This window comes from Pinus tabuliformis, chromosome 8 (assembly GCF_031772625.1).
Source record: "Pinus tabuliformis cultivar Carrire ecotype Pingquan chromosome 8, CPIR1, whole genome shotgun sequence".
NCBI lineage: Eukaryota > Viridiplantae > Streptophyta > Pinopsida > Pinales > Pinaceae > Pinus > Pinus tabuliformis.
The window spans coordinates 1,290,796,356-1,290,868,444 of NC_142294.1; the positions used below are offsets into that span (position 1 = coordinate 1,290,796,356).

Genomic DNA, 72,089 nt, shown 5'->3' on the forward strand with positions numbered 1-72,089 from the left:
AGAACATGACACACACTGCTGCGTGCTCTGCGTCTTCTCCTCAATCTCTGTTTTCTACACTGTGTCTTTTTCTCTGCACTATTGTGCCATTTCTTTACATTGGAAAAACTTTTCTTCGCGCTGCTGCGTGGGTTACAATTGCTCATTCAACCAACACAAAAACATTACATATATAACTACAAAAATACTTGCATACGTTTTCTTGTCCCATACTCCCGTGGATAAAAAACAATAAAATTAAAGACCTTTTACCAACATTCTACAAATGAAGTAAATTCCATTAAATTACTTCACTGGCAAATTGGTGGTCTTCTTGATTCAATCTAAATGATTTAATGAACAAAAATGGAGTCCCATGCTGTGAACTACTCGAGGTTGTCCTTCTCGTCCTTGGCTGAGCTGCTCTTTAACTGCGGTAGCTGAGAATTCAATGTGCAAGAGCTGGATCACAACCTGCTTCTTCGCGTGCCCAAAAATCGAGCAAACTCGAACATGAGCCGTTGGATTAAACAAATGGACAGCTGAGATTTGATTGACAGAAGGTGCGATCTGCGGTGGCTCAGGTCGCATCGCATCGCGAACTTAGGGCGGAGGCTTAACGCACAATGGCTAATATTTGCGATCTGCGATCGCGTTGCATGGTCGCATCACATCGCAACAGCAGGGAACAAGCAAAAAACAAGGGACACAGCTGGGGATAAATTCAATTTGCGATGAGACTTGATTTGCGATCTACGATGGATCGCATAGCAGGGAACTCCAAAGGGGTTAAGGTTTGCGATTTATGTTCAACTGTTGCTGCAGTTGAAATTACATTCCAACACTCCCCTTTAATTACAATTGTTGGGTTATCATTCATACCCAGACACTTCATCAAAAACTCGAAACTTTTCTGCCTATTCGTATCATCTTCCTTTCATCGCTTTCATTGCTATGCTCAGGCACTCCAATCATGTAATATCCTCTTTTTCTCTGCCTCAGGCAAGATTTCCAATCTTTGCATCTCCAAGCTATCCTGCAACCTTTTCTTCTCTGCTTTTATGGCAAATTTAATTTCATATCTTTCCCCTATAAGAAGATCTTCATCAAAGAATAACTGTTAATATAATTCAGTAATAATGATCAAAAAATTACAAGGCCCCCCAAACTGTATGCATCGTCTCCTTTTGGTAGAGTCTTCTCAAAAGAAGCTTAGATTGGTTGGGGAGCTTGAAGGACTTTCAGACTGTATTTCCTTCCTTATCCATACTTGTGTAACTTTCTTCTTTTGTGTGGGTCTAGCTTGCGTAGGAGCCCACGTTAAGTTACAATCACGTGCCATATGCCCAATGTTATGACACTTGAAACATTCTACATTGTTCATGAATAAGATTTCATGATTTCTTCCTGTAAAATTGTTTCTTGGAGGTTGTCGGAGACCATAACATCTATCTCTATGAGATGCTTTACAGTCTTTTGCCATATGACCAAAGTTTGAACAAGAATAACAATAACCAAAAAATGAACTTTGGTACCTGGTAGATGGTGGTTTCCTTGATGTACTTCTAAAGCTTTTCTGCCTTGAGATCCTTTGATGATAACCATTGCCCCTTGCCTCTTTGACATCATCAACATTTCTTCTTGGAGGTGGTTTTCTTCTTGGAGTAGGATTTCTTCTATTGTAACCTTGATTTTTCTCCTTGCCTTTGCTGGAACTAGGAGCATCACAATTTCTTTCTACCTTCTTCACATCTCCTTTGCTTAAAGTATTTTCATTCTTGTTTGAGGGTTCACCTACATACCCGAGTCTTGATTTATCAGATGGAGATCTGTGATAGCTGATCATGTCATCCAAAGCTTGAGATCTCTTCATGATTTCTTTCAACCCTTCAACCTTTTTTCTGAGGAGGACAATCTCTTCTTCCAATCTTTCACACTCATTATTCTTGTTTGTAAGTTGTTCCTCAGTTTCTTCCTTGCTACGAGTAGCTTCAGCTTCTACTATTTTAAGGGAGATGATATCTGACTTCATTTTGGAGATTTCTTCATTCTTTGCTTGACTGCTCTCCATTTTCTTTTGAGCTTCTTGTGCCTGCTTCCTGGCTTCTTGTAATTCAGACTTAAGGGAAGCGATCTCTACCTTGTACTGTCCAATCTCTTCTACAAGTTTGTTCACTCTCTTGTGCCTTTGTTCAAGTTGACTTGACAAGGTATATTCCTGCTTCTTTGCTTTATTCAATTGATTTTTCATGGATATGACTTCTTCATGATGCTTCCTTTTGCTTTGATCAAGTTCCTTCTTAAGCTTGGCGAGCTCTTCATCCCTTTCTTGTACTTGAAGCTTGATGAGGTCAACCTTCTCATTTTCAGCTTCTATGATGGGTTCATAATTTCCTTCTTGATTGATGGTCATGGTCAGTGCTCCCTTTGCGTGAAGGTCATGAAGTCTGTCCCATATATCCTTTGCTGATGAATATTTTCCTAGATTCTTCTTTACAGAATCAGGCAGCCCATCCAAGATTATCTTTGCTGCTTTTGCATTGTACTCCTTGGATTCTCTATCCTTCCTGCTATCATCAATCACTGATTCCCAGATTTCAATCCCTTGAGACTGTAAGAAAGTCCTCATTTTTACTTCCCATATATAATAATTCCCATTGAACCTTGGGGCCTCAAATAGAAAGCTTTCAAGTTGATTATCTTCTCTTTTATTAGTAGAGGGAGACACATTTTTAGCAGGATTGGTGACTTTCTTCTTTGACCTCGCCATTTGACTGAGTATCTAAAATAACTGACTGTCTTCAATAGTAACACAGAAAAACTTGAGAAATACCTGGATCTTTTTGCTGAGTCTTCACGCTGTTGAAGAAGTTGCTGCAGCAAGAATCCTTCCTTCAACTTCTTTGACACCTTCAAAGAGCCTGGACTAGCTCTGATACCACTGTTGGAAATTTCACAGGTGATTTCAAACACAAAAGACTAGAGAACAATGCTCTGATATAATGTTGGGAATTTTTCTGCTAAAATTCCAAAAACAAAACAAACACAACACAGAGAATGATACTCTGCTAGGAATTTCTGATAATTCCAAAACAACAAAAAAAATCACTTGAACAGAGGATAATACTATGTTTTACAACATGAGATCTTTAACACAGGATATTGTTGCAGACATAATTTGAGCTTGCTGAAGATAGAGTTTCAGCAACAAACATAAAAAGCTTTTATTCATTTACAATAAACCAACTGTTACTAAACGTCTTCCTCACATAGAGGGATTTTCACAACTACTATTACAAAATCATCTTCCTCACACAGAGGGATTCACCAGAGATTATGCTGAAGAGGATCTTCCTCTTAACCAGAGGGATTCACTAGTCTATGTTGAAAAGCATCTTCCTCTTAACAGAGGGATTCACCAAAGACAACAGATCTTCCTCTTAACAAATGGATTCACCAAGAGACTGCTTCAAGTGCAGTTCCAAAACCAAAACATTCACTGCACTGCTGTGCATACCCATTACATTGTTCTTCTACGTTGCTGCGTATTAAATTTCAATCTCTCACCAGAAGGCATTACCCTTGCGCTCCTGCGGATACAAGCAACTACAGAACATGACACACACTACTGCGTGCTCTGCGTCTTCTGCTCTACGTCTTCTCCTCAATCTCTGTTTTCTACACTGCTGTGTCTTTTGCTCTGCACTGCTGTGCCATTTCTTTAGATTGGAAAAACTTTTCTTCACGCTGATGCGTGGGTTACAATTGCTCATTCAACCAACACAAAAACATTACATATATAACTACAAAGATACTTGCATACGTTATCTTGTCCCATACTCCCATGGATAAAAAACAATAAAATTAAATACCTTTTACCAACATTCTACAAATGAAGTAAATTCAATTAAATTACTTCACTGGCAAATTGGCGGTCTTCTTGATTCAATCTGAATGATTTAATGAAAAAAAATGGAGTCTCGTGCTGTGAACTACTCAAGGTTGTCCTTCTCGTCCTTGGCTGAGCTGCTCTTTAACTGCGGTAACTGAGAATTCAATGTGCAAGAGCTGGATCGCAACCTGCTTCTTCGCGTGCCCAAAAATCGGGCAAACTTGAACATGAGTCGTTGGATTAAACAAATGGACGGCTGAGATTTGTTTGACAAAAGGTGCGATCTGCGATGGCTCAGGTCGCATCGCATCGCGAACTCAGGGCGGAGGCTTAACGCGCAATGGCTAAGATTCGCGATCTGCGATTGCGTCGCATGATCGCATCGCATCGCAACAGCAGGGAACAAGCAGAAAACAAGGGACGCAGCTGGGGATTAATTTGATTTGCGATGAGACGTGATTTGCGATCTGCAATGGATCGCATAGCATGGAACTCTAATGGGGTTAAGGTTTGCGATTTCTGTTCAACTGTTGCTGCAGTTGAAATTACATTCCAACATCGCAAGGGACGCATATACCGTATAGACTCGTTCAAATTTTTTAGTAGATTTAATTATGAGCCACTGACAATTGCAGGGAACTCATATAACCTATTGACTCGTTTAAATTTTGTAGGCGAATCTTATAGCGTATTGACTTGTTTAAATTTTGCAGGCGACTCTTATAACATATTGACTCGTTTAACTTTATTTGTCCATTTAATTACTAGTCAATTCACAATTCTAGGCGAGTCATAGACTGTATTAGTGTATTTAATTACCAGTCACTTGACAATTGAAGGCTGACTCCAATATACCGTATTGACTCGTTCGAATTGAATAGCCTCTAACATTCACCCTATCCATTTGTTCAAATTGGGCAGATTACAAGATTCTAGTTCGGGATTAAGTTAACACACAATACGAGTGGCTTGTTTTTTTCAATTGGTCACTTGACCATTGAAGGCCTACTCCAATATACGGTATTGACTGACTCATTCAAATTGAAAAGCCTCTAACATTCACCCTATCCATTTGTTCAAATTGGACAGATTATTAGATTCACAATACTAGTGGCTTGTTATGTTTCAGAGTATGCTATTGCAGCAGAGCAGCTAATTGATTTCATAATGGCTACTACAATTTGCTTGATATAGCAACACCCAGACTCGCGGGTTCTATCCTATTTTTTTGTCTTCTTCGTTTTGCTACTTCACATAAAACAAGGTGATGCAGCTGACGCAGCTTCAAACAGAATTGTGTTAGGGGCCTCTTTGAAGGGCAATGAGACCCATTGTTGCAACAACTTCTATGTAAGCTACATAGACAATGGTTCATTCTGTATCTACAAAATGTTATAAGCAAAAGGACTGATCACCATTGTAAGCTACATAGACAAAATGGTTCATTCTATTTTCCAAAGAAATTTTGTTAATGATATTCATTCCTGCAATGCATGCCTGAGCTGCAAGAATAGCGATATGGGGTTGAATGAGGCCAACTAACTACCCATTTTTTCGCAATCCAGCCCAAAAGAAATTAACCAATCAAAATTAACGTTTTCCAAAGAACTTAACCAATCAAAATTAACCTTTTCAACTCTTTGGAAAACTATTATGTAAGGGGATTTAATTAAAGTTAATTTCATTCTCTTTAAATGTCATTTGTTGAGGATAGAAATAAGTAGGTGAAGAATCAAGACTATTAGGCTATTCTGTGCATAATGTTTGCAATCACAACACTATAAATAGAGGTGCTCATCTTACAAGGATGTCTTCGGTTCAATAATTTTGCTTAGTACATGCTTGATCACTCTGCAACTCTTTCCTGTACTAATTATGTGATTGATTCCTTTTTATAATGTGAAAGACCTTGTTGATCTCTCGACAAGATGCATCAAAATTGTTCAAGTGAGAATATGCCCATATTTAAACAACATAATCATAATCCAAGACCAATCACCAAAGGTACTATTATGACTGGTCTAAACATAGAGATTTATTGTTTTGTTACAATGACAAGTGAAACTTCTCCATGCAAGCTTACTAGACTTTAGCTAAGGAAATAAGGGCAAGACAAAACAACCTTGTTTAGAGGCCATGGGGAACTAAAGCTTAACAACTGAACGAATAAGATCAGATAGTGTCAAAAGGCTTATTGACATAGATGGAGCTCTTCATGCATGGGCTAAGAAGGGCTATAGGCCGAACTAAGGCAATGGGACTAACAGAGTAGTCTTTCCTAGAACGGTAGAATGAACTTGCACTAACAACAACTCCTATTATGGGGGTCATGGTAGTGGTGTTGGGAAAAGGCAATCTTCGTTGCGTATAGGTCCCATATAGGCTCCCATTTCAATCAGTGGGGACTAACCACACCTTCTGCCTTTGTCTCATGGGTGTGCTACTATTGGGAAGGCAAGTTGTATCTGCTAAACTATGGAAATTATGAACAAGAGGTTGTTATGAATGGACAAAAATACCTGAAGATCGACTCTTATGCCCAAAATATAGAAGGAATTATACTATTAAATTTCTTTTGGCTTTGACTGGTTCATGTCAGTTCGTATTTTGAATATATTGTATAATGAACCTTTTGTATATGTAAATTTGCAATGTAAAAATAGAAGGATCATGTTCATGTTGAATAGTATTACTATTTATGAAATGTGTAATGAAACATATCAAATTCTATTGCAAAGTGATATTCATTTATCATCGACTCCAGTCATTGTTATTACAATAATATGTTGTAGATTTGATCTACTGGGTAGTTACAACAACATTCAGTATGTTTGAGATTGCATAAGAAAATATGGCGGAAGTGTCTATGAGGCTTGCAAAGTAAAAATTCTTAAATACTGTGATCCTGCAATAATATGGTTGGAAATATTCAATACCTCATTAGTCTAATAATATTACAATTATTAGTTTAATAATAATGAAACTCTAAGTTTAATTGATGATAACTGTGTTTTTTTTTTTTAGGTTGTGGTTCACGGACACCCTGGTCAACGGGTGGCGCTACGTCCATGGAAAAATCTAGGTTGATTGACCCCGAAGGGAATCTAGCCCTACAGCCCACTAGCAAGGCCTGACCCCAAGGGCTTTGGGGAGATTGAACCCTGTGACCTCCCAATGGCGAGGCACTGATTTTGACCAACTGAGCTAACCCTTCGGGCTTGATGATAACTGTGTTACTAAGTACTATGTAAACAATAATTCAAGCCAAGCCAATTCTTATAGATCAATCCAACCAAAAAAAGAAAAGAAAATGATAATGAAAATGCCATTTGATTATGCACTTACCCACAAAGTGCAACCAAAAATATCTGGAAAAATTTGGGGTAGGTCATTGCAGGATGTTTGTTTATGCGACAACATGAAAAAAGAATAATTTCAAACTTTTAATAGATTAGAAATCATCAGTGTGTTTTGTTCCAGTTTAGACCATATTTTCCAATTGTTAAAAACTATGTATCATATACTATACCTTTCTAGAAAATAAGAAAAAGGAATGATCACCATTGTTGCAACAACGTTTTTGTAAGCTACATAGAAAAAATGGTTCATTCCATTTTCCAAAGAAATTCTAGTAATGATATTCATTCCCGCAATGCATGCGTGAGCTGCAAGAATAACGAAATGGGGTTTGAATGAGGCCAACCAACTACCCATTTTTTCACAGTCCATTCCAGAAGAACTTAACCAATAAAAATTAATGTTTTCCAAAGAACATAACCAAACAAAATTAATCTTTTCAACTCTTTGGAAAACTATTATGTAAGGGGGTTTAATTCAAGTCAATTTCATTCTCTTCAAATTTCATTTGGTGAGGATATAAATAAGTAGGTGAAAAATCAAGACTATTAGGTGATAAAATGTGAATTTTATTGTTCTATGCATAATGTTTGCAATCCCTAAATAGAGGTTCTCATCTTACAAGGATGTCTTTGGTTCAATCATTTTTCTTAGTACATGCTTGGTCACTCTGCAACTCTTTCCTGTACGAATTAAGTGACTGATTCCTTTTTATAATGCGAAATACCTTATTGATCTCTTGACACGATGCATCAAAATTGTTCAAGTGAGAATATGCCCATATTTAAACAACATAATCAAAATCCAAGACCAATCACCAAAGGTACTACTATGACTGGTCTAAACATAGAGATTTATTGTTTTGTTACAATGACAAGTGAAACTTCTCCATGCAAGCTCGTATATAAATGGGAGGAATCTAGTTCTGCCACTATGACAAGAGATAGGGAAAGGGATATTGAAACTCAAAAGGTTAGAGAATTGAACTGAAAGTAAAAACTATAGATAGGTTCTATTCTTATAGAAAATATATATAGTGGAACTACAACACTGATAGAGCTAGAATTATTAGATTAAGAACATGGAATAGATTTTGAATTTGGAACTACTAACTACTGACTGGATGCACTAAAGAGGAGCTCTAGTCTGCCAATATGAGAAGAGTTATAGAGATAGAACCAAAACTAGAGAGATTGTGAACTTACAGGCTCAGACATATGACAAGATCAAGGCACGGCCAATTGAGGCAGAAAGCTAGAGTCTCTCCATTTCGAGGAGGAGTAAGCACTATAGAAGAGCTCGTTAAAACTAGTTGTTAGATTCTAGTAGTTACTTTACAACTTATGGAGAGATAGGTGTTATAGTATACTCTTCATGACTTCTTATTTGATGGAGACTTCCATAGCATGGCAAAATGTTTTTGTCCCACTGTTAAATCTAAATCAGAGCAGTGGTTGGGTTCTCATGTTGATTGGGAGCTTCAAGAAAATGAAACAATGAGTAAGGTATTTGTTCTAAAAGATATCAAGGGGGTTATGGGGTTATTGAACAACTAATTGTAGCCACTATGACAAAGAAACCTAAATTGCAACAAACAAGAAGAACTTTGTTGCAACTTGCAAGTCTGCATAAATTGTAGTGCATGCAACCTTAGATATAGGAGAAGGAAGTAGAGATTTCAAAGCCCTTAAACAACATTCTATATGGAAATGAAGAGACCAGATTCCCCAAGACAAAACCTCATTTTTATCTTAAACCGAAAATTGGTGGTCAAAATGAAGAGTGATATTGAAACATTTTGTCATATAACATAAATTTATTATCAAATCCAGTTGTTTTAATATCATTTATTTATAATACATTCTATGCTCAACAAAATAGAGATGTCTATGGTCTGCAATTTTTTTTTTCCAATGATGTTGAATTATAATTACAACTAATGCCACTTCGGACTTCAAAAATGTGTGTTATTATTCTTAAATTGTACACTTACATCAATATTGAAATATTAGTTTAGTAATAAAAAAATAAACTACAGGACTAGCCTAGTGGAAGCATGATGAGTGTTTTGAGTTGGGATTTTCTTTATATCATGAATTCAATGTGTTACATATTTCAGAAATAAGGTTTTCTTAACTTCATCCACCATGCTATGGTTAGAAGGCTAAGATAAAAATGTAGTTTTGTCTTATGCTAATTATTGCATAATTGAAATTATACTGCATTTCATGTTTTATTTGGAATGCTTTTTTTATTTATAATGCTTTATAGAGGCAGAGGCATAGTTTTCTTCAAATGACAGAACTTATGTGTAGAGAGCTCATAGATCATGGAGTTCCAAGTACCATAAGTTCATACAATGATTTAGTTCTGTTGTGCTTTGTGTGGAGAGCATTGAAAGAACAAAGATAATAGTCAATGCTTATGCATATGACAGAGCGAAGTACAAAGAATTCTTGAGCGAATCCAATGTGTATATATATGACTCATATTGTTTATACAATGTTTTTTGGTATGTTACCGCGTAGTGTGTGTATTTTAGGGTTGATTCATCTATTACAGAAGTCTATGATGCCTTTTCATTTCAATTGAAATTGCTGAGTGAGAGAGGCTTTTACTACTTATGTTTCACATAACAGACTTATCAAAATCTTAACATTTGATGTTGGGCCATCTCTTGCAGCTAGGTGACCCTTCACAATATGAAGGATTTTTATGTCTATAGTGGTTAGGAGAGTGAAATGGATAAGCAACCGTGAGATCATAAAATTGCAAAAATTTTTCTTTTTTCTTCTATGCTACTCTTTGTTGTTTCCTGATGACGTTTCCTTTGCAACATGTGGTGCAATTGCTGGTTTAATAAGTTAAGAATAAAAGCATAAAAGTAATCATAAACCGTTAAATCAACATCTCTAACAAATTCATAATAAAGTTCATTAACCCTTAACAAATTGTAACCAATAAGCCCCATAGGTTAGTTGAACTGGTGAATCCCATGGTATAAGCACCTCACTAATAGGAGGTCATGGGGTCAATTCTCCTCAACACTCTTGGGATTAGGCTAGTCAAATAAGCCTACAATATTTAAAGTGTTCCCTTCAGAAATTAACCCATGATTATTGGCGTGGACATAGCGACTACGAACTACATTAAAAAAATTTGTAACCAATATTATATCTATATATATATATATATATATAAATAATAAAATATAACCAAATATTGATAACTCATTATGTATATTAACTTGTCATTCTCACCATTCATAACACATTATTATGTATATTAGATTGTGATTCACACTTTTTAAAATTCATTTACCAATTAAATAAAAATGTTTCTTTCATTACCAAATTGATCAAACTATCGAGCATCACCCTCTCGTAGGCAGCGTATGTAGCCAATGACCAAAAACAACGTTTGGGAAATCACGTCTTGACTACAAAGGGACCTTACTGAATTAAGAATGTTTTTCCGCCAAGAGGGTCGTCATTGCTTTCACTTGAAGAAACAGGAGCCCCAAATGCCACACTAATGACATCAACTAGAAGTATTATTGATGTTAGGACAATAAGGACAGATGAATTTTTGAGCAGTATGTCTGTCGACATAGTGAACATCAAATATATTCTTCACGAAATTCTGCATCTCTAAGGTAGGGACGTTTTAACCTTGGGCAATATACTAAAATTTAAACGAAAAGATGCAGAATATTGTTAACTCTAACTATTCATGTTATAAAAAAATGTTGAAACAAATAAGTGGCTTTGTTTAGTGCAACGTGCTCTGCTGGAAGAATCCACCCACTCTTATAGCATGGTTGTTTTGTTGCGACTAATCACTTGGTCAAAGGAGTTAGCCGGTGCCTTTGCCTAGAAGCCAGAGAAAAGCACGTGGAATCCTTCTCTTAGGATAGAATACCCTCAGATTTAAACACAGATGGTTGATGAACCTTCTACATACTACGTAATCCATCTGGCCCAAAATACAACGACGATTGAGTCAGATAAGACTGGTTTGAACATATCATGTGTCGTTGATGATTGCATATAATTGTCACAAAATGTAAGTCATGGGTTGGTTTCCTTTTATATAGTAATATTTGATTATCATCACCATCGACCTGCTTTGCTTCGTTTTATCCAACACATAATCAGTTTTGTTGTTTCTAGTTAGCTTTATGCTGTGATATCTCGATATCAAAAACTTTGTGGTCATAACCTTTGGCGATGGGAAACTAATTAAAGTGGGTTGAATCTTGTAATCCAAGAAACTTCCTGAAGGAATATAAATTGGGGTCATCAAAAAAAGTTGATTGACATAGATTACTTGAAGGATATTGGAGCTATACGTGTATACTTATGCTAAATAAAACGACTCATTTAATTAATATGATTTACTGTTAATTAACATTTTGGGTTTTTTTTGTTTTTTTGTTTTTTAATCTTTGTTTTGTTTCCCTATCCCTACATACCCGAAAAATCATCCATATGTCTCATGATATAGCAATGTGTCCATCTGTTACAAAAAAATATCAACGCGTCCACCTTTTACATAAAAGAGAAATGTATCTAGGATGGTAAAAGACACATAGATTACTTTAAGGATATTGGAGCTATACGTGTATACTTATTCTAAATAAAATGATTGGTTTAATTAATATGACTTATTGTTAATTAACGTTTTGGGGTTTTCTGTGTTTTTTTTCAATCTTTTTTTGTTTCCCTATCACTACATAACCCGAAAAATCATCCATATGTCGCATGATATGGTAATGTCTCCATCTATTACACAAAATATCAACATGTCCACTTTTTACATAAAAGAGAAATGTATCTATGATGGAAAAAGACATCTGCCTCAACCCTCTATCTAACTCTATGCTGACAGAAACATTGAAGACTCTATGAAAAGAGCTTATTATTTCATTACTAAACATTGTTATTTATAGATACATATACAGGAGTGTTGGCTTGACGGGGCTTAACCCAAGTTCAGAGTTAATTAGCCAAACAAATCCCTGTACTATTGGCCCTTTCGGCAACAGCTCGCAGAGCGTGGATTGAGGTCTCGCCCGAAGCAGTATGGGGGGATGCTGGAACCAAGTTTCTGCATCCTTGAGATCTCTGAGGGGTTGGTTTAGTCAAACTGTGAATACCTTCGTGCAGGTTACTTCACGCGTTGTCCTGACCTGCAAGACCTTCGCGATCTATTATAATCATCTTCGCGGAGCCCTAACCGGGGGCCGAGGTGATTTTGTGTTACCCTAGCAACGATCAACGCTACTTCCCCAAGTTACACGCGTATCTTACTTATCTTCTTATAACAGTTAGTTACCTTTGCATAAATAGATACTTTATCTTATATTCACTTTATCAACACATTCATATAAGTTCACACATCATATAAACAATAGAAATGCAATTTATATCTGATACATTCAATGCACAAAATAGGAAAAAGATACAAAGAAATGATGTAAAACTTCTCTTTATTACTTCAACGGTTACAGATTCGACTCGCCCTACACACTCAGCTGCAGGGATCCACGCACTCAGTTGCGGACTACTAGGCCTCTGCGCACTCAGCTGTAGAGCCTTCTGCTACTGTACGACCCAAAGACTGGACTCTACACTTAGATAAGACTTAATTCTCTATCTATTGCTTTCTTTTCTCTAACTTATTTACAACTTAGAGCCTCACTCTATTTATACAATCCCATGGTCCGCAGACCATGGGTAGATTTCTAAAGCCAACATTACATTACAAAAATGAGGGCGGACAACCCTATGACTCATTTGCAATCTTCACGCTCCGCACCCACAAAACACGGAGTCTTTACATTGAATTTGGTCAAAATATGGGCTTTAAGCCCCCAAACTTCCCTTACAAGATCTCGCACCTAATAGAGCCTTGTTGACTTGAAGGGGCCTGACCCAGGTTCGGAGTTAATTAGCCAAAAAAATCCCTGTACTAGTGGCCCTTTCGGTAATAGCCTGCGGAGCGCGGACTGAGGTCTCACCTGGAGCAGTATGGGGGGATGCTGGAACCAAGTTTCCACACGCTTTAGATGTCTAAGGGGTCGGTTTAGTTCAACTATGAATACCTTTGCGCAGGTTACTTCGCGCACTATCCTAACCTGTGAGGCCTTCGCGATCATTTATAATCGTCTTCACGCGAAGCTTTGTAGGCTATTGTAGATAGTGAGAGATAACCGCGGCTTGCGGTTAATCCCCATTCTGATGTTTATCTCCATGAACACCCAAAATATCTTATTGTTTTGTTTTGTTTTTTAATTAACATTTTGGGTTTTTTTGGTTTTTTTTTTTCAATCTTTGTTTTGTTTCCCTATCCCTACATACCCGAAAAATCATCCACATGTCTCATGATATAGAAATGTGTCCATCTGTTACAAAAAATATCAATGCGTCCACCTTTTACATAAAAGAGAAATGTATCTAGGATGGTAAAAGACACACATATTACTTTAAGGATATTGGAGCTATACGTGTATACTTATGCTAAATAAAATGATTGGTTTAATTAATATGAGTTATTGTTAATTAACGTTTTGGGGTTTTCTGTGTTTTTTTTTCAATCTTGTTTTTGTTTCCCTATCACTACATAACCCGAAAAATCATCCATATGTCACATGATATGGTAATGTGTCCATTTGTTACACAAAATATCAACATGTCCACCTTTTACATAAAAGAGAAATGTATCTATGATGGAAAAAGACATCTGCCTCAACCCTCTATCTAACTCTATGCTGACAAAAACATTGAAGACTCTATGAAAAGAGCTTATTATTTCATTACTAAACATTGTTATTTATAGATACATACGCAGGAGTGTTGGCTTGAAGGGGCTTGACCAAAGTTCAGAGTTAATTAGCCAAACAAATCCCTATACTATTGGCCCTTTCGGAAACAGCCTACGGAGAGTGGACTGAGGTCTCTCCTGAAGCAGTATGGGGGGATGCTGGAACCAAGTTTCTGCACCCTTGAGATGTTTGAGGGGTCGGTTTAGTCAAACTGTGAATACCTTCGTGCAGGTTACTTCACGCGCTGTCCTGACCTGCAAGACCTTCGCAATCTGTTATAATCATCTTCGTGGAACCTTAACCAAGGGCTGAGGTGATTCCGCACTACCCTAGCAACGATCTGCGCTACTTCCCCAAGTTACACTGCGTATCTTACTTATCTTCTTATAACAGTTAGTTACCTTTGCATAAACAGATACTTTATCTTATATTCACTTTATCAACACATTCATATAAGTTCGCACATCATATAAACAATAGAAATGCAATTTATATCTGATACATTCAATGCAAAAAACAAGAAAAAGATACACATAAATGATGTAAAACTTCTCTTTATTACTTCTCCAATGGTTACAGACTCGACTCGTTCTGTGCACTCAGCTGCAGGGATCCGCGCACTCAGTTGCAGACTACTAGGCCTCTGCGCACTCAGTTGCAGAGCCTTCTGCTACTGTATGACCCAAAGACTCTACTCTACACTTAGATAAGACTTAATTCTCTATCTATTGCTTTCTTTTCTATAACTTATTTACAACTTAGAGCCGCGCTCTATTTATACAATCTCATGGTCCGCGGACCATGGGTAGATTTCTAAAGCCGAAATTACATTACAAAAATGAAGGTGGACAACCCTATGACTCATTTGCAATCTCCGCGCTCCGCGCCCACAAAATGCGGAGTCTTTACATCTAATTTGGTCAAAATATGGGCTTTAAGCCCCAAAACTTCCCTTAGGGGATCTCGTGCCTAACAAGCCCTTGTTGGCTTGAAGGGGCCTTACCCAGGTTCAGAGTTAATTAACCAAATAAATCCCTATACTACTAGCCCTTTCAGCAATAGCATGCAAAGTGCGGAATAAGGTCTCACCCGGAGCAGTATGGGGGGATGCTGGAACCAAGTTTCTACACCGTTGAGATGTCTAAGGGGTTGGTTTAGTCCAACTGTGAATACCTTCATGCAGGTTACTTCGTGCATTGTCCTAACCTACAAGACCTTCACGATCTGTTATAATATGATCTTCGCGCAGCCCTAACCAGGGGCTGAGGTGATTTCGAGCTACCCTAGCAGCGATTTGTGCTACTTCCCAAGTTACACCACCTATCTTACTTATCTTCTTATAACAATTAGTTACCTTTGCATAAACAAATACTTTATCTTATATTCACTTTATCAACACATTCATATAAGTTCACACATCATATAAACAATAGAAATGCAATTTATATCTGATACATTCAATGCACAAAATAGGAAAAATATACACATAAATGATGTAAAACTTCTCTTTATTACTTCTCCAATAGTTACAGACTCAACTCGCCCTACACACTCAGCTGCAGGGGTCCATGCACTCAGTTGCGGACTACTAGGCCTCTGCGCACTCAGCTGCAGAGCCTTCTGCTACTGTACGACCCAAAGACTCAACTCTACACTTAGATAAGACTTAATTCTCTATCTATTGTTTTCTTTTCTCTAACTTATTTACAACTTAGAGCCTCGTTCTATTTATACAATCCCATGGTCCACGAACCATGGGTAGATTTCTAAAGCCAACATTACATTACAAAAATGAGGGTGGACAACCCTATGACTCATTTACAATATTCACGCTCTGCACCCACAAAACGTGGAGTATTTACATTGAATTTGGTCAAAATATGGGCTTTAAGCCCCAAAAATTCCCTTACGGGATCTCGCGCCCAATAGGGCCTTGTTGACTTGAAGGGGCCTGACCCAGGTTCGGAGTTAATTAGCCAAACAAATCCCTGTACTAGTGGCCCTTTTGGTAATAGCCTGCGGAGCGTGGACTGAGGTCTCACCTGGAGCAATATGGGGGGATGCTGGAACCAAGTTTCCGCACGCTTTAGATGTCTAAGGGGTCGGTTTAGTTCAACTGTGAATACCTTTGCGCAAGTTACTTCGCGCACTGTCCTGACCTGCGAGACCTTCGCGATCATTTATAATCGTCTTCACGCAGCCCTAACCAGGGGCTGAGGTGATTTTGCGCTGCCCTAGCAGCGATTTGCACTACTTCCCCAAGTTACACCACATATCTTACTTATCTTCTTATAACAGTTAGTTATCTTCACGTAAACAGATACTTTATCTTATATTCACTTTATCAACACATTCATATAAGTTCATGCATCATATAAACAACAGAAATGCAATTTATATCTGATACATTCAATGCACAAAACAGGAAAAGGATACATAGAAATGATGTAAAACTTCTCTTTATTACTTCTCCAACGGTTACAGACTTGACTCACCCTGCACACTCAGCTGCAAGGGTCCATGCATTCAGCTGTGGACTACTAGGCCTCTGCACACTCAGTTGTAGAGCCTTCTCCTACTCTACGATCCAAAGACTCGACTTTACACTCAGATAAGACTTAATTCTCCATCTATTGGTTTCTTCTCTCTTATGTTGTTTTACAACTTAGAGCCTTTCTCTATTTATACAATCCCATGGTCCGCGGACCATGGGTAGATCTCTAAATATGACATTACATTACAAAAATGAGGGCAGAAAACATTATGACTCATTTACAAGCTCGCGCTCCACGCTCACAAAACGCGGAGTCTTTACATCGAATTTGGTCAAAATCTGGGCTTTAATCCCCAAAACTTGTCTTGGGGGATCCCGCACTGACAAAGTGACTCGAGGGCGAGTCCCGATGTTTGTGTTGGGGGTGCAAAGGGGTCGGTTTAGTCCAACTGTGAATACCTTCACACGGGTTACTTTGCACACTGTCCTGACCTGCGAGACCTTCGCGATCTATTATAATCATCTTCACGCAACCCTAGCCGCGATCTGCGCTACTTCCCTAAGTTACACCGCATATCTTACTTATCTTCTTATAACAGTTAGTTATCTTCGCGTAAACAGATACTTTATCTTATATTCACTTTATCAACACATTCATATAAGTTTGTGCATCATATAAACAATAGAAATGCAATTTATATCTGATACATTCAATGCACAAAATAGGAAAAAGATACACAGAAATGATGTAAAAATTCTCTTTATTACTTCTCCAACAGTTATAGACTCGACTCGCCCTACAGACTCAGCTGCAGGGGTTCGTGCATTTAGTTGCGGACTACTAGGCCTCTACGCACTCAGCTGTAGAGCCTTCTCCTACTCTACGACCCAAAGACTCGACTCTACACTTAGATAAGACTTAATTCTCTATCTATTGCTTTCTTTTCTCTAACTTATTTACAACTTAGAGCTTTGCTCTATTTATACAATCCCATGGTCTGCGGACCATGGGTAGATTTATAAAGCCGACATTACATTACAAAAATGAGGGCGGACAACCCTATGACTCATTTACAATCTTCGCGCTCTGCGCCCACAAAACGCGGAGTCCTTACATCAGATTTGGTCAAAATATGGGCTTTAAGCCCAAAAAATTCCCTTGGGGGATCCCACGCCCAACAGGCCCCCAACACAAACATCGTGACTTGCCCTTGAGTCACTCTGTCGATGAAGAGATCTTCGCGTGGAGACCTCCCAACTCTGCTCAGACTGTTGCAAGGTCCACAACGCACTGAGCAGCTGCCTATTGTACCTCATGCATGCGTTATTTAGAGACTGCGGTATCTGAGCTATTCCTTACATCTACTCCTGCGTTCCCTGCATCTGTGCGAGCTTGGCTTCGATCGAAGTATTAATGACGAATGCCTCATCAATCCAAGGTTGGACGCAAACCTTCAAAACTGCTTCTTTGTGTCACACCACATCTACCTGCTCCTTAAGTGCTTTTGCCTGTTCCATCCGCGTGAGCCTCTATGTAAGGGCCACCATCTACACGGTCCCTTTTATATCATCATACTATTGCTGCAACTCACGCACTTCTGTTTCTAAGCATTGTATGTTCGGGTCCTCCTGTAGAGTGGTGAGGACCTCGGACAACTCTTCCAACATTTTGGTGCAGTCCTTCACTACACTACTGATCTCCTCCATCCTCGATGTAATGGCGCTGGCATGATGTTCCCTCACCTCTGGAGAAGTTGAAGTCTGTGCCTTCAACCACAGCTCTGATATCTGAAGGTTCAGCTCCAGTTGAACCATAGCCATCTCTTCTCACGCTTCGTGCACCCCTACTGCTAACCTCTGTATGCGTGCCCCTGCTGGGATTACCAACTCAAGGACCATCTGACAGGGCTCCTCAATCACCTGCACCATCTGTTGGTTCTGTGCCACTACCTCGTCGCGTTGCAAGCTCACTTGTTCCATATTAATTTTCTGCTCACTCAACACTTGTAGTGCGCGACCCTCCCTAGCTCGCAGCTTTGCAGTCACTCCATCCTGCAGGACATAGAGTGTCTCCGAAGGGACCACAGCCATGTTGATCACTACTCCCTTCAATGCACTGACCGTAGGCCTATTGGCCTCATTCTCTGTAACCAGTGTCCCCTCTGGCAGCACTATGGTGTTGGTCATGCGGGTGCAAAAATTTCCTCAGCCGCGGTTGTTCCTACCGCAAGGCTGGTGGAGAGAGTACCAGCCTAAGGAGTGCACACCTGCAACTCTTATATCTCTGCTCAGAGGGTCCCCAACATAATCTGATTCTCCCTTCGCAAATTGCTGGAGGGCCTCTGTGGTGACGTCATGCACCGTCTCCCCTATATCATGGAGATCTCCTTTTGTGAGGGTGATTGGGTCAAAAGAAGTTTGAGAATCTTTCGACTTCTTTCGCGGCGCCACTTTCTCTCTCGAGCGCTGGCGCTTCAACTGTGTAGATGTTGTTTCTGGGTCCGTGTCACCTTCCTTTGTCTCAGGCTCTTCCTCAGGCGAGGGTGACTTATGACCTTCGCGCTCCTTCTCTACTACCTATTGCTGCTCGGCTGTAACTTTCTGTTGTTCTACTACTGCCTCCACGGTGTCCCATGCCTCCTGTGCCTTTGCTACTGCTGATTCTTTTCTTTTTTTCTCTGCCAACTGTGCCATCCACAGTTTTGTCTCCTCCTTCTTCCGTTGTGCAGCAGAATTTTCCGTTTCCAACATGGAGATGGTTGAAGTGCGCCACTATGGCGACCACAACTCAAGTACGGAGAATATGACATCGTTTGTGGCCAGGTACAAGAGTTCATTCCACTTCTTCACGGGGTCCTTGCGTTACTTGACATACACGTGGTGGAAGTCTGCCTTGAACTCCGCGAAGCTTTGTAGGCTATTGTAGATAGTGAGAGATAACCACGGCTTGTGGTTAAGCCCCATTCTGATGTTTATCTCCATGAACACCCAGAATATCTTATTGTCTTGGATCCTCTGCACATCTTTAGTGGTCCACAACGAAGCGTACTTCGCTGCCTCCGGAAGGTCCCATGCAATTGTGGGGAACTTGTTGGCCTCAGGCAATTCCCAAGCCACCAGCACTATGGACAACAGAAGCCATGCATAGTGGAAGGTCTTCCCCTATTCTTGTGCCTCGTGGCAATTCTCAAGGAACTCCTTGCACAAGTACTCGGACCAGTTAAACTGAAGCCCCTCCATGCATTGCGCAGGAAGTGCTATCACCGGCGCGGGCACCTCATCCGTGCGACACTTCCACATAACCTTGCTAGTCGGTATCTGGGTGGCAACTTTGACTGCCTTGTTGTTGATACTAGAGATCGTGTACCCTCTCTTCTTTTTCTCCAGCTTGAATTTTGCCTTCATGGCCTCCGAGATGGCCAAGTCGTTGCTGTTACCCTTCGAAGTATCTGCGGGGTCCTCCCCCTTACAAGGGATTCGGGTAATTCTATGAATCAGGTGGTCCATGATGGGGATGGGCTCCTCCAACCATAAACACCCATCATGCACCAGATAGAGTAGTTGCCTGATGACAAAGATAGTTACTAGGACATGATGGTAATGTGCACCCAGAGCAGGTTTAACAACCCTACTTTCTCAACTCTGTGCAACCACTTGTGTGGCTCCAACTTTATGACTCCCGCCGCAATGTTTTTCTTTGGCCTCATGAGCTGGGAGGTTTCCAAGTGTGGGAACTTCTTGTGCTCTGCAAGATCCCAGTCTTCAAACTTTAGACTCGGCACGCGTCCCAAGTGTGCTCCTTCAAAAACAATATTGTCAGGTAGCAGCGGAGTCTGCAGAGAGCTCTTTCTCTCATTTAGGTCCTTGGGCACTCTTGCCTTTCCCTTCCACGGAGGAACATACACGGGCAGCCTGGTTAGGGGGTCTGCGCCCTTGGTTTCCACCTCCATGTCTTCATCTTCCTCCTCTTCAACAAGGATTTCCTCAAGGTCTTCCTCCTCCTCATTGGTTTCCACATTAACTTCTTTCCCCTTTTCTTCCATGGTCAGTTTAGTTTGCAGCGGGTTTCTAGGGGACATGCACACCAAAACCATGGGTTGCTTATATTTCTTGGGTCTCGGTGTGCGCAGTGATTTAGGGATTTCTGTGACTATCTCGGTGCTCTTAGGGGCATCTCCTATTGTCATGGCTTGCACGGCTTCTTCAACAGTCATTTCACCGCTCTCCATGGCTTCCTCTAGTGTGGTCTTACTGTTGTTCCACAAATCTCTCAACGGCTTAGGTAAGTGCTCAAACAACGCCTTCAACTTCAAAAACTCAAACAAATATGGGTTCATAGATCTCTGGGTGTGCAATAGCTCAATTCTCAAATGGCCAAGTTTTGTTTGTTGGGCAGCCCTTTGCAATTTATAGCACCTTTTGAATTCGAATTTGACCATTCCCCCCAAATCTGGTTCATTAATTCTCCCTTGGCGGCAGATTTTCCCAAATATAACCCATAAATCCTGCCTTAAATGCCTACTTCCAGCTCCATTTGGTCTCAAACCAAGCATTACATCATGAATAGTGATTATAACAGTCACTTTCTAGCCGACCCGTGTGATAGCACAGCTACTCTTGCGCTATCATGGACCCTGTGACACTTCGCTCCTGTGCACAGCCCTGACATTGCGTAGGTCCCCAGCATAGTGGTTTATAGTCCTGTACCTCCTTTCAATTGCCTGGGGCACTAAGACTATGCTTCCTATGGCTAGTCAGGTGGCTAGGCCACCTATATACGGCTTCAACTGAGCATCACTCACTTTTCCTGAGAAAAGTCCGCCTTTTAACTCTACTATTTGCATCGCGCACTTTACCATCTACATCGCACCACCATCAGTGATCCCTTTAGTAACATATGGCCCGATCCAAGGCATCACACTGATCAACTCTTGGCAGTAGCTCCTAAATTTTTCAATGGAATCGTGCGCCTCCTGTTTTATCACCATGATTTTCTTATCAAGAATGTCCTTCTATATTCCTCCCTCAAGCTTCTTGACTTCTGCTTCCACCACGACACTTTTCTCCCTCAACCAAACCCTTTCATTCATGAGTTCTTGGTTCCTAAGATTACCTTGTTGGATCTCTTCATTAGGTCCCAAGCATTCCTCTTTGAGCTCTTCCAACTGCGTGATCCCTTCTTTCAAGGCTCTATGAACTGTCATATCTGGGGGTGCTACTACACGCGGACTAGGCATGATATACTCCATTGGCATTACAATGTTCGCTCCATAGGCCAGCCTAGAAGGCATATGTTCCATCAGTTTCTTGCACGTTGCCCTATAAGCCCATAAGACTGTTGGTACGCGCAGGTCCCAATCACTTCGCTACGCATTACATACCTTGTTCAGTGCTTCACACACTTCGTTAAATGCTTCCGTGTGGATAACCTTCTGCACGCTCGTTCTCTCCACAGTCTATCGTTCCAACTTGAGGAATCGTTTGCACATTTGCCCCCAACACATGCTTATTGACCATATTTCCTGACGCACAGTTCATGTGTATCCGTGCAGGTTTTTTACCATATGCCTGTACCCACCTGGACAGATGCGCGCATGGACCATCCCGTCCATTGTATTTATCTGCAAATCACACTATAGGTTTCCCAAACCGTGTGCACAAATTTTTTCTACATGCGCACCAGTCTTCAAAGCTTCCTCTGTGCATACCCCACCACCTTGTAGGCGTAGCGCGCAGTACCCAATTCAAGGCCCGTAAACGTTGCTTTTCTGACACTTTCCTTTCGAATTTGTCCAAGAAAGTATCTACCTCACCTAATCTATCATAGGTAGGGAGATCTCTTAGTTCTGTTGTTACGCAATGCATTGACCTTGTCATCATGTTACAATTAAGCGTGGTTACCTCGTGTAACTAATTCTGCCATTGTTCTATCTCTTTGTCAGAATCTGAAGTGTAGGAGCTTTCGCACTCCCCTGATATTCGTCCATCCACAGTGGGATTTACCTAGTCTTGCTCTCACGCAGTTATCTTGTATATGCAGTCCAAATCATCGTCGCTTTCATAGTCGCGCACCGGCTCGGTGTAGTGTGATCCCTCAGCAGGGTCTAAGGGTATAACTATGCGCAGATACTTCTTCTCAAAAATCATCTTGTGCTTCTTCAGATTAATCACCATATTCATGTCAGTGGCCCAATCAATTCCTAAGAGCGCAGGGTAGGGATCGTTGTCATTAACAATATCTATCACCTCAAAGTCTGCTAGCGCGCTCGCTCCCTCAATATCCACGGTGATTCCCTGCAATCGTGTTATCGGGAAAACTAGTGTCTATGCAGAGCTGCTAGTCCCACTAAGGCTGGTAGCTACCTTAGAAACAAACAAACTAAAAACTACTTTCGTTTTCCTTTATGATAAATAGATAAGAGAGGAATAAGGAGACCAACCTCTGTCTTGCGCTTGGTTCCTTGCTCGATTCCTCTCCCTTCCGATAGGTCTTCGCCACTTGCTTCCTCGTCTACCCAGCTTCAGAGAGCACCTGTAGAATCAAAGCAGCATAACACTATCCAAGAACATAGATCTATTATCATAAACAATATAGGACTAGATATATATTGACCACACAGATGCATATAACATAAATCATACAAGAATGTGGAGGAAAACTTGAATAGCTTTATTGATAATCAAGAAAGAGCAAAGAGGATTACAACCAATTGTTCTGACCCAGCATCATCCTCTCAGCAAGAAATCCCTTCTTCACCTCATGAAAAGCTTAGATCACCCAACACTATGATATTGCACCAAGAAACCAATAGCACTTCCTTACAAGATACAAAATTCCAGCCTCCGGATCTCTAGGATGAGGGATCCATATATAGATGTTTGCAAGGGGAATGAGTCAGCTTTTGAGATTTGATTAGTGTCCTCTCTCTGATAGTTCTTGATTCCACTTGGAGATTGATGATGTCTTACTCATCCCTGGTCGAATGCAGAGAGGCAAGTGTCACAGGAGAAGTTTCTGGAAGATTCCATGCTCCTCCACCTTGTGGATTGACCTTTCCATTTGTCCACTCTCGCCCATCGTACCCCATAGAAGGGATTTTCAACATGCATCGCACCTACTGTGTGTATTCAGGTGGGATGCAACGCACTTTGACCATGGAGCAGGTGAAATGGTCCAGTTCTGACCAGTCCTGAGTAGTTTTTCATGGAGAACTTCTGGGAGATGCTGTAATCAGTTGACCTTGTTCTTTTAGGGGTTGGAACAACACCTTTAGGGACTTAGGATCCCTTGGTTTATGGACATTTATGATTGGGGTTGCAGTGCCCAAAAATGTCTATAACAGTTTCCCCCTAAAGCATGAGGTCGTTAATCTTTTGATGTCGGGTGAAATGCTTTATCATGAGGATCCGAAGTTTTTTCAAGTTGGAAGGCGACCTGTAATAAGATACAATACAATACATTATCTTCATAATATTTTCATGCTCTAGCTGAGGCGGGCATTCCCATGCTCAGCTTTATAAATTCATTTTCATGTACATGAGACAGACAATCGTCTGAGTGTAGACTGATGATTCTGGTAGAGCCATCATCCCTTAGATTGGATGATTATCAGTGCAGCAATGATGTACATTTGATGTCTTTATTTTCTTGAATATATATCACAGATCGGATGGATGAAACTAGATCCGGGGTCTTCAATCTCGTTCGATCTTCACTCAAAGTACAAGTCAATCCATGTGAGAGATGTTCTCGAGTCGAACATGGAAAGACATCGCCTGATTACCAGCCAATGATGTAAGCTATTAACAGGCGCGAGAGGAATCACCGATAATGATGATGACCCTCAAGGTACTACAGTACAATTCACGTGGTGTGAATAAGGGACTTAGCGTCGAACACCACGCAAAATCTTTCAGTCGAAGGTCATTGATGTAAACCTGTCGTCGGAAGTGAGAAACTTGCCATTGAGGCATGCAAGCTTCAAAGTACTGAAAGGGTTGTTCCTAGATCAACTTCTTGGATAATGAGCTGATGTCGACAAGAAGCGATCCATCATAGGAGGGCCTTAGGGAATCCCACATCAATGACACGGAACGGAGCAAATGATTTTAATGGAGGTGAAAACGATCTGGTGATATAAGGTTCAGGGTGGTGGTCATGAAAGAATGGAGCGTAAATGTATTGCAGTGGGTGAGACACAGGTGAATTCTCTGAGCGACTTCTCTTGAACATATCGGTGACACTGACATGATGGTTCGGTAGCATTAACCACAAATATGGATGGTGTGACGGAACCATGGTGATGTGACCAGTGAATGGAACAACCCAACCCAACTCGGATGCGGAGTGAAAGTGTCATGTTCAAGAGCGACTTGCTACCAACAAAGTTTCTTCAAGTTTTCTTCCCAATTTTTCCCCAGTCATTGCTAACCAATACCTCTTTATTGTTGTCAAGCTTGAGGAGGATAACATATGCTTGTTCTATAATTTTCCCTTCGGGCAAACCCATCACTATGTTTTAACGAGCCTAGCGATAGTGAAACTCGTTCCTGTCTGTTATGGACAAGTTTGTCGCTATTAGGTTTTAATGAGTTTAACGACAAAGATAACTCGGTCCTTTTCAATTTTAGAGAGTTTGAAAAGGGATGTAAAGGAAACTCCAAAAATCCTTTTTTATCATCTAATCCCTTAAGTCCGAAAAAGTATAAAATAATACAAAAGGGATGAATTTTCGGTAATTTTAACAAGCCGAACAAAACAAGCACTCGATCTTTTTGTGTAATAATCCCTCAGGTCCAAAAAGATTAAAATCTAAAGGAGGGATAGCACTTCCGGTCACTTTAACGAGCTGGAGAGGCCAATGGCTTGGCAATCTTTTCATATTTTACGAGTCAGTTGAAAAGAGCTTAAAGGAGACTCATTTTTTGAGGAACGAGTGATAGATTCGGGTAGAAGTTGATTCCAAGTAAGGTTTGGAATTTTCCAATCACGACAGTGTCACAAGGATGGCTAACAGGATCACTCTTCACAGCTGTTCCTTAAAAGGGGTAAACAATCAAGTGGAGGTGAATGATCGGCCAATACAGAGTGGAGGTGATGATGAGAACACGACCAAGGCTTCAAAAGGCTGATGATAATACATTCATGATGGTTATTTACCGGAAAATGGTTCATTTTTTAATGATCTTAAACGCTGGGGGGAACACTTGCTCATTTCTTATGTTTATTTTTTAACGAGCTTGAATTTCGCGTTAAAACTGTTCGATCCAGTCGTATAATAAGGATGTCTCATCTAAGATGCCATTTTTGTGGAGCTTGCACCTTACAAAGCTTTGCTCCGAATCCTTTCTTTATGCAAGTTAGAAAACGACCAATCCTACAAGTTTAAAGGGTTAGAGGACCTATAAATTTAAAAAATAAATGATCGCTCTTTGCTTGCATACCAAAAGGTTTGCATGCCCCCAGGTATAGCGAAAAATTTCCAGGTTACCAAAGATTGTTCCATCTATGTCACAGACAAAACACTTCCTCGGCGATGTCTACCGAAATAGACAAAGGTGAGTGGAGCAGATGCCTCCACTCACATAACTTTGACGAGGGAATCTTATTCCAGCCTAATCCCATTTTCTTAAATGGACGGGTGTGTCAGACTAGTCATATTTCCTCTGCAGAAACCTACCCTATACCCAAGGTTTTCCTGTCGAAACAGGCCACGGTGCATGCCCCCTGGGTTTCAGTCATGTCCTCCGAATCACTATCAGGAGGACGGACTAGGGATTGATGAGACATTCCTTGCATGAAAAGACCATTCAGGGTTGGTATATGACTATTTTCTATGTGTGAACTAGGAAATGAAAGCTGGTCTACGAGCTTGACCACTCTTCCTTCGCGCAGGAAACACATTACTCTAAAGAGTGAGGAGACGACAACTCCCATGCAATAAATATAGTCCCGTCCAAGGAGTAGATTATAATCCAGGGGTCCTTGGACTACAATTACGTTCATGTGAACGGTTTTCCTTCTCAACGTTATCGGCACATCGGGAAGGATCCCTAACGGTCGACTGGTTCCTTTGTCAAAGCCTGTTAGATTTCTCATCTCAGGCAAAAGCGATGGCAAACCAAGCGCTTTCCAAGCAGTTGAGGAAAGGATACTCACAGAAGCCCCTTCATCTATGATGGTACCGGCCATGACCATTCTATATATTTGAGCAATGATTCGAAATGGTACACTAGCCGGTAAATGGGGTCTGCCTAGTAGATTCCAGTCAAAGGAAACAACTAGGTTGCTTAGAGGTGGGACCGAATAGACGGCCGGATACGACTTTGATGAACTTCCTTCCTGCGGTAAAGGAATGGGTAGACTACCCCCATGTTCATCGAAGTTTGTGCTTACGAAGATAATTTGAACGGTGTCATTCTTTTTCTCTTCGGTGACTGCATCATCTAAAGATTGATCCTCTGAAGGCACGACTAGGTCAACTGCCACCTCGACCTTTTGACTTTCGTCTGGTGTGGATTCAGATGGTTTATCTTCAATGATAGATGCTTCGGCTGACCACAAGGGTGTGTCAGCCGGATTTTCAACTAGTGACGGACGCGGCAAGAGTTTCTTATATCCAGGAGGAAGCCGTAACGATGAAACCGGACGGTCGTCCAAAACTCTTTTAGCTTTGTCTAAGAAGGGACAATGGTGGACGACATGATCGCCTTCACACAATTTACAAGGAAATTTATACTTTCCTTTTTGTCCAGGGGCTTCACTTTCACTAGTTGATGGTGTATGCTCAACGTGATCGTCAGAGGTTGATGACACCAGATTGTGCAAACGAGGAGACCAGTCCCTTAAGATCCGAGGGATGCAAGGACAATCTCGATGATAGTTGTCTCCTTTGCAAATGACACATGGCAATTTAGGCCTGGTCGGTGCAGTGTGTGGATTTTCGCTAGACAATGCTTGGTTTCCCCTTTTCGCCTTTAGCTCCTTCTTCTTCTTCTTTTTCTTCTTCTTCTCCTTCTTCTTCTCAGTTACTTGATTTTGGGCTTTACCAGCTTCATCAAGCGAAGAGGAAGGAGGAGAGGAAGAATTGGACGAAGTGGAGGGTTGGGGGGTAACTCTAGTATTGTTTAGTTGCTGACTTGATTATTCAGGAATCACGGTGTTCTGAACGACATAAGTTGAGAAGAGCCATATGGGCAAGCCGATTGTCAATCCTAGAAGAGACAATGTGGCCATATGGGGTGCATTGACATCTCCCCAAGAGGATAAAGGACTAGGATTTCCTCCAAGGGGAACTCCTTGGTTGGTGGACTCCATTTTTTCTCAACCTAAGACCAACGTAGGAAAGGTGATGTTTATTCCGTTTAAAATAAATTTTAGACGCTTTGACACAACTTGTTTTTTCAATTTTTAAGAGTCGAGAAAAAACAAAAGATGACTCTAGTCGCCTTTGATTTTTAATGAGCCTGAAGTGACAAGTGCTCAGATGGACCTTTTCCGTTAAGGAGCCTGAAAAGGAATGAAAGGGATTGCTCTAGAAATCTAGATAGAGGGATTACCAAACCAATCTCAAAACTGCAGAATACTTTTTACGGTACGGAAGTCAATCTTCCCGAATGTTGTGTTCAGTGCATTGCGATTGATAGGGCAGCAGACATGGCTTTGTATGGATAAAGGATATAGCCTATTGTGGTCTCCCAAAATATACTCGACGGTACGTGGGAGCACAAGTCCGTACTGGCACTTATCGTCTCAAAGTGGAAAAATCACCCAACCAACAGTGAAAACAACAGTTTCCAGGGTTTACGACACCGGAATAGTCTCTAGCTTAGACTTCTAGATGTTGTGCGTTAGGTTCCAAAGCGTATTTAGATTCATTAAATTTATTTTATAGTTGATCTTGCTTAAGAAATTTGCCTTTCAGGTTCACCACGTGATGTTGATGTACAATTCCTAAAATGCAATCTAAGATGATAAACAGTCGTTTAATCTTCTTTTTGCAATGAAAATCCTAGCTACTAAGGAAAGAGAGATGATTTTCTTTCAACAAAGAGCATAGAACACACACTATATGCACAATCCTAAATCAAACCAACAAACAGTCTAAATGCAAATGCACATGCATGTATTTGTTTTCAGCCTTCTTAATGTGTGAATGATAAAAAGAAAGCTAAGCGCAAATCTGAATTATTTTTCAAACCGACAATTACTAACAAGCTTCTTTTCAAAACAAAATGAGGACAATGACGACACTTTGCTATTCAGAATTGAAGACTTTCTTTCGACACTTGAAAAACTACTAATTCAAATCAAATACAAGAGTAACAGTGTAATCGACTATCAAGAACAATGGGATTCTCTTCTATGACTGAAAACGACACTTGCGACACTTTCAAATCAAGAAACGACAGTACAATTACGCTACTTCTTTGTAAAGGAGAACTGAAAATGACTCAAAAATACATAAAAACATTTACAGTTCCTTGCACAATGGAGGCGGAATAACGACAAGGAAGGGGGTTTCAACAGAGGTGTACTGATTACAGGCAACAAAACTCCTGAATAGAGCTGAAAAGTATGAACACAGAAGCTAAAATCTAAGAGCAGAGGAGGTCTGATCAGTGCACCTGTAGCATAGGGAAACTGAAATGCAACGCACCTAATACACTCGGGAAGTGCGATGCATTCAGGTTTCAAAGAAGACACAGTGCGATGGACCAGTGACGAGACTTTAACCGGGTTTTGGGTCACAGTTTGCAGCTCAATTGAGGGATTTAGGCCGAGCAAGTGGTAATCAGTAAATCAATCACAGGGGTAGATCTAAGGAGGTTACTAGAGCCACCACAAGGGCAATTAGAGAGCTTGTAAATCAACTGTTTAATTCATAAACAGAACTCGGAGATAGACTGAAGCAGCGTTGATCTACTTTGCACTTGCATAGCAAATGCAGTTCGAAGGCTAGCTGGCTTGACTTCAGGCTCCGTCTGTAAGTTTACAAAGTAAACAAGTGTAGATAAACAAACAATCTATTTGCTCCCCAGTGGAGTCGCCATTCTGTTATCGGGAAAACTAGTGTCTATGCAGAGCTGCTAGTCCCACTAAGGCTGGTAGCTACCTTAGAAACAAACAAACTAAAAACTACTTTCATTTTCTTTTATGAGAAATAGATAAGAGAGGAATAAGGAGACCAACCTCTATCTTGCGGTTGGTTCCTTGCTCGATTCCTCTCCCTTCTGATAGGTATTTGCCACTTGCTTCCTCGTCTACCCAGCTTCAAAGAGCGCCTGTAGAACCAAAGCAACATAAAACTATCCAAGAACATAGATCTATTATCATAAACAATATAGGACCAGATATATATTGACCACACAGATGCATATAACATCAATCATACAAGAATGTGGAGGAAAACTTGAATAACTTTATTGATAATCAAGAAAGAGCAAAGAGGATTACAACCAATTGTTCTGACCCATCATCATCCTCTTAGCAAGAAAGCCCTTCTTCACCTCATGAAAAGCTTAGATCACCCAACACTATGATATTGCACCAAGAAACCAACAACACTTGCTTACAAGGTACAAAATTCTAGCCTCCAGATCTCTGGGATGAGGGATCCATATGTAGATGTTTTCAAGGGGAATGAGTCAGCTTTTGAGATTTGATTAGTGTCCTCTCTCTGATAGTTCTTGATTCCACTTGGAGATTGATGATCTCTTACTCGTCCTTGGTCGAATGCAGAGAGGCAAGTGTCACAGGAGAAGTTACTGGAAGATTCCATGCTCCTCCACCTTGCGAATTGACCCTGCCATTTGTCCACTCTCGCCCATAGCACCCCATAAAATGGCTTTTCAACATGAATCGCACCTACTGTGTGTATTCAGGTGGGATGCAACGCACTCTAACCATGGAGCAGGTGAAATGGTCCAGTTTTGACCAGTCCTAAGTAGTTTTTCATGGAGAACTTTTGGGAGATGCTGTAATCAGTTGACCTTATTCTTTTAGGGGTTGGAACAACACCTTTAGGGACTTAGGAGCCCTTGGTTTATGGACATTTATGATTGGGGTTGCAGTGCCCAAAAATGTCTATAACAAATCTCCCCAGGGGTATTACCTTCTGTTGGTTCACCATTCACGGTTCAATAGGAGACCACTGTAGCGTGGGCCTCCCCATGCGCTCCCATGTTTTCTTTGGAAGAACGTTCACGTCTAATCCTAAGTCCAGAATTACTTGGTCCATCTCATATTCTCCAATCTGCGTGGTTAGCCTCATTTCTTTCCCCATCCTTCTCTTATGCTTTCCAATGTTTTGAACTACGTGCATTTCTCCTGCCGCAATCCCAACGCATCTATTAATGAGTTCTTGTAGTCCCTTTACAACCTTACTGTCACGCAGTAGCTTCATGCATGTTTCCAGGAATGTCATAAGCATAAATGGGTCCATTTTTTACTTCGATCTATCTTTTCTTCCTGAAGTAGAGGCATCATCGTAGCTCTTCTTAGCTTCCATGAAGGTTTCCTTAGTGTACTCCAAATCAAACTCCGCTTCCTTCGCCGGAGCTTTGCGAACCCAAGTGCTATCTTCGGGTTGTTTTCCTTTATCATCTCCCATTTTAATTCCACTTCAGAGCACAATATTCACATTTGGATCTTCCTCGCGTGGCTCAAACCTCATCATCTGCAGGTTCTGATTCGGGGGAGGTGGTAGCGATCCCTTCTCACGTATCCTAGCTATCAACATAGAACAATCCTCCATCTCATGATCAAAAAAATTACAATACAAACATGATGGGCGCGTTGGATTCGTACAATTGCGAGCATAATGTCTCAGCCCACTGCAATTGTAGCATATTAGCTGTCTGCGACCTCTTCCAGGTCCTCCTCCACCTCGGCCTCGTCTGCGTCCCTGAAATCTTGTTCATGCCATCCTTGCACTCGGGTCTAAGGGTCGCGATTCAGCCTGAACTCTGTAGGTGGGAGTTTTATCCATCATTAACTCATAGCTTCTACAACTGCACTCATCGTGTCCTACTGACCTACAAAAGTTACAAAACAATTATTGTGAATTTTGTGTATGCTTTTGTAACAAATGGTAGTTGCCTGTAGCGTGTTTCCCTCCTATTTGACAAATCATGCACCACAAAGTAAGTGTTGCACTAGGTCCCGCTTGTGCTTCCAGCCTTAGTGGCATTGGTCCTCCTCCCGTGAGGTAATTCATGAACATCGGGCAATGGTCCTTGTCATGACCCTAACCCTTACATTTAACGCATCATACCTCTTCGCGCACTTCTGGTCGAGTTGTCCTGCCTGTTTTAGACTCTACATTTCAAGGCATAAGTTTTTCAACTGCGCGTGGATCTACTAAACTCCCAAGTTAGGATCCTGTATTGGGGTCTCATACAGCCTCATCGCGATCTCCAAGGCCTCTGCTTGAGTCGTTAACCTCTGTTGCGACAACGCGTTCCTCAAATGTGGCGTTAACGATGCTACAAACCATTCGCGGTGTTGTCCATCCGTTAAAGTCATATTAGCTTCGCGAATTATGCACTTCAGCCTCTGATCCAACTCCCAAGGAGTCTCACCTGGTAGAATTGTGATCTCTTTGAATCCAATGATCAATTGTGCTTCTGACTTCAGCCTGCTAAATTCCTTATTTACCGTAATTTGGATATCCACGATCCTCGCATTCAAATTGTCATTAGAATGCTTAATATACCAGGTCAACACGTGGTCCTGCAGGGTGCTAACCTGTATCTCTTTCTTTATATTGTCATCTATAACTCCCTGCACTTCCAATATGGCTCTTATCACGAACCAAAATTGGTTCGAATATTCATTTCCTACTCCCTTGAACACAGGCAACCTTATCATCTTGCCATATTGACTTGCGGTGGTGGTAGAGGTGGTACGTGTGAAGATGGAGGTGAAGACAGTGAAACTAGTGGTGGTGTGGGTGGGGGTGGTATGCGTGGAATCCTTTACCTTATCAAATGGATCGCACTTCATGGCAATACCTTTGCGAGTTCTTCCTCGTCCCCTCGTGGAGGTGAAATCAAAGGGTTATTCTCTGGTCCCTTACTTCCTTCATTTCTGTAGGTTTTCCCACTTCGCGTAGCTCCAGGCATCAAAGTAATTGCATAACCCTCTTTTCACACAATAACATTTTAATCCAAGTATTCAGAGACTTTACATACTTACCTCGTGGTCCTTTGAGAAAGCGTCACTCTGCCTTGCTATAGCTAACTAAAGTATCTACGTGAACTCAGTAATGAATCCTCCTATAATTCGATCGAGCCAGTGATTAACAGCGCGCACGAATTTATCCTCTGATGCTTCCAATCTGCACACTAATTCTAGGGTCCACACAATGCGATTGTCGAGTTTCCACCTTCCTTAGCTATCTGCTAACTTTGTGATCCACTCGTACGACTCAGTAGGGAAAGATGCGAAGAATATTTTGTATATCTCTATGTACAGGTAGCAGTCTAACCACTCTTCCTTTGATAGTCGCGGATTCCTATTCTCCTGTGCCGCGAACTCGTGAATTCTCCTGTCCAACCAACCTTCATTTTCATTCTTAGTTAGATTCCAATGATATGACATCAGACATCTCTATGCAGATTCTGGTCCCCGCAAAAGAACCATTTGTTGGATTGAGGAGGCCTGACCCAGGTTTGGAGTTAATTAGCCAAACAAATCCCTGTACTACTGGCCCTTTTGGCAACATCACATGGAGCTCGGACTGAGGTCTCACCCAAAGCAGTATGGGGGGATGCTGGAACCAAGTTTTCACACCCTTGAGTTGTCTAAGGGGTTGGTTTAGTCCAACTGTGAATACCTTTGCATAGGTTACTTCGCGCGTTGTCCTGACCTGTGAGACCTTTGCGATCTATTATAATCGTCTTTGTGTAGCCCTGACCAAGGGTTGAGGTGATTTCACGCTACCCTAGCATCGATCTGCGCTACTTCCCCAAGTTACACTGTGTATCTTACTTATCTTCTTATAACATATATTTATCTTTGCGTAAACTGATACTCTATCTTATATTCACTTTATCAACACATTCATATAAGTTCGCGCATCATATAAACAATAGAAATGCAATTTATATCCAATACATTCAATGCACAAAACAGGAAAAAAATACACAGAAATGATGTAAAAATTCTTGTTATTACTTCTCCAACGGTTACAGACTCGACTCGACCTATGCACTCAGTTGCAGGGGTCCGCACACTTAGCTGCGGACTACTAGGCCTCTGCACACTCAGTTGTAGAGCCTTCTCCTACTTTACGATCCAAATACTCGACTCTACACTTAGATAATACTTAATTCTCTATCTATTTCTTTCTTTTATCTAACTTATTTTCAACTTAGAGCCTCGCTCTATTTATACAATCCCATGGTCTGCGGACCATGGGTAGATTTCTAAAGTCGACATTACATTACAAATTTGAGGGCGAACAAACCTATGACTCATTTACAATATTCGCACTCTGCACCCACAAAATGCAGAGTCTTTACATCAAATTTGGTCAAAATATGGGTTTAAGCCCCAAAACTTCCCTTGGGGGATCCCGCACCCAACAAGGAGAATTAATAATGATCTCCACCAACTTGAACTGATGTCTTACTAACTCCTGCATACTTACATTAAACTTTTCGACTCACATTAAACTTGATGACGTGGGAACTATGGGTGGCACCATTGGCGCCATCGTGATTAATGTTCTAACACCTCCCCTTAATCACAATGACCTAAACTTTAACTTGTCTGCTGGTCTAAGTCTCAGTTAGGTTTACAACAAAACATTTCGTTTTTTCCTTCTTGCTAAAGGGTCCATGCTTGTTCATTTGCTGGTGCAATTTCATCTTCACCTTTCTTGCCATAAGATAGTGATGGAGTTTCTCCTTTCTTGATTGCGGGTTAACATTCTTTGTATTCAACATTGCTGCAGGTTCTTGAGACTTATACTTGTCCTTAATGCTTGCAATTTATTCAAGTTTTGTTGCTTTTTATTGATTGTAAATATCTGAACACTCAAAAACAATGTTAGATTCATAAAAAGAGCCATTCTGATTCTTGTCATCATGCTCTTTGAAGAGAGCTTTGCTTCCTTCATTTTTCTTTGCTGACATAGTTGGTTGATTCATGTCTTCAACCTCTTTAGTCAATTTTGTTGCTGCAAACATGTTGTCCTGCATTTGATTTGTGTATGGAGGTAGGCAACTCTTCTCACCAAACAACAGCTCATCAATAAGATGCTCTTCATGCATCATATTGAACCACTCTTCATGAGATACATTATTCTCATCAAATTTGACTTCATAAGTCTTTGCATCACAGGGAGTTTACTTAATATCACATACTACTCTATTGTCATCTACAAACATATTTTCATCCTTAATCCTAGTTATGATGCTTTCAATACAATCACCTTTAGCAACAACACCTTCATCAACTTCAGCTTTCTCACTTAGATCCATACTGTACTTCATTTCAAGAACATCCCAAAATATTTTTGCATTATATATTTAACCAAAATTCATGCAAAATATTAGACAAAATGTTTTCATCTGGAGTTGATATAATGAGAAGTAATGCTACTACACTTCTACACTTGTCTTGGGGATTTATGGATGTTTCTTCAACAAATTGCCATAAATCTACTTAACCAAGTAATCCTTCCATTATCATCGCCCAAAGCTTAAATTTTTTACCCGAGAATGATGGCAGAACTGGCATTAATCACTTCAATATTACATCTGTCTCTTCAAACTTTTCTGGCTAATCCAGATTTTCATTTTGATACTCAAGTATGGATTGCTCTTAGAAATATTTCATATTTTCCTGCGGCTTCTTCCATTTGATTTTTTTTCAATGCTCTTCGAGACTTTTTGAACGTCATTTGCTAACCCATGACTTGTTCCACACACTTTCACTTGTTCACAAAAATTTTTATCACTTTTTGGTGACAACTAACTACACGATGCTCCAATATATGGCTCACTCGCCTCTCCTTAAACACACAAACTTGCTTCTCATGATTCCAACAGTGCTCCAACATTTCTCCCTTAACCAACAACACTCTACTTCTCACACTCTACGCTAGCTGCTTCTCTAGGTAGTTCCTCTCCTCCTTTACGCCTCTTCCAATGGCTCCACTAGACAGCAAAACAACGCAAGGCTTTTCTGACTTCAAAGCCTATGCTTGTTGCTCCTCATCGTTGCTTCCCCACACCTCTTCCTAGCTTGTAATGCAGCGCCCAACAGCACGACACACTGTCTTACTTCACAAAACAGCACATAACACTTCCTCCACACCACACTCAACTCTTCTCCAAGCAGCTCACCTGCGCCAAATGTTAATTCATAGAGAGCACACAACTCCATAATTTTCCCACACTTTCGACTATGTCTCCACACAACTATTACTCCACACAACAACGTCTACTTAATAGTCACAAGCGCTTCCAACTCAAGGGAATCTACTATTCCTATCACACCACTTCCCCTTTTAACACTGCTCAGTCACTAATGTTCAATCTATAGAGCTCGAGAATAGCAATGCACTTGGCTCTTCACACAACTGATTCCTCACAACCTTAAAGCACTTGGCAGTGTCTATTAATGGCACAACGAACTCACAATAGCCATAACGGGCATAATAATATGCTCAGCTTCGCAACTCTCCAACATATTACAGCGCCAAACAGTATGCTCGCATTCTGGCCAGCTCCACGAGTGGCTCAGCGCTCTACGATCACTGCCAACTCCCTCACAATGCTCTACGCACAACAACATGTTTTCTCCACACTTTGATTTGTGGTGGCTCCGACAACCACACTGCATGCACACAAGGATTAACTAGCTATTCAGACTATCGCTAGCTCCATTCTTTCACACAACCACCTCAGCGCCCACAACTCTCTCTCTTCCTCAAATAGCAGCCACAGCGAAAACCCTCGGCTTTGATACTGTGACAGAAACATTGAAGACTCTATGAAAATAGCTTATTGTTTCATTATTAAATATCGTTATTTATAGATACACAAGAGAATCAATAAGGATCTCCGTCAACTTGAACTGATGTCTTACCGACTCCTGCACACTCACATTAAACCTGTCGACTCACAATAAACTTGATGATGTGGGAACAATGGGCGACGTTGTTGGCGCCGTCGTGATTAATGTTCTAAGAGATGGTGGTTGGAATTAATGTTTTCCAACATATGCCTCCTCTTGAATAAACAATAAAACCCTTGGTGTCTGGCCGCTAGTCTTCTCCAAAGACCCTTTCTTTCAAGCCTGGTTTGAAATTGCAGTTTCTGAGATTAAAGGGAGAATCGAAAATTCAATTTCATCACAACGTCTTCCATGGTGAAGCCCACTCAAATGTCACATAAAAGACTTAAATTTATGGTTTTGGGTGGTGATTTTTCCAGGGATTGCGTGAATGCCATCGAGAGCTAAATGTTCAAGGCTAAATTCAGGTTGGATCCATCCACAAATGAAGCCTTACCATCTTGAAATGAAGAAAAGGTTTATGTTAACGAGAGAAGCGAAGCTGTAAGAAAGAACTTGGATCGGTAGGACTCAAAGAAGAGGCCACCAAGAGAACTCATGGTTGTAGTGTAGGTGTTGATAATATTTTTCTAGAACATGCTTTTGTGTCGATTTGTGGAAGGAGAAGAGAAATGGAGGATGTTGTTTCAATTATCACAACTTTTAATTCCACAATTAAAAGAAAGCAATACGAAGAGCATTCTTGCGCTACACTTTTTTGGCATCTATGATGGCCATGATGGATTGCGGGTATGTACCATAGTGTTTTCTTTGCATTTCTTGTCCTGTTTCTTCATAGTTTTTCACAAAATGATGAATGTGCTCATATGACTCCACTAGGTAGCCTTGTTTTGTAAACAATGCCTCCGCGAAATTCTCGCGGCGGAGTTCAAGATTCTCAGTGGCAACGCGTAGCACGGGACGCGATGGAAACAGGTCACAAGCGCTTGTTTTGCGGGAGTGGATTGCAACGTGATATCCGACGGTATCGTGGCAAGAAATGACCATCAGGATACTCGAAGTGAGACTGACATGGCCTGATGACACCGACAATGTGACACTAAAGACGTGGTCAAAAGCGGCGTAGTCATTCAAACAGATTTGTGGTTTCCACAAATGTCGTGATTCTGATCGGGCGAGCCGGACGACGAATCTAGGAACAATGTCGTGAGGTAAAACCTCATAATAAAACACCTTCGGCGTAATAAGCTCAATATTTTGTTTGTCCTCTTCAAACATCATCAAAGGTTGGTTAACATTTTATTTCCCCTCCCATAACGTTTCATTGAACAACAGTGTCCAAGGGATAAATTCTATGGGTGATGGGTACACCTAACTCAATTTTTTATAACAGGTTTCTTCTCATAAACCACTCAAATGACTCATGGACGACGAAGAAATAGGTCAGACTGCTTTTAGGGATCATCTTTGTCATTTTAAATTATTATGGTATTGTTTGAATATTATATATTTGGGAGTTTTTAGTTTGAATTTTGTTGGCATTGCTTCTGGAATTGGGGTGTAGTAATTTCAAATCTTTAAAATTTAAAATTATATGGATGGGGTGAGATCTCATATGCTCTAAATATGCTTAGTCACAGTTTCAATCCGATAGACTTAATTCATTGATTGGATAAAGGATGGTCACTTTTTCAGTTGTCAGTCTTTGCCACGTTGAATGCGAATCGTTTGGGTTCTCAACACCATCGGTTGTTCGATTGCCTTTTTGTGATTCTCGCTAGACAAGCTATGAAGTTGAGTCGTAGTTGTGTATGTGTGCACAATTGGACAGTGGTCCTGATCCATTGAAAGCAGCTATAAATGTTTGATTAATAACTCCAGGTTGTTGCAAATAATGACCAACTGTTATAAATGATTGATTATTAATTCCAGATTGCTTTAAATAACGACCAACTGTTATAAATGATTGATTATTAACTCCAGATTCTCCAATACTAGACTAAATTAGAAAAAAGATATCTTGTGCATAGCAACCATTGTTTTTCTTTGTTGCATTTTCAAGTAAATATTATTCTAAATCTATGCTAAAGCTCTTGCATATATTACTTTTCTTTATTACATTTTTTAATTCGATATCTTTCCAAAAAAAAAAGTTTCAATTTTTTTTCCCTCCAACATTTTTCTAAAATCGATGTTGCATATAACGACGAAGTGCTATAAATTGATGCCAATTATAAGCATATTTTCATAGACTGCCATCATCTCCAACAAAATGCTATAAATTGATGTTGATTATCATAGACCACATATAATGTATTGGCCATGTTAACTATGGACAATCATTGTCCAACGTGGCATTGTGTCACAAGTTGTTTAAATATGAAAATCAATCGTCCAACATTACATTGTGTCAAAGGTTTTCTAAATATGAAAATCAATCATGATCAAGCATAGTCCAACATCGTATTGTGACACATATTGTGGCAATATGAAAATCATCCGTGGTGAAGCATGGTCAACAATGTTTAGGGTTTATAATATTTAACTTATGATTTATATATCCTGGGTTTATAATAGGTTTTTCTCAATATGAAAATCAATCATGGTCAACCCTGGTGCAATTTCACATTGTGTCAAAGATTGTCTCAATATGAAAATCACCCATGGTCTAACATCACATTGTGGCAAAGATTGTCTTGAAATTACAATCAATCATGATCAACCATGGTCACATTGTGACAAATATTGTCTCTTAGTCCAACGTCACATTGTGATAACCATAATCATCCATGGTCAACCATGGGCCAACGTCCCATTGTGACAAAGGTGGTCCCAATATGAAAGCAACCATAGTCAACCATATTTATTATAGGGTCTATTAATATTCATTATTTATTATTAATATTTTTAGTAACAATATTATTGTTAGTATTATTATTTAATTATTTGATATTTGTAAATTATTTAATTATTTAATAATTTTATTTATTATCATACAAATATTAATTATTATTATTATTTAAATGATTTATTATATAAATATTTAAGTTATTTATTTATTTATTAATTATTTACTATTACCCTTGATAGCCAAAATTGTCTCTGTGTTGACCACTGCTAAGAAAAAAATGAACATTGGTAGGATAAGAACTACTCTCACGAGCTTCGAAGTGAAACTCGGTAGTGATCTACTCCCAAGATTCCTTAGGACGATAGAATCTGTCAGATTTGTGATACTAAGAAGGTGGAAGATGAAAAACACTTCCTTTTAGACTGCCCAACTCTTACTCACATCCGCTCTCAATTCCCTAACATCTGCCACACTTCTAATCTTCTTGACTTATTAAGCCAACCCAACTATAGCGATCTTGGAGCCCTTCTTTCCTTTCCTTTTGATCATAGAAACAAGATTTTGAAGAATCACAATTAGATTCTTTTTCTTTGCTAGCCCAACTATAGCGATGTTCGAGCCCTTCTTTGCTAACCCAACTATAGCGATCTTGGAGCCCTTCTTTCCTTTCTTTTTAATCATAGAAACGAGATTTTGAAGAATCACAATTAGATTCTTTTTCCTTGGCAGCCCAACTATAGCGATGTTGGAGCCCTTCTTTCCCTTCTTCATCATCATCATCGTCTTTTTTTTTCGCTGAAGCAAGAGTCGTACCTTCTATTTAATTAAATTGGGAAAACAAATTACATAAATTACAATAGTCCCAAAGGATCTGTAGGCCATAGAAAAAAACATCATCATCATCATTTTTTATAAATAAATAAATTTTATTAATCATTAATAATAATAATAATTATTATTATTATTATTATTAACCATTAATTAATCAATAATAATAATAATGAGTATTAATAATAATAATATTCATTTATTAATAAATAATATTGGTTAATAAATATTTTAATTATTAATAATTAATATTTGTTAATAAATATTAATTATTGTCATTATTAATAAAAGATATTTATCAATAATAATAATAATAATTTTTTATTATTAATAATATTTTTATTTTTAATATTATTATAATTTATAATTTATAATTTATGTATCAAATATTTAATATTATTTAATTGTTTAATTAATTATTTATTATTATTTAATTATTAAGTATTTTAATTAAGCTCAACCACATTTAACTAAATGTAATTGTGCTAGTATTTTTTTTATTACCTTTTTTAATCAAATATAAAAAAAAAAATCATTTTTTTTCCCTCAAACATTTTTCTAAGACCTATGCTACGACAAAGTGCTACGATTAATACCAGATTCTCATAGACTGCTACGATCTCCGTTGAAATAACATAAAATTCCGTTAAACTCATCATTTTTCTTTTTCCCCATTTTTAACCCCCAAAAAATTCTTAATGCGTTTTTATTATCCCAATTTTTTTTTAAGCGGGAGCTTCGAATCCCGACTAATTGATATTCTTCTGCGCTCATTGTTTCCATGAAGGCACGGAATTTGACAGAGGAATTTGACATGAGGCAATGCCGTCAAAACTCTCCAATTCCCGTCATCAAAGCTTGTTGAAATTCCTAATGCAGGGACAACTTCATATTAATTCTAGAATTAGTATTAAGGATTTGATATTAATTTCCGAAGTAATATTAAGGAATTATTAATTTAAATTTAAGTTCTTCTTACAAAAATTTAAATTTGTTTTTTTGAATTGGTCACAGTCATTTTTAAAAAAGGCGCCTAGGGTTTCTACGACCAAAATAATTATTAATATTATATTAGTTTTTATTATTATTTAAAATACGATTTTTTTAATTCCTGCTATAAGTAAATAATAATTACTACATGACTTTTATAAGGAATAATAATTAATTTGAGTCCTGCAGGGTGTTTCTGTGGAAATCCGCTGGCTTCGGCCTTATGGACAATTTGTAACCTATGCGGTAAATATTCTGAAATGGACAATTTGTATAAATATTCTGAAATTTTGTTGAAATGGACAATTTGAATAAATATTCTGAAATTCCGTTGGCTTCGGTCATATGTTGTAAAAATCTGTTAGCTTCGGCCATATGCTGTAAAAATCTGTTGGTCTCGGCCATATGTTGATTTTCCCTCTGAAAAAAAAATTTAATTGCTATAAATAATTAGTAATTAAGTAATAATAATTAAGTTGATTGCTATAAATAATTAATAATAATTAAGTTTTACTAATTTATATGTTTTTTTTTGTTTTTTTGCGGCTATTCTGAAAACTACGTCAGTTATTTGTCGATTTAATTATTAATAACTTGACAATCGCAGGGGACGCATATACCGTATAGACTCGTTCAAATTTTTTAGTAGATTTAATTATGGAGTAGTCTTTAACGCGACTTTTTGAAAGTTTTTCCGGCGATTTTTTCCGGTGAAAATCCGGCAGTAATTTATTGGAATCCAAGTTTGATAGCTAATTTCTGCACAATGAAACCGTCCTAGGGGTTTTTCAGGGTGCTGAATCCGAATATGCAGTTAAAAAACCATTTTAACTGCAACAAATCATGATTTCATCTCAATTTCTTCCGCCGGATTCCGTCACCGGAATCTCAAAAAGTCGCATTATAGACAACTCCTTTAATTATCAGTCACTGACAATTGCAGGCGATTCATATAACCCATTCACTTGTATAAATTTTGCAGGCGACTCTTATAACGTATTGACTCGTTTAAATTTTGCAGGCGACTCTTATAACATATTGATTAAATTTTGCAGGCGACTCTTATAACGTATTGACTCGTTTAAATTTTGCAGGCGACTCTTATAACGTATTGACTGGATTAAATTTTGCAGGCGACTCTTATAACGTATTGACTCGATTAAATTTTGCAGGCGACTCTTATAACGTATTGACTCGTTTAAATTTTGCAGGCGACTCTTATAACGTATTGACTCGTTTAACTTTATTAGTCCATTTAATTACTAGTCACTTCACAATTCTAGGCGAGTCATAGACTGTATTAGTGTATTTAATTACCAGTCACTTGACAATTGAAGGCCTACTCCAATATACCGTATTGACTCATTCGAATTGAATAGCCTCTAACATTCACCCTATCCATTTGTTCAAATTGGGCAGATTACAGGATTCTAGTTCGGGATTAAGTTAACGCACAATACCAGTCTAATGACAATTGGTCACTTGACAATTGAAGGCCTACTCCAATATACGGTATTGACTGACTCGTTCGAATTGAATAGCCTCTAACATTCACCCTATCCATTTGTTCAAATTGGACAGATTATTAGATTCACAATACTAGTGGCTTGTTATGTTTCAGAGTATGCTGTCGCAGCAGAGCAGCTAATTGATTTCATAATGGCTACTACAATTTGCATGATCCAGCAACACCCAGACTCGCGGGTTCTGTCCTGTTTTTTTCTCTTCTTCGTTTTGCTACTTCACATAAAACAGGGTGATGCCGCTGACGCAGCTTCAAACAGCATTGTGTTAGGGGCCTCTTTGAAGGGCAATGAGACCCGCATTTCTAAGGGCGGGAAGTTTACTTTGGGATTCTTCAATCTCAACAACAACAACAACAATGTTAAAAATTGGTATGTGGGTATTTGGTATGCCACTGCCTCACCACAGACAATTGTTTGGGTGGCCAACAGCGAGAAACCACTGCAGAACAACTCAGCCATTTTCAATCTCACAATGGACGGTAGTCTCCTCCTGTCTTATGGGGGATCAATCCTGTGGTCCACGAAAGGAAACATGAGGAAACCTTCTTCTGCTATGATAATGGATTCTGGTAACTTGGTTGTTCTGAGTTCGAAGAATAGCGCTGATATCATCTGGCAGAGCTTCGACCATCCGGGAAATACATGGTTACCAGGGATGAAGGTTAGTATGAGCCAGGCTGTGACGTCGTGGCGGAGCCCTTGGGATCCGAGACCTGGGCGCTTCTCCATTCAGATGGATCCAAAAGGATCCGACCAATACGTTTTGCTGTGGAAGAATCGAATCAAGTGCTGGGAAAGCGGTGTCTGGAATGGCCAAGTCCAAGTCTTCAGCGAAATTCCGGAGATGACGCATAATTACATCTACAATTTCAACTTTTTCGATAACGGTTCGTACAAATATTTCACTATTTCTGTGAAACCCAAGTTCACGTCCTATCTGACACGTTTTGTCGTGGAAGAGAAGGGACAACTTCGAGTGTACATTATGTTGGGAAATAACAAATGGAGCATGCTCTGGGCACAGCCCAAGGATCAGTGCAAGATGTATGCCCTGTGCGGCGCTTATGGCTCATGTAACAATGACAATCTCCAGTCCTGCAGCTGCGTGACCGGCTTTGTCCCTAAAAACAGTCATGCTTGGGAGTCTCAACAGTGGTCGAGCGGATGTGTTCGGAAAACGCCATTACGATGCATCCACGCCAGAAATGAGACCATCACCGATGGATTTGTAGAGTTGAGTGGCAAATCTACGCCCCCTGAAGGGGTTCCATATAGAGGGGAAATGCAGTGCCAAGCGGCCTGTCTCAGCAATTGTTCGTGCACTGCATATTCCTTCGTTGCTAACGGCACTTCGCAGACGTGTGTAATGTGGTTTGGTGAATTGCTAGATATCTACGATACCTCCAATGGGATATCTCTCTTTTTACGCTTAGATGCCTCGGATTTGACAGGACTCCATAATGCCAACAAGAAAGTGACTCTGGCCGGCGTAGTGGGTGGCGTGGTGGGCGGACTGGGTGCAATTCTAGCCATACTGCTGCTATTTCTCTGGTGTTGTAGGCGCCCTGGTTTGTCTGCAACAGAATATGCGCCGGCTGCACTTGCTGCATTCACTTACAGAGATCTGCAGATTGCAACGAAGAATTTTTCTGAGCGTATTGGAGGTGGAGGTTTCGGCTCGGTCTTCAAGGGGACTCTACCGGACGGTTCTGTCGTGGCTATTAAGAAGTTGGAGTGTGTGAACCAAGGGGAGAAGCAATTCCGCATGGAGGTGAGCACCATCGGAATTATACAGCATGTGAATTTGGTTAGGCTGCGAGGATTTTGCACCCAGGGCTCCAGAAGACTGTTGGTCTATGAATACATGCCCAATGGCTCCCTCAACTACTTACTCCAGAAAAGCCAGAGCGATGATGATGAGATTGAGAAGAAGGTGCTGGACTGGAAAACGCGTTTTAGCATTGCCGTGGGCACTGCCCGGGCAATCGTGTACTTGCATGACGAGTGCAGGGACTGCATCATCCACTGCGACATCAAGCCGGAAAACATCCTTCTGGACTCTATGTTCTGCCCCAAGGTGGCCGATTTTGGGCTGGCGAAGCTTCTGGGCAGAGAGTATAGTAAGGTGCTGACCACAGTTAGAGGAACCAGAGGGTACTTGGCCCCAGAGTGGCTCTCCGGCCTACCAATCACTGTAAAGGCCGACGTCTACAGCTTCGGCATGACATTGCTCGAAATAATTGCAGGCCGAAGAAACATGGAAGTGGATTCAGAATCCAGCGATCAGGTGTACTTTCCTGCGTGGGCCGCAACTCAAATCAATGGCGGAAACGCAATGGAGGTGCTGGACAAGAAATTGATGAACGATGCAGACGCAGAGGAGGTCAAAAGGGCCGCCATCGTTGCGGGATGGTGTATCCAGGACGATGAACATGCGAGGCCATCGATGAGTGAAGCGCTGCAAATATTGGAAGGTATTGTAGACGTGCCCCCTCTCCCACCGATTCCCCTCTCTCTACAAACATTTGCGTTAAAACCCGAAAGTCTGGTGCTTTTCTTCTGGGACAAAGATACTTCTGCACATGCAGTACATGCACGCAACAGCGATAATCCCTAGAATCCGATGTAGAACCTTCACAGAGTATTGTCTGTTTACTTGCAGTGTAGAATCATTTTCAACCATAAAAGATCCTTTTATGATGGACGACTCACGAAAACCCTAGTGACCTTCTGGATAAAACGAATTCAACGCTGTCAGTATATCATTGTTTCATAACAATTTGCAGGTACAAAAAGCTATATAATTGTGGCGATATAATTTATATTTCATTAATAAATTAGTTATTTATTGGATTAAGCTATATAATTGTGGCGATTTAATTTGTATTTCATTAATACTTTAGTTATTTTTATGGATTTGAATTTATTTATTTCTAGCATATTCTAAAATAATATTACATTTTAATCATGCACTTTTTAAATTGTTTTAATATAATAGTATATATATTTTTAATGAGAAAAAAAAAATTACCCTTCCATATTTTGGAATTTTAAAATTAAAATATATATATATATATATATATATATTTTAATCATTTATACTAAGTTATTTATAATTTGTAATATTTATTTTTTTCCTTTTAAATATCTATCCACACTAATTTACAATAAGTATCAAAACATTTTATTACATTTGGAGTTAAAAAAATATAATGGTTAAATAAATTATAATTTTATTTAAGATAATAATTATTATTAATGACAAAAATAATTATTCCATAAGTTAAATATATATGCATGTTAAAACAATATGTAACATTATTATTAACGATAGAGATTCATTGGCATTTAGAGATTTTTAATATGTAAACAAGTGTTACATGACAGCTTAGTCCATGCCACTTAAGTGTTAATTATGCTTTTATAAAAAATGCAAATTAATATATGAAATGGAAAAATAAATTTACAACTAAGGGGCATGGAGTTGTATAAATTTTGATGAGTAGTAATGACGATGAGCTAAAAATATGTTGTACCAATTAAGCCAGCCTAAAAACCCACAATGCCAATCTCCTAATCAAAACACACATCCTTAATCTTAATTTAGGAAAATAAATCCCTATGTAATCCTCGTTTGAAATTAAATGGAAAGATCCGCAAGGGTGGAGGATATCCACAAAAACCACTGAATTCAAGAGTTTTGGGTATAACCCCAAAGCCAAAGTTTTCCATATAATATGTTATGCCCAAACCATAGAACAACCGTAGATAAAAACTCCAATATAACAAGCACGCGAGGAGAAATTACAACTTTAAAGGCCTTACCTTTCTTGTAGCTCCTTTGGAATTTGGCCTCGATTAAATCATACGCAACCAAGGTCTATGACCTTGGTTTTCTAGCTTCCTTAACATTAAACCTCCTGGGATAGTTCAGCAATTATGTCACATACCCATGGCCCACTTGTGGTTGCTCTCTTTAATTTTCATTGGATGTTTATTTTCGCCTTTCCACGTGACCCTGGATCTATGCCACCCAGACCTTCCTCAACCATGAGTGAAAAGATATGATGTAAATAGATATGCAGGACCCGACTCCACTTGCCTTTGCTTTCCTCTCGCCTTCCCATACTCAACTTGGCCCGAACGCCATGTTCACCTGGTCCTCTTCAACCCAGTCCTCTCTAAAATTGTGCATAGGTTTCCTCTTTCGCGAGATAGATTCCGGGAAATGGAAACATTTCCACCAGCTATTCATCCTGGCTCATGTTAACTATCGTCCCCGGTCCTTTTCCAAATGTGTGCATGCATTTTTCATCTGGGATGAGTCAACAGTATTTGTGGTCAACTTTACTCTGCTTGTTCCATACAAAAAGTTTCCACGTCACCTCGCTCCTCTTCATATTGGCCAATATTCACACGTCGACTCGATGCCTAGTCAGCCTGGTTGTCTCTTTGTATGTTCCTATCTTTATCTTTCGAAGGAAACCTCCCAAGACATGTCATCTCGGCGCTGCCAATTGTGATAGAACTCGGTTTTGTCTCCTCGACCTTCGTTAATTAAAAGTACTCTCAACAAAGTCCTAACAAAACTCAGTTTTTTGCTCCTGTCCATTGCATTTTGTGCCCGGCTTCTACTACAGAATCGCACTCTGTACTCAGTCTTTCGTCTGTAAGCTCCACTTAAGTCTCACACTTCTTATCTCTCTCTCCACTCTAATATTTCCTGTAATTGGTCTTGTCATAGGTTTATTGTCTCGGTCATGTCTTTGTCATAGACTTGCACTCCTTTTAATTCTTTCTTGACTCTAGATCATTGACCACTCTGTGGATCAATGATAAACAACTTTGATCATCCTTATTAAAGGGAATGATTTTTCCCATTTCAAAAGCTTTGATTCCTCATCGCAGATTCGAATGCTCATTCTCAAAATTCTCTCCCTCGAGAGCTTAAATCTCACCCAAATATGTAATCAAAATCAATACTTGTACGTAATCAAAATCAATACTTGATGACTATAGGGAATAACAATGCATAGAACAGACAAAGCCCGATTTACACAAATTCCAGCTACTCAACAGAATGTTCACTTATATTATTATACATATAATTTACAAAAGGCCCTTCCTGGGCCTAATTTACATTATTTCATCCCTCCTCTGCCTTGTGGCCCTACTTTGCCTCATTCCTCTACTCTAAATCTCTCCACACTTATACTTACACATTACATCCTTTGGTTATATAATTATACCAAATAGAATTTTCTACTAAATTCTGGTTCAGATCCATAAATCCTCAACTATTTCTATTTCTAGATCCTCTAGATCCACATATCCACCAAGAGATCTAACTAACCCTCAAACCTCTCTAACTGTCTAAAATATTCTCAATACTTCTCCTATTTACAATATTCATCACTTATATACATGAAAGCATAGGAAAATACAATAAAATAATTAATTAGATAATCAACTTCCTTGCTAATTGAAAGACCCTTATCTTTAGTCAAAATGTGTTTTTACTTGGAGGTAAGATGCTCATGCATAATTCTCCCAAGGAAGAAAAATTTCATGGCCACATGACCATGTGCCTTTATATGCTAATAAAAATCATCTCAGATCCCAAAATTTATGCTGCAGCTAGCCTTTTTCTCTTTTTTGTTGATTTCATGCTTCTATTGTTGTCTCCTTTCCTCTTCTAGGTTTTCAAATCTTATGTTGTAGTTGTCCACCTTCTTTTTTGATGTAGACTTGTTTAGCCAAATGAAATATGTTGTTAACCTTCCTTCTCTCTGCAATATGCCTCCTCTGAGACACCTTCATCATTAGCTTCCTCATTTCTTCAATCTCTATGTCTAGTTGGTCCTTTAGCTAGTACATACTCTACAAATCTCTATTGCTTTCTTGTTGAACTTTTCTACTAATATTCCTCATGGGTTGTTACTACACCTTCACCTCATTTTTCTTCAAACTATCAAAACTTTTCATATTTTCAATTTCTTCATCTCTTGGCTTTAGATTGTCCAACCAATCCTCTAAAAATCTGAGCTCTTCTACGAGATCACTAACATTTACCATGCTAGTCTTCAACTCTATTTCTTCGTCATGGAATTTCTCTTCCTTACTCTATCCTCCATATCGTCATCTTCTTAAAGAAATTTTGCACCATCATCTTCCATGGTAGCTTCTAATAATTGTCCATCATTGTCATCTACAAGCACATGCTTAAGAAGGAATTCCTCAATCTCATCCATCTCCTCCAACAGCTTCATATCTTCATCAATCTATATAAACATGTCAATTGTGTGTTGTTCATTACGTGTAATCACACAAAAATCATTATTTTCAGAAACACAAGGCTCCTTAGCCTCATTTAATGTGTCTATTAGCAAACCCTCATGATGATCTTAACTTATCCAATAGTTAATTAGATTCTCAATAAATCTCTCTTCCATGTCTCTGCCTTATTCTTCATTAATGTACAAGCCTTGTCCATAACCAATTGAATTATGCTCAACTACTATGGGTTCTTCCTTCACCTTCTCATATATTCTCTGCCTCAAAACTTTTTGTAGTGGAGGCCATCTCACCTTATTTTGCTTCATTGTCCAACCATACTTCTGATATTTATGGATTTTCTATCACAACGCCTTCACATGATTGAGTTCTTCCCTTAATTCAACCATCTCATTCTTGAATTCCTCATCACTCATCTCCTTTATGCCAGGCGCTTTAGCATTCTTTCTTCTCTAATTGCAACTTTCCTTTGAACCTATCACATGACCATTAATAGTCATATTTACCTTTCCTTCTTATGAACTCTCCTTGTTCACTTGTGAGGTACAACAAGCCTTTTTCATCTTGTAACAAGTTTTCCACTTGCCACAGTAACAAGTTCTCGTCATTGTATCCTTCTCTTCACTTTCTCTTGGAAATTCTACCCACACTCACTATGGAATTTCCTTTGGAAACTTCTACCCAAACTTTTCTTTTTGAAGTTTTCCTCATCTAATTCTTTGTAGGAGAACCTTTTCTTCTCCTAGAGCACATATACTCAACTTTCAAAATTTTCAGGCTTCTACAATTTCATCAGCTCACTTCTATCTTCTCCTTTACTATCCTTGCTTTAGAAATTTCATCTTGATGTTGGGTTCCTTTCACAATTATCCTTCTAAGAGCTTAGCTTATTGTATGGCTACTACCTAAAAACAAAAATACTTATGACCAGGATCAACATAAATCATAAATACTTGTCGATGTGTTCTTCAAGACCTTATTCTTTTGATAGTCCTCTGCACATCGCCTCTGTATTTTCATTATGCATTCCTCCGTATATATTCTCCCATTTAAGATCATTTCAACCTACTCCAATATCTGCAAATTTTATCCTTCCAAAATCAACTTCACATGAAAATCAAATTCCTATTCAATTTCTCTCCTCCCAAACAAACATCCTCCAATCCAGAAACAAATTTTACACTCACCCAATGCCTCAAAGAACAAAATTGTTCTTCTTGCAATCATCTATATTTAGTACAAAAATTAAAACAACGTCCAAACCTATTTTTCTACAAAACCTATTTCCTCAAAGAGATTCATGTAACCTCCTATTTCCGTTGCTACAACACCCCCCAAAATTTCACTACATTCAAATTTTGGAGCGTACTTTATCGCCGTGTCAAGCATCTCCTTCATTGTCAAGTGTTGTTTCATTTTTTCCTATGTGTTTCAACATTTCTCGAATGTTCTCAAGTGTCATCACACTAATTAGAACATCTTATGTGTATTTCATGGTCGTAACATCTTTGTTGTTGTAAAATGACACTTTTTGGTCGCAGTCACACACACTTCACCTGTTGTACTTGGGGAATGCATGCAAAGTGGCATTTTGATGTATACTTATCATTGTTCAAGCTTTTCTAAGTTTTCTCGATGAGTTGGTATGTGTCACACATGGTTTTATGTCTAAAACTCATCATGTTCACCCCTTTCCCTATCTTCCAGACTTAGAAAATTTGTGGTTTCAAAACAAACCCATTGAGGCCAAGAGCACACAAGCACAGTCTGAAACCTTGATCAAGAATACTTCACTTTTTGGAAGTGCGCCATGCACCCTCCAAGAGCACAAAGTGCACTCCTTAAGCCCTTTCTCCCTCCTTATTTTGAACTGCACCCTTCAAGAAACCTAGCCTTTCTTTGAGCACACTCCTTCGGGTTGAAGAAATGCACACTCCTTGAGTGCATGAGCATGCCCTAAAGGCCTTAATCTCAACCTTTCATCCTTCCACAATACGCATGTGTGCTACTGACCCTTTGAGCACATGAGCACATTATGAAGGCACAAAACACCACCCTTCAGCGTTAAGACTTGTGCCATTCTCCCTCATGTGTCTCTTGAGCACATGAGCACACCCCGAAGGCACAAAGACTTCCTCCTTAAGCCTTCAAGAGTGCTCTATATTCCCTCCCTCTCTCCCTTGAGTGCACAATGCACTTGGGAAGCCCGATGCCTTCCCCTTTGTCCTTTGGACTCATGCCATGCGCCCTGCCTGGATTTTCTCTTTCTCTTGATCCAATGAGCGCATGTTGAAGCCCCGAAGCCTCTACCTCTTAGCCCTTCAACCTTTAGAAGTGCACTGTTGTGCCAAGAAGTCTCCTTGCTCCTTCCAAAGTGCACTGTTAAGGTATTAACTAAAATCTACATGAACATTTTAGAATATGAGATTTTCAGGTTGATGGTTTCTTTTCATGAGTGATTACAGCAATAAGTATTTTAGTAACATCGTGGTAGGCATGCATGAGGAAGATCGAGCAAAGAAGATGAACAAAGGAATCATTTAAGAACAAAGAACACATTGAAATATTGATGATCGAAGCATCCTAAAGAATCCAAGATCAAAGACCCTTTGGAGGGTGTAGACATCAATGATCAAAAGTTGCATGAATAATGAAGACATAGGTGGCAGGTATGTCACTACTCAAGAAAGCCCATGTCATCAGTCACTATTAGTCCTAGTCAACAAAGATAGTGAATTTTCATTTCTGCATCACACGATGATGTGGAAGTTATAACGTCATGTTGTAGTCATTGTAAAGACAATTAAGTTGAAATCCAAGAGTCATATGTGGATAAAAGAGCCAAGGAAGTCCAAAATAAATGTTCATAATTAATGCCTAATTTTAACTTCTCTTGGTTGTAGGTGTCCAAATACATCCTCCCTTATCCTTGAGAAGCTTGCATGAGGAAACCATTCCTAGATGAGAAGAGGAGATAGAGAGAAATATCTAGGAAAATGCTAGTGAAATTCTCATGGGAGTCCTTTTGGATGTCCAAGTTAGCCTGACTGCGAATTATAACATAAGGAGGATCCAATTCCAAGGTACCAGAGGGGATAGATCTCATCTAAGATAACCATTGCATTTCACTCAATTTCCATAATGTCAACGTTTAGTATATGTCCCATAACATTTGTTACCATTTGAATGCATTTTATTGGATTTGGATTCCTTGGAAAATATAACTTAGACCTAGTGATTTACTCTCATATATATTTGGTAGTAGCGTACATATAGATTCTTTGGTTGTGATGTCTATAATATATAGCTGGGTGCAGTAAGGACAAGAGCTCTAGCACCTTGAGTGGGATTCTCAGCAATTACATCAACTCTAAGGATCTATACTAAACTTTATAGGTAAAGGTATGCAAGTCACGCCTCTTTGCTTTCAATGTATCAAACATTAATAAAGTCCATATGTAGGGACATCTATTGAATTGTACATCCTTTTATCTATACAAATTTTGTGTTGATCTATTGAGTATAACTTTTATCCATAGGAAGAAAATTTGGATAATGATACCTTAGGAAGTCAGGGTTTGTTGCTAATCTTGAAATCACTTTCCAATGCATCATCTAGGTAATTTTACTATAACTTTTTTCTTGAAAAACTTCAAATATCTAATTTTTTTTTAAACTAAGGAGATATATAAAGATACATGTGGTGAAATTTTCAAGTACATATTAATTATACTTTCAAAGATACCACCTTTTGCAGGGTAGGGTTGGTAGCTATTTCAAAAATCAATTTTAAATAACACATATTGATATTTTGTTATAACCTTTTGTAGAGAATTTTTGTACTACAAGATGTATAACACTTTGAAATAAAATACTAAAGTACCTTCGGTATAAATTTCATCATCATATTTGAAATTTTGGAGATGCAACATGTTGTATAGGTGTGTTCATGAGAAAATGTAAAAACTAAACAAGTTTGGGAATGTTACTATAAGTTTCTCTTAGCACCTCAATTTTTTTTCATACTTATATAATTGCAAAGAAGACATAACATCATATCATATGCCAAAATTTCTCACTCATAACCCATGTCCATTTTTTCTTGCATGTTGTGTGGTGGTAAGGGTTTAATACTGTCACCTTTCAGTCATTGAGACTAGATCTCCTAACCTACTATCTAGCTTATGTGATTGTGCCCAAAAATTCCTTATCGAGGCCTATGGTTCCATGGCTAATCTCAAAGACACCAAAAATATTGTTGAGAAAAAAATATATAATTACACTTCGTCTCATCATTCAGGCTAACTAAACCTACATGTATCAAGTGAGCGTCTTCGCCCTAAATATGCCAACACAAGAGTAGGGTGATATTTGACCTTGGCCAGAGCCTTAGCACTTGCTACAAACATCTGACGAAGAATAGAGATGCAGGAATGTTAGGATTGAATTTATCATGGCAGATGAGACCCCACGTTAATACCACAAACAATCCTATGTTTTGAACCAACTCCCATAGGCTCCTATCCATTTTACACAAAGTGATTCAATATGAATTATTGAATTTAAGGAGTTGATTGGGACTATTTTGTTCCACGAGCGGAGAAAAATGCCAACAATAAAGTGTTTCATAAGTGCAAGCACCACCTTTTACAAAGATTGAATGCAACTATAAGTGCAAGTACCACATTTCACAAGCTAAAGAAAAATGGTTTATCGTTTCTTCTTGTTTGATCCCAGTCGCCTTAGTTGAGTAGAACATTTTTTAATGTAAGGAAATGAAACATCCAATATACGCTTCATAATTTATTTATTTTTAATTTCATTTTCTCTAATCATCATATATAATGATAGACAACTCATACAATGAATTTTTAATCACACTTTGTAATTAATTAAATAAATATGATTTAAACATTGGATTTAAACATGCAAGAAAGTTATTATTAAGAACTCTATTAATTAATTTAAAGATAATTAGAATATACCAAATCTTGTATTCTTAATTCTAAAATTAAAATTTGTAATTAAGAAAATAATTAATATGCACACTTCCAATAAAACAATACATATCAACATAAAAACCTAATTTCCTATAATATAAATTAAAATTTATATATCAATCAAAATTCAATTAACTTTGGACTTTAATAATATACCATACATATTGAAACTCCATTATCTCTTGGACTTTAATAACATACCATACACATTAAAACTACTACATTATTTGAAGAGAATTTGATGATATTACTCATTTCTAATGCAAACAGACTACTTTGATGTTTATCAATTTAGAAATGACTACATCGCTACTCGAGCTCGAACTGCCAACATTACATAAAAGATACACCTACGCATAAAGACAACGCAATTCCAACCGTAATCAAATATATTAATATTAATATTAGTATTAGTGATATGCTATGCGATGATCAGATTGTCTGGTATGCTTTTCGGGGATAGTTTTGGGATTTCATTTTATGGTTAATTTTATTTTTGAAATTTGATTGTATTATAAAATTCGAACTTTACATTTAATGGTACAAAAATTATTATTCGAAATTAGATAGGAAAAATTATTATTTAATAAAACTTAAAATATATATAAATTAACTAATTTATATTAACATTGGTACATTATCATAATTATATTTCAAAAAATAATTGGACACATATATAGAAGTTTTAATATGATAAAGGTCATCGCTCTTACATTTTTATAAAAGATTGGAAGAGACTTAATATATCTATATAATTACGCTGATAAGTTCATATTAATATTAATTTTAGTTTACATATCATATAAATAATTTTATATATTTTGAGTGACTTGGACACATATATAGAAGTTTTAATATGATAAAGGTCATCGCTCTTAAATTTTTATAAAAGATTGAAAGAGACTTAATATATCTATATAATTACGCTGATAAGTTCATATTAATATTAATTTTAGTTTATATATCATATAAATAATTTTATATATTTTGAGTGACTTGGACACATATATAGAAGTTTTAATATGATAAAGGTCATCGCTCTTAAATTTTTATAAAAGATTGAAAGAGACTTAATATATCTATATAATTACGCTGATAAGTTCATATTAATATTAATTTTAGTTTATATATCATATAAATATTTTTATATATTTTGAGTAATAAGTTTATATTAATAACATTAATTTTAGTTTACATATTATAAATTTTTTTTTCATTTAATCATCTTTTTCTTTTAATTGTTTTTTGGTTTTTTTTTTTTCACAAAACTATGTAGTAAGTTAATTACTAATCCATTTCTTTTCAATTTATATCTAAAGCATACAAAAGAAATAAGTTAATTATTAAGTTATAAAATAATGCTTAGTATATGTTTATTACAAATAATATTAGCATTTTTCAATCTTTATAAAAAACATAAAAAATAATCACTCTAAATCTATTTTAATTTCGGATTTACCAAATGTTGAGATGGATCAAATCTTTTTTCATTCTAAAAGAAGTTTGCATTTTAAGAGATTTAATATAATTTGATAAATCCGAAACTAAAATAAATATATAATTATTTTTTTTTTTTTTTTTTCAATTTAATTTAATTTTTATATAATTAGGTAAATTTAAAATATTTTAGTTAATAGTTATAATTATAATTTTTTTATTTTTATTTTAATTTTTGTATAATTTGACCAAATCAAAATATTTGTATAATATCAACCAACAAAACAACACACTTACACATTGAGCTGAACAGCGATTTATATTCCAACATTAAATCAATCATTCACTCATAAAATAATAATTAATATTTGTTTATCACAAACATCACAAAAAATAATAATACATTTACTTTACATTCCTGAGTTGCTTGTACCAAAAACTGGTGTTGATGTCAAAGTTGCAGCCTCCAGCTTTTAACCCAAAGCATGATATCAGATCAAACGGCACAGAGTAACGAAATGGATAAAACGATTTGGTAGATATGCAATAGGATGGACAATCGGCATTGGTCATCGCCTTGTCATCTCAATGACCCGAGACGGAAAAAACCACACCAACTCACCGCTTTAATGGTGTAAAGCGGTTTCGTGGCATTGAGTGTTATAAGGAGTTCTCTATGGAGGCAGAGGAATTGTCTGGATGGCTAAAAGTGACCGGAATCTGGGAAAAAAAAATTCAAAACATCTTGTAGAGGTAGTGTTTGAATCATGTTTTTGATGGTGGAAATGGATTCATGCCATCAAAGACTTCTAGGGCACCTAAAATTATGAAGTTTGATAGTTTTTACTTTGATTTACAAAAATCCCTGCCGGATTTTTTCAAAATGTGGCCAGAATTTCCATAACTTTCAGGGCAAAAAAGCATAATCATTAGACTACAACATTCTATAGGATAAATGTGACAACACTAATATTTTATAAGTATTGAGATTTTATTGAGAATTGTGTGACTAGATCTTAATTTCCAAAGAAAAAGAAAAAAAACATTTTTTTATATTACTTCAATTTAATAACTAAAATTTGTTATATTATTTCATTTTAATATCATGATAAATTTTGAAATTGCATTGAGAGATGCAAAGGAACGCCAATAAGAGGGAGTGACAATCGTGGAATGCAAAGGGACACTTTAGAAAATATTGTTGAAACTTTAAAAAAAAAAACCTAAGTGGTTATAATTGTAGGATTTCCATGTTCATATAGGCAAGTTATTACGACTACCTGCCAACCATTTGGGAACACCATTTTAATCAACGTCTATTGTAGTTTCTCCCTCAAAATGGCAATTAAAGTTGCTTTGATCTTGACAAAAAAAACCCATAATTCTTTACTTCAATGTCATAATTATTTTCTAGGCATTGAAAGTTTCTTTGAGCTTGACAAAAAACCTCCATAGTTCTTTAGCTTCAGTGTCATAATTCTTTTCTACGTGTGTGCACTTGCATGCCCATGCATGAAGTGATGGAGAGCTTTGATAAGGACAAACTTTTCCTTTCAAGCTTTTTCGTCATTTTTCTCTCGCTTTTTTTATTTGTAATCTCTATTATAAGTTTGGCAAACATAGGATTGATAATGATAGTTTTATAGTTCTTTACAATGTTTTTTTGGTTTCCTCTTTTACATATTTAAATACCCATAAAAATATGAAATATCTAATATGTTGAAATACTCTATCCACATACTATCTATGCTTCCCTTGCATCAATGATATTCTATGATTTCGCTTGTGTATTCCACTGTACCAAACCATGAAATGACATTTCCATGAACCCAATGCCTCATAGGTCGATAGACAATATACCCTAATTTCATTTTGTACACAATTGATTTAAACAAAATTGTAGTTAGTAATGTGGTGCGGTGGGTGATAATGCTTCCTACAAACTTTGCTTTTTTTTTTCACAGCTTAAAGAATTTTGCACATGCTCAATGTCAAGAATTCACAATAACTTATCATAATGTAATGCCCAATGTCGAGTATTCACAATAACTTATCATAATGTATCCTTGAAATTACTGTCATCCTAAATAATGAAAAAAAGAGAATTCCCAACTAATTTTTATATTCTGAACTCCTAGTAATGCCCATTGTTCTTAGAATGTTTTTCCTTCTTGCAGCTCATTTTTTCCCTATAAAGATGCAACCATTGCTAACAAAGAATTAACCCAAGGAATGCATTTTGACACACTTAAGAATTATTGCTTGGAAACTTCATGCTTATGTTTGCATCTTCTCGCATTCCTCCCATATGGATTGAAACAAAACAATTGACAGATATCGGTCACCAAAACTTGGAAATATAACTGCAATCAATTTCCCAAAGTTCCCTGATCGTTTTGCCACTTCAATTGATGCTGCTGCAACAACTCCTGATGAAATTCCAACCATCAAGCCTTCCTGAAGTGTCGGCAACAGGGCACCACTCGTCGGCGGCGGGATCGTAGGCTTCGATGGAGCTAAGGTCGAAGCTGGGAGCCACACTTCTGCTGCCCATCGTGTAGATGTGGTCGTCCTTTAAGTAAGTTGGTTTCTCATTAGTTGAAATTTTGTCGCACCTTAAGTTGATGGAGTTAGGATCCACGTTGCACCCACTTGTATAAGGTTTTAATTGAATTCCATTAGCCGTGTCGGTCTTAAGGATAACAACCATTCCAATCCATCGCATTATTGACTTTTCACTGGAAAAATAATTTATTCCAAAGAAGAAGGGCAATAAATATAGGGCTATCTTGTGAAAAGCCAAGGTGCACTGCACCAATGCTGGTTGTTGAATTCGAAGGGGCTCCAATTGTGGTGTTGGTGGCGTTGGCCAAAGTCTCATTTGCATCGACACTGTAACAAATTTTTTAAATAACAAGCTGAGTTTCTACTCTAAATAAAATTGTAAAATAAATATTAATATTCATGTTAGATCTTACACTACTACATTAAGGGTACTTTTGAGACAATTTTTTAACACAAAAGAAATCTTTTGTCTCAAAAACTCATTTTTTATTTTAGTTATTTTACATTAAAAATTAATATCAATTGATTTGTCTTAAATATGGACTTTAAGACAAAAATAGGTTGAGACAAAAATATTTTAAGACAAAACTTTATATTTAAGACAAAAATAGTTTAAGACAAAAGTAGTTTGAGACGAAAGTATTTTAAGACAAAACTTTATATTTAAGACAAAAATAATTTAGGACGAAAATATTTTGAGACAAAACTTTATATTTAAGACAAAAGTAGTTTAAAACAAAAATTTAAAGACAAAACTTCATATTTAAGACAAAAATAGTTTAAGACAAAATTATTTTAAGACAAAAACAATTTAAGACAGAATTATTTTAAGACAAAACTTTATATTTAAGACAAAAGTAGTTTGAGACAAAAATTTAAAGACAAAACTTTATATTTAAGACAAAAATAGTTTAAGACAAAATTATTTTAAGACAACTTTATATTTAAGACAAAAGCATTTTGAGACAAAAATATTTTAAGACAAAACTTTATATTTAATACAATGACCACTTTAGATCAAACCTATGTTTAATACGATATTTCACTTCGAATGAAAATGGAGGGCAGCGCTGAGTTTCAGGGTGATCTGCGCAAGCATTCTAAACTGGAGCTCCTGCACCTCTGCTTCCTCGGCCCTCCGCAGGCCCCCTGCCTGGCAGCCCCTGCTGCTGGGCTCTCAATCCTTCCCGGCATCCCCGCAATCAGGCTCTGCCTCCCTCCTCCGGCTAGTGCTGTTGCTGGCACAGCGTCCGCGTCTGGGTTTTGTGATCGCAGAGGAGCGTAGCCGCCGCCATGAGTGTTCCTGGGGGTGGGGAGACTTCTACCACCCCACCAATCTCTTCAGAAGAAGCATTCAGAAGATTGCTCTCGCAAAAAGGGAAGAAACATTTGATTCCAGAAGTCCCGAAATTCATCAAAAAACTGGAGGAAATTCCTCAGATTGCCTTGCCAGAAGACCAACCAATAAAAATCGCCCTAGCCCTTGCTGACAGAGGGTTGGTAGGACAATTTATGGGATGTTGGCCCTCTACAAAAACAACAGATGACTGGATCCAATGCAACTGGAGGCCCCAGCTGGAAAACAATGTGATCTGCTATGTTGTCGGAAGAGGGTATTTCATTTTCTAGTTCACCTCCAAAGAAGATCGAGATTTGGTTTTCAGAAACGGCCCATATTTTATGGGAAATCAAGGTCTGTATCTTAATAAGTGGACCCCGACTTCGATCCCTCAATTGATACCCCTAAAGAGGTCCCAGTCTAGGTCCGGCTTCCCAATCTTCCGATCCATTGTTGGAGCTATCACACCTTGTAGAAGATTGGAAATGGCCTAGGCTGTTTCATTGACAAAGCAGATAACAAGGGCCAATATACCTGCATAATTATTTGTGTGGAAGTCGATCTGGAAGCTGGACTGCCTGAAGCGGTAAAACTTACAGTCAGAGAATGGCATCATTATCAAAAATCGGATTACGAGCAACTGCCTTTCAAATGTAGAACCTGTCATGAACATGGACACTTCCAACGAAATTGCCCAAAAGCTCCAACTGGGGACAAAGTGGACGAAGAAGGATGGAAAGAAATCAAAAAGGGCAAGGTAGTCCCAAAACCAACTAAGAAGAAAAATTTAGGGCCATTGGTGAAGCCCCAGCCTAAACCAAAAGCCAAAGAAGTTCCAAAAGAGGGTTCTTCCTCTGGGGTAAAGATAGATGCCATTGGAACCCAAGAGGAACCAGAAGACTTGTCGAAGAAAGTGAAAGAAGCAGAGGCAAAGTCAACTCTTCCTCCATCAGAGGATGAACAAGGGGAAAAAGAAGAAAACAAGGAGCGCATCAGTCTGGGCTCCGATTTTGAGGGAGATTCAGAAGATGGAGTCTCAGATTCAGACAGCTCGCAAGTCACTCCTATCAAGTCGGCCAGGGGTCGAAAGTCCAAGAAGAAATAGAGAGAGGAACAAACTTATCTGGATGTTCTCCAAGGCTCTCAGAAAACTCTCAAAGGAATGATGAATACCAGATCTAGGCGCAAGCATGGTCAGGCTCCAAAAGGAGCCACAACCTTCCAAGCCAGTAAATAATGAAATACGTCTCCTGGAATTGCAGAGGGTTAGGCAGCAGGTTGAAAGAAGAAGCTCTGAAAGACATTGTAAGGATGTACTCGCCTGAAATCCTTCTCATCCAGGAGACAAAACTGGAGGACCTTCTACTCCTCCAAGCAAGCAAAGCATTCTGGCATAAAGGCCAAGGGAGAGCAGTCAGCGCTAGAGGCACCTTTGGAGGGATTGCCTCCTTTTGGGACAGCTCCAAATATGATCTGATTCACAAAGAATGTTGCCCCCATTGGCTACTCACTAAGCTCCTCCATAAAGAATATGGCCACCAAGTAAGTATGTTCAATCTTTATGCTCCGGTCTTACCATCTGAGAAAAAAAATTGTTGGGACTCGCTCCAGTCCTATCTTTTCTTGCACAACCCAGAAAATATTATTATTGCAGGTGATCTAAATGTTATGCTAGCTGCATAAGAGAAAAAGTAGGGCTCGCTGGTCAGGGCCCCAGCTAGAGAATGGGTTGAAGACCTCATTTTAGATTGGGAATTGGAGGATATCAAGCCCACATCTGGGAAATTCACCTGGTCAAACAAAAGGATAGGCCCCAGCCACATTGCTGCTCGTCTAGACATATTTCTAGTCCAATCCTCCTTCTTGACTTGTGGTCTAATGGCCACCTCTAAAATTCTGCCGAACTACACCTCTGACCATAAACCCATTCTGCTTGAGCTCTCCTTGGATGGAAATCTTGGCCCCATTCCCTTTAGATTCAGTTCTCTATGGATTCATCAAGAAGGATTCCAGGAGGTGGTCTTCGAGGCCTGGAACTGGCAAGTTCATGAAGGATCCCCTTTCTTTGTGTGGGAAGAAAAAATGAGGAGACTTAAAAGGGAGCTCAAGGAGTGGGCTAAAAGGTTGAAAACGCCCACCGCCAAAAGAAAGGAGATGCATGACAGTTTAGCAGGCCATCAATTAACAATGGAGAATTCTGATGTAACTCAAATCCTTCTTCAAAAAGAAGTAGAGCTGCAAAAAGATCTCCATAGAGCAAGTAGGGATGAAGAAGAGTTCTAGAGACAGAAGTCCAAAAATCTTTGGTTACAGGCCGGAGACAAAAATACAAGCTACTTCCATAAGCAAGTTGAAGCACGCAAGCACTTCAAAACAGTAAATGAAATTCACTATCAAAACATTGTGGTTAAAGATTCCGAAGGCATAAAGTGAGCAGCCCACTCCTTCAAAGATCTTTACTCTGCCCCGGAAGACCCTCCTATCAATTCTCAAGCCTATCCGATTGATCTTATTCCTCACTGTGTTCAAGATTATGACAATATTATGCTGACTGCTCCGATCAGTATGAATGAGATTAAAGAAGCTTTGGATTACATGGATCCGGATAAAGCCTCGGGCCCTAATGGGTTCACTGCAAGGTTCTACCTAACTTTCTGGCCTACAATTAAAAAAGGCCTTCTGAGAATGATCTGTAAATCTTAGACCTGCACCAAGATTGGAGGCAGTACCAACTCAGCCTTCCTTGCCTTGATTTTGAAAGACAAAGGCGCCACCGATTTCAGCAGATTCAGGCCCATCTCTTTGTGTAATACAAGTTATAAGCTAATTACAAAAATAATATCCAACCGTGTTAAGAAAATTATGTCGGTCATCTTCCCTGAAAACCAAGGATGATTCATAAAAGGGAGAAAGATTCTTGACAATATTGTGCTGGTGCAAGAAGCAATTCATTCAAGTTGTCATAGAAGAGAGAAAGGCATGGTCATTAAGCTAGATTTGACAAATGCCTTTGACAGGGTGAGACATGATTTCCTGTTTTCTGTGATGGAGAAATTTGGCTTCTCAAAAGTTCTCATAACTTGGGTGAAAGCCTGCATTGCCTCCCCTTGGATAGCGCCTCTGGTTAATGGTCATTCAACGGAACTTTTCCAGACCTCGAGGGGGCTCAGACAAGGTTGCCCTTTGTCCCCACTTCTTTATGCCATTCAAGCTTCGGTGCTCAACTTCCAGCGAGACTACTATCAACAGATCCAAACTCTACCAGGCCTGAGAATGGCTCACAATGTTAAAGACATAAATCATGCCTAGTTTGCTGATGATACATTATTGCTTGGAGGAGCTAGCATAAATTCTGCTAGAACCTTCAAGAAGGAGCTGGACATTTATAGGGAGGTTTGGGCAGCAAGATTAACTATCTAAAAAGCACGATCTATGGCTGGAATTGCTCGATCAAAGATTTGACAGACATAACAAGGCTATTAGAAATGGAAAAGAACCCTGACCTGGGAGTCATTTAAGTATCTTGGGATCCCAATCTTCAAATCAAATCCTAAGGTAGCTCACTGGATGCCCCTGCTAGACAAGCTAAAACTCAAAATACAAGCTTGGGGAGCCTCATGGTTGAATAATGTTGGGAAGGTAATCCTTATGAAATATGATCTCATAAGTCTCCCAGTTTATCAGAACTACATTCTACTAGCCCCTAAAACCTTTATTAGTAAAGTGGATGGTCTCCTGAGAAGATTTTTGTGGGAGGGAGGGAAAAATAATGAAAGAAGGCTTCATTTAGTTAATTGGGACACTGTTAAGAAGCCATTCTTGGAAGGAGGTCTCCAAATGCGGGATCTGGCAGCCCAAAATCTTGCTCTAGGCTCCAAGCTCCTTTGGAACATTGTTTCTGGGAATCCTAGTTGGAGAAAGAGAGTCTGTGGAAAAAATATTTTCATGGGCAGCATTTGAGGTGCTTGGACCAGCCTCCTAGAATTTCCAAAGGATCACCAGTTTTCAAACTCTATCTCACAACTTTGAAACTTTTCAGTCATAAGATTTATTGGATCCCAGGTAATGGGAAAAAAATAAAAAATTTGGAAGATTCGATTCTTGGAGATCGGCCCTTGAATCAAATGGAAGAACTGGAAAATATCAGAGCTTGGCTTCAGGCCAGCAATCTGGAAACCCTTTGGGACATCTCCAATTGGAAAAATGATGCAGAAACTCTATGGGATGGTTGGAATTTGGGGGTGGTCCCTCATTGGCTAGATGGTGAAGCCAATTTATTGTTGGATTTGCTCCAAGTAAAATCTCCCTTAAAGGCCTCTTCTAAGGACAAAATAGGGTGGGGTTCTCTTTCAGGCTCTTACTCAGTAGCAGAAGGTTACAAAAGTATGATGGCTGTCCCTAGCATCCCCCCAGTGCCAACTCAATGGAAATTTATTTGGTCTTTTCCTGTTCTCCCCAAAATTGACTTATTTTGTTGGACTCTGGCGCATAAAAGTATCCTCACAGAGATAACTTGAGGAAGTGTGGAATGGAAGGTCCCTCCAGGTACCCTCTTTGTGCATCGGATGAAGAAACAGCTAACCACCTGTTCTTATTATGCCCCTTTGCTCAAGAAGTTTGGAAGGGTGTCCTGATGTTAGGACCTGACAAAATAGAGCTTCCAGGAAATATTCAGGACCTGCTAAGAAACTGGGCCAAGTTATCCCCGTTCTGTCTCTCCAAAAAAAGCCTTCTCAAGACTGGTTGGATGTGGATCCCCAAATTCACATGCTAGAAACTGTGGTTGGAGAGGAACAACAAAATATTTAGGGAGGAGAGTTGTAACCCGGTCAGAATTATCACTAAGATCAAAGCTTTGTTGGGGGAGGCCTTAGAAACCAAACCCACCATAAGAAATGGCATGATTCTGGACAGCGAGGAAGATCAATGGTTAAAAGAGCTTGTTCCAAATCATCAGAATAGATCCATTCCTCTTGCTAAAGCCCCTTCTCATTGGGAAATTCGTTTGGAAGAATAGGAATTCATCAAATGGATATTTGCTTTCGATGATCACTGCCTATTCTTCGATGGGGCCTCTAAAGGTAACCCAGGAAAGGCGGGTAGCGAGGGAGTTATCTTAAGCCCAGGTGGCTCAACTGAGTTGTGCTTTGCTTGGGGTCTAGGGCATGAAACAAACAACAGAGCAGAGGCTCTTGCTCTGTGGCAGGGTCGAAATCTGGCTATCAAGAGGAATCTCCTCTCCATATCAGTCTTTGGAGACTACAGACTAATTATACAGTCTATGAACTCTCAAAAGATCCCTTCTTAGGTGCAGTTAGCCCCCATCCTAAAAAAAATCAGACTACTATTGCCCAAGTTCCACAAAATCTCCTTTTATCATGTTCTGAGGAAGTTAAACTCTCAGGCGGACTTGACAGCCAACCTAGGCTCTCTCAGGAGGAGGAGATCTCTGTTAGTAAATGAGGTTGAATCGGACTGCAGCATTCCTTAATTTTGGAGTTTTTTGGGCCTCTATTCCTTTGAGCATTTCGCTGATTCAGATTCTCCAAACTTCGGGACTGAACCATTTTGAGTTGGCTGCTGTTAGGAAACACAGACTCATCCACAAGGGAAAATTCAGAACACAACCGTGGCATTTTCGATCTTTGTTCGTCGTTGGAACTCACTGTTGCGTCTGGGTAGGTGCTGGGGAGTTCACGAGGGCCTCTTCAAGGCCAATTTACCGCTCTTGGCATTCTTGAACACTATATAACACTCCGCCAGACATTTCAAAAAGAAAACGCAGTAATTCTTAGGATGATCCGACACTCCAACGCGTTGGATCTCCTCTCTGCAAGCTAGGAAGCAGAGCTACGTCATGGAAAGCAAAAGCAGCGGAATTTCAAGGCACCATTCTGAAACCAAATCAAGTTCTTTTTCAAGCCTCTATCTACATTCACAGTGTAACTCATTCAGCAGACTATTCAAAAGCAAAATCTTCTTTCCCCGCCAACTGTAACAAGGAAATACAGGGTTTCAGTGTTAAAGTCCTTGGCAGCTGATTTGTCGAATTTTAAATAAAAACTAACCGTTTATGTCAAAAAAAATAAAATGGAGAGCAGAGCGCTTAGGTTTTGACACTGCTCTGCAACTGGCAGACCTTCACAGACTACGTCATTCTGCCATTAACCTTCAGCCATAAGGTAGCTACAGCACAATAAGGAACAGCTATCGCGCAATGGAATCCCCTCAAGGGGAGGACATGATGCCTCCCCCCGCTGATACGGAAAACGGCCTGCAACAAACTGAAAATGTCAGGATGGACCATCCAGAAGATACATCAACAGAGAATGAAAATACGCCAACGAATAACAACACAAATGAAGAACCACGAGTGACATCAAACACCTACAAGCCGGTAGCAGTTGACAGACCCAAAATCAAGCTCCCAAGTCAGCACATCAACACTCAGATCCAGTTTATGAGGGATCATATTTTTATAGGAAAGTTCATAGGCCTTTGGCCAACAGAGAAAGCTTTGCACGGCTGGATCACAACCAAATGGAAGCCAAAAGGGCATATAACACTGTAGTTAGGGCCTAAGGGCTTCTTTACTGCCATTTTCAATTGTCTGGAGGACCGAAATAGGGTATTGGATGGAGGACCATATTTCTTCAACGCAGCAGGGTTGTACCTAAGAGGATGGATCGAACGCTTTAACCCGGACAAAGAAGATCTGAGCTGGGCCCCGGTGTGGTTGCGCCTTTATTCTCTCCCTCTGGAGTATTGGGATGAAGACTCTTTGCGAGACATTGGGAATGGTTTAGGCGAATTCATCAAAGTGGCAGAGGAGACAAAGCTGAAGCGATACACCTCCTATGTGCGGATCTGTGTATACATGCACCTCAGCAAAGCTCTCCCAGACGCGGTAAGCCTCTACCATGATGATTATGAATGGTTACAAACAATAGATTACAAGCATGTACGCCCTGGGCCATTTATTCCGAGACTGTCCGTCCAATATGAAATCCACAACCACCCCTTCAATGGACAAATCCGACCTAAATGGGTTCACAAAAGTTCCCAATTGCAAAAAGATCCATAAAAAGCCATCTACCTCAATCAAAAAACCTGTCACGAGCACCTCCTTTCCTTCAACAAGCAACAGCTTTGAAATCCTGCTCCAGCCGAAGGTTCATATTTTAGATAATCAGAAACAACCTGAAGCCATTCCTAAGACTTCTGCCCATTCTGCTCCATCAAGCTCAAAGAAAGCCCTCACTTCTAAGCAAGCCGCGGACACCAAAACACCCTCTCCCAGTAACATGCAGAAAAGGACTACTCAAGGCGTGGAGGTAGATAGCACTCAGATGCAGCTCACGATTGTAGATGATTCAGACGCAGAGTAGGAAATAGTACAACACATGAAAGAGGAACCGTAGAGCTTCGACATCGGAGATCTAGATATACTGGGACTTGAACAAGCTTGTAAGAAAAAGGAATATGACAAAATTTCTGAGCGACAGCTAGAGAACTTAGAAGTAATTCTCTCAAGAGCACAGAAGCAAAGATCATTAGGTGTCCAAACTGGTAGTGAGTGGGATGGAAGAAATATCTTCAAATACAACAAGAAACAACGACGGAAAACCGATCTTCAGAGAACCATTCACATAGGGGAGATGCTGGTGGAATTTGGAAGATACTCCAAGCTCACCAAATACTATAATCCCCTTCCCAATCGTGAATCATGAAGCTCATCTCATGGAACATCAGAGGGCTCAACAGCTCGGGGAAGGGACGATTAATAAAGAACATGCTACAACAAGAAAAGCCTCAAATTCTCTTCTTGCAGGAGACCAAGTGTAATTCCACATCGTTGGATCAGATCCTTTCCAAAGCGTGGCCAGGAAGCAAAGAAGTGGAGGTGGAATCCATGGGAGCCTCAGGAGGGCTAGCCATCGTTTGGGATGATAGAGCTATAACAATTACCAACATACATGCCAGTAAGCACTTTATTCAGGCCAAGTTTCATTTAACAGGGACAAATGTTCATGGACACTTAACTAATGTCTACTTCCCCCAGGAGGCAACAAACAAAGTAGATACACTGAACACCCTAACTCAGATCAACTCAGAAAGATCCCACCCACTTTAGATCACAGGAGGGGACTTCAACATGATTACAAGATTGGAGGAAAAAAGAGGAGGACGGATCAAGCTAGACTGTGAAAGCACGCACTTCAAAAACTACATTCATAACAATAGGCTTATAGATATGGAATTCAACAATGGAGTTTATACTTGGAACAACAAGTGTGCAGATGCCCACCAAATTGCATCTCGGTTAGACAAATTCCCTATCTCTGATAATGCAATACATCTTGGCGGGGATCTCTTGGCCTCTATATTGCCACTCTCTGGCTCGGACCATTGGCCTATTAGGCTTCACTGGAAAAGACTGGGAGACAATGTTCGCAGGCCCTTTCTCTTTGAAGCCTTTTGGCTGAATCACCCCGATTTTCATAACCTGATAACAGAGACATGGAGAAATTTCACACCACCAAAAGGCACAAAAATGTACAAGCTCCAATGTCGACCTTTTGATCGCGCACGAGATTTTGAACCGGAGCTCCCGCGCCCCTGCAACCTCGCCTCCTACGGCCCTCCGCAGGCCTCCCACCTGGCAGCGCCTGCTGCTAGGCCTCCAGTCTTCCTCCTCGGCATGCCCGCAGTCGGGCTTTGCCCTCCTCCTCCGACCAGTGCTATGACTGGCTCCCTTATGGCCTTTCCATGGCTGGGATCGACCCCTCCTAGATGCAAGACAATGAAGACCAGGCTGAGATCTTCGCCTCTCTCATTTCTGAAAATGCTACCATCCGAAACAAACCCACAGCTTCAAAGTTCGTCAAGAAACTGGCTGACATCCCAGAAATCTCCCTTCCCCCTAGTCTCCCAAGGAAGGCAGCGATCTCTCTAGTAGAGAGAGGTTTGGTTGGACAATTTACTGGCCTGTGGCCCTCTCCCAGAGCTGTACAGAAATGGGTGGAGCACAACAGGAACACGAACATCCAAGGAAAAATCGCAATAAGATTCTGTGGAAGGGATTACTACACATTCCTCTTTGAAACCAAAGAAGACTGGAATCTCATCTTTAGAAATGGTCCCTACTTCATGGATTCGAGAGGTCTCTATCTAAACAGATAGGCCCCTAACTTCGACCCAGAAATGGATATACCTAATGCAATCCTGGTTTGGGTTCGCTTGCCCCATCTCCCTCTTCATTGCTGGGGAGATGAATCGGTCAAAGCCATTGGGAACACTGTCGGAAAATATATTGACAGATGCAAACCAAAGGACAACATGCATGCATGTGCAAGGATCTGTGTTGAAGTCGACTTAGGAAAGGGCCTTCCGGAAGCAATCAAGATCAAAGTGGATCAATGGACCCATATTCAGCAGCTGGACTACGAAAAAATCTCGTTCAAATGTAAGGTATGCCATGAATATGGTCATTTTTCTAATAGGTGTAGTAAACTAAAAGAAAATGAAATGAATGAAAATGCTGAAGCCAGTGAAGACACATTGGAACAAGTAAAAAAAAATAAAGCAAGCCCCAAATAGTCTGGCCCAAAACCAAAGCCTCCCCCTGAAATCCAAGTTGCATCCTTGTCCCCCCCTCCCATCTTGACTTAGCCATTACCCTCTACATCAAACCCCTTCGAATCTTTGGAGGAAGAAGACCCCTCATCACCCCACTCTCCTCCTGATCACCAGGAGCCTCCTCTCCCTGAAAGCCAACGCCAAGACACTATCGAATCCTCATTGCCTCTTACTATTTCCTCTCAGCCTCTTCTTGATCCTCCCCTCAACAGAATCACCAGAAGCTCATCTAAAGATCACGGGGGTTCTAGTGAACCCTCCAAGAAACCTGGCCCAGGCAGGAAATCTGCTAAGCAGCACAGGGATGAGAACGTGCAAAAGGACATAGCAATGGGAACGCAGACACCCATAGAAACTTATATCCTGGGGCAACATGACAAAAAAGAAATCAACAAGGACCAAGGGGGGTGAGCACCTCCCCACATACCGCATATCTAATGATGAAAATATTATCTTGGAACATCAGGGGACTTGGTCACCCCTCTAAGGTAGCAGCCCTAAGGGATCTTATCATTTTTTAGAAGCCATGAATTATTATGTTACAAGAAACAAAATAAAACCACAAGGAAATTAATAAAGTCATTGAGCAGCAGAGACATTATAGAGGAAGCATTAGTGAGGCAAGAGGAGCCTCGGGAGGAATAGCAACAATTTGGAATCAAGGTATATGGAACTGTATTTCAGAAACAATAAATCAACGCTGGATCAAAACAACTTTGGAAAATAAAGCAGATCAGCAAGCCATTATCATCTACAACATCTATGTGCCAAATCACAGCAGAGATAAGGATAGTTGTTGGCATGATCTAAAAGAGAGTCTGGACGCAGAAGAGAACACTAACATTATTCTAGGAGGTGACTTTAATTTAATCCTCCATGCCAATGAGAAAATGGGAGGCAGTTTTACGCCTGATCCATATAGAATACAGTTGGAAAATATCATGCAGGAGCATGATCTTATGGATGTCCCTCCAAAAAACCGTAGATACACCTGGAACAACCGCAGGATGGGTACTGGTAACATCATGGAGCGGTTGGACAGAATTCTCATCAATATTACACTTCTCTCTGCTTTCTCCGTCGGATATGCTAACATTCTAACGTGCTCTACCTCCGACCACTTCCCAATAACTCTAACGCTGGAAAATCATAGGCCACTTGGGCCCATTCCATTCAGATACAGTTCTCTCTGGAATGATATACCAGCAGTTGCAGGAATTGTTTACAGCTCTTGGATCCAACACGTGGAAGGCTCTCCCAGTTTCATTTGGGAAACAAAACTACGGAAAACAAAACAAGCCATCAAAGAATGGGCTAAAACAAAGTATCAAGAACCAGAGAAGGTAAAAAAAGAAATTAAGAACAATCTGGAGAGTATCCAAAGAGCAATAGAGGATAATGGCCTTTCCCAAGAGAACAAATAGCAGGAAAATGAACTCTACTTACAGCTATACCGAGTTAACAGAGAAGAGGAAACAAAATGGAGGCTCAAGTCGAGACAATTATGGTTACAAGGGGGTGACAAGAACTCAGTTTTTTTTCACAAGCAAACGATAGCCAGAAAGATAAGGAATAATGTTAGCTCCATCCTAGATGCAGAAGGTGATAGACAAAGCACTCAGGAAGCCATTCGAAGAGCTGCTACAGATCACTATCGGGACCTGCTAACTGAAACAAAGGAAGCAGAGGATTATACAGATTTATTGCAGCATCTCCCAATAGGGATAAGTAGGGAAATGAATGACATTTTAAGCAACAAGATAGATGAGGAGGAAATCAGGAGATCAATCTGGACTCTTCAACCTGATAAAGCCCCAAGACCGGATGGCTTTCCCGTCTTCTTTTATCGAGCATTCTGGGGAATTATTAAAAAGGACTTGAAAAAATGCTCAATTGGATCCAACGAAAAGGAAAAATAGGAGGATATACCAATGCTACTCATCTAGCACTCACCCCCAAAGAAAACAGGCCATCTTCCTTTGCTCGTTTCAGGCCCATATCAGTCTGTAACTCCTCCTATAAAATCTTGACAAAAATCATTGCTACCCGCCTAAAGCCTTTGCTCCCTTCTCTCATTTCCAAAAATCAAGGGGGATTCTTAGCCAATAGAAAAATAACTGATTCCATTTTACTTGTGCAAGAAGCCATCCATTCGAGCCAAACCAGAAATGAGAAAGGGTTTATCCTCAAGCTTGATCTGGCCAATGCATTTGACAGAGTGAGACACTCCTTCCTCTTGGTAGCTTTGAAGAAGATGGGATTTGATGACCACTTTCTCAACCTCATTTGAGCCTGCATTTCGGGGCCATGGATCTCCCCTCTTGTAAATGGTAGACCTGGAGAAGTTTTCCAATCCTCCAGAGGCCTCCGACAAGGTTGCCCCCTCTCACCTTATCTCTTCATTCTAATGGTTGAATCCTTCAGCAGAGCGTTGGACTTCAGCCGGAGGGTTGGCTTAATCACAGGAATAAAATTTGGGGACGGGGTCAAGAACATAAATCATTCACAATTTGTCGATGACACCCTACTGATTGGAGGGGCCTCCACCACAATAGCCAAGCGCTTCAAATCTCTCCTTGACAAATACATGAGCTACTCTGGCAGAATGGTAAATAATTTGAAAAGCTGCATATATGGCTGGAACACAATAGTACAAGTGCTTCACAATATCGCCATCATCTTTGGAGTCACATGCAAGTATGATTGGACTCACTTCTCTTACTTGGGCATGCCTGTAAGTGCTGGACCTTTGAGAGTAGAAGTCTGGGACACAGTAGTCGACAAAATGAAAAGAAAAGTGCAGCAGTGGGGATCTATTTGGCTCAACCCAGCTGGTCACCTCACTCTTCTTAAGTCAGGTATATCTTCTCTCCCCCTATATCATTTTTCTCTTCTTCAAGCTCTGGCCTCCTTCCACAAAAAAATGGAAATCGTCCTTCGCCAATTCCTATGGCAGGGGGGGAAATGATAAAAAGAAATTCAACTTGATTAATTGGAAGCAGGTGATCCAGCCCCAAGACCGAGGAGGTATTGGAATTAGATC

General features: G+C 39.3%; 1 pseudogene; it reads left to right on the forward strand.

The window, feature by feature from the left end:
* Window positions 1-20,640: 20,640 nt before the first annotated feature.
* Window positions 20,641-45,389, forward strand: LOC149240180 (G-type lectin S-receptor-like serine/threonine-protein kinase At2g19130 pseudogene; annotated as a pseudogene).
* Window positions 45,390-72,089: the final 26,700 nt, after the last annotated feature.